The 60,948-nt window shown below is 39.3% G+C and overlaps 2 protein-coding genes across 2 annotated transcripts; one reads left to right on the forward strand and one right to left on the reverse strand.

Moving 5' to 3' along the window:
- Positions 1–11,688: 11,688 nt before the first annotated feature.
- mfsd14ba (major facilitator superfamily domain containing 14Ba) lies at positions 11,689–27,596 on the reverse strand. Its single transcript, XM_017720353.2, has 12 exons — positions 27,314–27,596; positions 22,622–22,720; positions 22,460–22,522; positions 22,244–22,371; positions 20,009–20,123; positions 19,506–19,724; positions 19,282–19,395; positions 16,489–16,560; positions 14,902–15,014; positions 14,595–14,692; positions 14,320–14,474; positions 11,689–13,795 (listed from the first exon to the last, which is right to left on the reverse strand). Exons 1-12 carry the CDS (start codon positions 27,392–27,394, stop codon positions 13,580–13,582), a joined length of 1,473 nt encoding a protein of 490 aa, XP_017575842.1. The 5' UTR covers positions 27,395–27,596; the 3' UTR covers positions 11,689–13,579.
- Positions 27,597–32,864: 5,268 nt separating this feature from the next.
- On the forward strand, positions 32,865–60,563 carry zmp:0000001301 (acyl-CoA-binding domain-containing protein 5). The gene is made up of 18 exons (XM_017720354.2): positions 32,865–32,926; positions 36,501–36,573; positions 36,683–36,725; positions 38,633–38,711; positions 39,528–39,616; positions 39,760–39,906; positions 44,197–44,248; positions 44,596–44,696; positions 45,743–45,828; positions 47,602–47,683; positions 47,803–47,888; positions 56,167–56,254; positions 56,333–56,381; positions 56,789–56,876; positions 57,851–57,951; positions 58,147–58,231; positions 59,737–59,841; positions 60,123–60,563. Exons 1-18 carry the CDS (start codon positions 32,865–32,867, stop codon positions 60,225–60,227), a joined length of 1,521 nt encoding a protein of 506 aa, XP_017575843.1. The 3' UTR covers positions 60,228–60,563.
- The last annotated feature ends 385 nt before the right edge of the window (positions 60,564–60,948 follow it).

Below are 60,948 nucleotides of genomic sequence, written 5' to 3' on the forward strand. Positions count from 1 at the left end.
AAAAAGGGCGTTTAACGACATAAAAAGACGACTGAGAGACCACGACATCACCTACAGTATGCTCCAACCAGCTACTCTTAGGGTGAACTTTTCGGAAGGACGCCGCAACTTTTTATCCCCATCATCAGCGGAGAACTACTTTCGGCAGCATCACCCACAGCTTCTCCAGGGAAAACCAAGTTCGCAAATATGAGGTAGCTGCCGAGGTACTCTCCAGTTCATGGCGTGCAGTCTGGATTGGACCATTTGACTCAGTGCTGATTAAAATTCACTGGTCAGTGTTTGTTTGCTTTCTCAGCTCCACAAGACGAAGGTATGTCCTCTAAAAGATGGACTGCTGCTAGTTTAGTTCTATTTATCTATGCAGAGCTTAGACCGATATAAGTGACGAGAATGTTGATCGCTTCACCTGAGCATGTAATGGGGGAGTTTACTAGAGCTACAGTTTGTTCGGGGAAAAGTAGACCCAGAGGGTGGAAGGGCAAGATCTTTTTTCTTTATTTGGTTATACTTCATTATGGTCTTGTTCTAAATGAAAGTTTGGTTTTACTTTCACTTACTTGTATCTGTGGGAAGGCACTGATAATATGTAGCGATGTTTATTTGCTTTGACGGATCAAGCTATCTCCATATTTATATCTTGTAAAAACATAGTTTTTTTATTTTGTTTCTATATTTATTTCATATACATATATATACAAAACGCATAGAACTGTGCACAACCCCTCCCCATTCTATTCCGTGTCATTTGTTTACATTGTGTGTTTGCACTGAGATGGAGTTGCTCTTAATCTCATTGTTCTGTGTATAGTGACAATAAAGGCATTCTATTCTATTCTATTCTATAGCTTGATCGATGGACTCCAGGTTGGCAGCAACTACAACTGGATGGAAAATTGGTGGAAACACGTAATATGGTTTTCCCCCCAACTCTCTAGAAGCCAAAGTGCTTCCATATGCTACCTCAGGGGTTTGGCGACGTCCGGCTCTACAGCAGAGATTTAGATTTCTACGTAAAAATAAAATAATCCTCCTTTGCAGTAAAATAAAGCTCTGCTGATCATTCTAATACAGTTTAACAGTAAATGGTGTTAAACATTGGAGTTAATGTAGCCTATAACTTCTAGTTCACCTGGCTAGTAGGTAATGAAAAGGCAAAGAGAAAGATTTAAGACAAACATCAATACTTTGGAGACTAATAGGCTTATTTGCATTTATAATCACTCCAGCCTAAATCAGTTTCTCATTCTCCAGCTTCTTGTTTGAATTTTCCTGTTCCAGCTTAATGGTGCAGCAGTTACATTGTGGCGCCTCAGGCACCATTTAAGGTGGAACAGGAAAATTTGAATGAGAAGCAACTTCAGCCTTGTAAAAAGTCGAACATTGAGAGACATGTTACAAGAAACTGTTCTACTTTTGTGGAAAAGTATCCAGCTGGTGATGCAAGACAAGCAGAGCAAAGTAAGTCTGTGTTTTTGTTTGTATTATATTTTCACCCAACACTAGGACATTAACACGTACTGAGACACATGTACAGCCAAGTTGGTAAAATGGACTCAAATTGTTGTGGCTCCCAAGATGGGTTGATTTTTAATGAAAAGATAAAATGATTCTTATTAACATTTGGGTTGCGACCCCTGCACTAGCTTTTAATGCGCATGCCACAGACTGTCTGCACCTTGCAAAGTTCCACCTTTTGCATTCCGTCAACATTACATTATGATGATTTATATGTTATGATACGTAAATGATGATTACATTATCAATAAAATTTTAGAAAATCAATTTTGGACATTTGTGAATCAACTCAGAATCGTCCACGTCTGCATCATGATACATCTAAGAATTGATTTTTTCCCCCCACCCCTAAAAAATCTAAAGTGACTATTAATACTAGTGGATGTGAAGCCTAATCTCACATCCCCGTCCTGCATTCACATCCCAAGGACCCTCAGGCAGTAAGTTAGTAAGTTTTCATCATCATGCAAACCTATACAACTGTAAACCTTGTCATTAATTTAAAGCAGCATTATGTAAAACTGAAAGAAGTAGCACTGAGTATGGACAAATGGCAATAGCACTAAGAATGGAGAAATGGCAGTAGCACTGAGTATTGATGAATCTCACAAAAGTCAGATTCATCCACATGTGGGGGTCTGAAGCACAACCGATATTACAAAGTGTTCTTCTGCAGGTACATGCAATTACATATTTCCTCCAGAGCGGTCTCCAAATCCCCAGATCCTACATAGCGTTTCTTTAATTCAGTCTGCTTGCTTCTCCCCTCACTTCTGACACCACTGTAGCCTGGGAGCTGATTCTCAGAGGAAGTGTAGACAACTCGAAGTTTGTGCCCATAATGCTGCTTTATTTAAACTTGACACAGCAAAATACAAGGAGTAAGATAACTCTCTGCCTCAGCTCACGCCTCTCAGATTTTGCTTGGTGCACACTCACACACATAGCTTGGGAGGTTCCTAGCCTAACAAAATTAACCAAACATTATATGCTATGTGCCCATAATCTAAAGCCAACATATTAACACATTAATCAAACTAAACAGAACCCAGGGATGCTCTAACACCACAATATTTAAATGACCAAAAACATAAATCATACATATATCTATCTATGCTTTTTGTGGTTCCTCCCAGAATCGATGATCATTTGCTGTTATATGTATGATTACTCCAATAATATTGTGAAAATTATGACTGAAAACTGAGGGAAGTAAGATCAGGATGATCTTATACATGAGATGTATAATTAGACTGCATATTGGCTCTTGCTAGTCTTTATTTGTTGCTAACATTGTTAGCAATTTTGAGTGAAGATTTACTTTAAAACAAACAGAACTAGCAAGAGCAAAGCAGCCTTTTGTTAAGAAGGCAGGCATTTGTGCTTAATAAGTAAAGAAAGTCAATCAGAATGGTTTGAAGTGATTTGCACCATTTCAGAAGTAGAGAAACTTTTCAAGTCAGAATTATTCCCCGTGGTGGTGATTGGGACCAGATGTTTTAATGCATCTAAAAGCTCCCTTACAGAAACGTACTATCCAAAATGATTACCAATACATGGCCTGATACCTGACACATTATTTTATACTGGGCTGAACAGTTTGTGGGCCTCAAAAAAACTAGTTTTAAATACATTCTTGGCAGACGGGTTATATGCAAGGCAAAAATGAGAAAACCTTTTTGTATTTGAAAATGAAATTCAACATTTTATTTTGTATTTACTGCTATTTGACAGTTATCAACATTGGACATGTAAACTCAAAAGATTTGGAAGATGTGTGGGGTTTACTGGTTGCTCTGTATTGTAAATAAAATGGCTTTGTTTGTAGACATGGTCTTTATTTAAGGCACCTTTTCACATCAAACCATTCTGACTTACTTTATTACATTATGCACCATTTTATACACAAACACACACACACAATTTCTTAGCTGCTTCTCCCTCTGGAGAAGGTGCTGGAGCCTATCCTAGCAATCATCAGGCAGAAGGCAGGATATACCCTGGACAGGTCGCCAGTCCATCGCAGGGCAGTTACCATTTTATACAATTTGTGGAATTTAAAACCAGTAGTTCTGCACCCAGGCCTTCATGTTTCACTTAAGGGAATACTTGAACCAAAAATGCTAACAAGCTAAAAAGCTAAAATGAAATGTTATGGACAGTCTGTAGCAGAGACAGGAAGGATATGCCAATCCTGTGATCATGTAAAATTATTGGTATTTCAGTGAAGCAATGATTAATAAAAAGAAAGTCTATTTCCAAAAAACATCTTAGAAATGGAAAAATATCAGGTCAAAAACCCATTTCCTCAGAACTGTAGTGTACATCAAATATCCATTAACAAAGAAATGTGACATTGTTTCTGATGCTGTCAAGATAACAAAGAAATGAATATCTAAAGTGTAAAAAAGATTACGTCTCCTCACATAGGCAGCAGAAATTCATTACAAATTTTACTTAGTACATGTACTAACTACTGTCCACCTCATTCATTCCTTAGTACCAACATTAACATTTCTGAATGTAGTATTAATTAAAACAGCTCTAGAATGAACAAATCAGGCCTCTATGTTTCCTTTGAGACCAACCAAAAATGCTAATATAGCTATGGAAGACAAAGCTAGCCAGCCCTTACTAGCTTTCATTCCTATACTTCAACATTGGTGATTCTAGAAGAAATATATCTTTAAAACTAACCGCTCTAAATAAGTAAACCAGGCTTCCCATAAGCTAATACTTCAACCATAGTTCATCTAGAATTGTTAATTTTGGAGTAAAGGAAAGAAAGCTATTAGGAACTAGCAATATCTTCTATTTATTTACAGCTTTATTGGCATTTTTGGTAACAGTTTGGTAACAAGTCAAGGGAAGATAATCCTACAGTCCATAATGGCTTTAAATCCTGAGTACGAGTTAGCATTTCTGAGTGAAGTATTCTTTTAAAGCCAACAGCTCTGGAATGAGCAAATAAGACCTCTATTTTTCCTTGAAGGAAGCAAAACTAAAAATGCTAACATAGCTACATCTGAAGAGGAGACAATGCTAGTCAGCTTCATTTCATTCTTCTGTACCAACAAAAGCAATCCTAAGTGAAGTATTCTTTCAAACCAACACCTCTAGATCAAGCAAATCGATCCATATTCCCTGCTGGAAAAACAGCGTAGACCAGCACGGCTGATCAAAAACGAAACCGGCATATGTTGTGTTTTGGATGCTGCTGGTCAAACAGCATGACCATTGCTGAGTGATCAGCTAAATCACCACTAGACCGGCATAGATTAGCTTAGACCAGGGTTTATTTCCAGCAGGGTTTCCCTCAACACTTCAAACAAAAATGTTAACACAGCTACAAAAGAATGGAAATCAATGCTAACAGCTTCTACTAGCTTTCATTCCTCTGAAGCCACTGTGGGTGAAGTGTTACTTTCAAACTTGTAAAATGAGCAGATCAGGTTTCTTTCCCTTAAAGGAAAGTATTTCCAGCAAAAATGTTAACATAGCTATAAATAAATGGAAGATAATGCTCGGCAGCTTCTGCTAGCCCCCGTTCCTCTAACATTAGCTATTCTGGGTGAAGTGTTACTTGAAAACCGGCAGCTTTAGCGTGGTTCCATTGCTCTCACAGACAAGATAAGTAGATGGGCTTTGAACACCAAATGTGTTTCCTGCTCTCAGATCTGAGACAACAGGAGCAAAGCGCCTTCAGGAGCAGCGCTCCCCTCTGATTTCAGCAGTGCCAGCTGACTAGTATGCACAGCATGGCTCCCGCTAATCCTTCACAGGGCGCAGCTCTAAGCTAACAGGTACAGCATCATGCCCGGTCAGATGAAGGGTTTTACTTTACTGGCCCGACTAATATCACATAGATTTGAGCCATCTCCTGAGGGCCATTCCGCAGTACTCCAATCAGGCTGTGGGCTGTGGCAGAGCCACGCTAATTGCATCATCAAAGAGGAAGGAGCAAGCCTCCTCTGCAGGCCTGGGTAGCTTGTGTCCACTGTAAAGACCCATTCTCAGCAGGTATCACATTAACAAATTGATCTGACCTCTGCAACGGAACGGAGACGTGCGGCAGACACTTTGATGCATAAAAATCCATTCATGCGCCATGCTTTAATCCATTCTCCATTCCCCCCTGAGATGGCCATGCAAAACTACAGCCATTAATATGTATGAGGCGAGGCGGAAATGTACACATCTTTGATAGAGAGCGGAGGGCTTCTCGCCTTGCGCAAAGTTGCGTGGTGTCAAAAACAAGTCAGATCCTTTGAGGATAAGAATACCCACAGATAAACTGGCAATGCAGTGGGCAGTATCTTCTGAATCACTAAGGGAAAACTGCAAACACAGAGTTTGCATATCGCATCGGAGGCCGTGCCGAGCACAGAATTAAGCTCAGAAGCCGGAAATAAGACTGATGATTTGTAACTGATATGTTGAGAGTCGGAAAAAGCGACAGTATCAGTGTTACAGTGGTGTGAGCTGATAATTGCATCCAGCCACCTTATCAGCTTCAGTGGGGGCTTCGGATTTAGCGCCGATGTGATTACGCATTCATTTGCACGGGTCTCAAATGAGGCCATGCTTCTTCCGCCGGGTGTAAAACTGAATGCAAATATGGAGATAGCGTGATATTTTCAAATTCATAGCAAAAAAGTGACACCGACGTGTGAAATATGTCTGAATCACACACGTTGGTATAATATAATATGTGAATAATAAACAAACAATATTACCTTGGTATCAGTAACAGTATTTAAAGTAACAAACATGAATATTTATAACCTGCACTGGCCTACAATTCGAATCAGTGCATACTAGAGATGCACTAATCATGGACTGATACTGATATTAAATACATTACATTCAGTACTGGGCAAAAGTCTGCCATTCATTTCTTTAGCTTCCAGTCAAAATGGCCATTATATAAATAATCCACTAGCATAAGGAAGGAAAACCACTGGGTTTTCACAAATCACAAAAAAATGATTAAAGATACCAAGGAAATGGGACTCCTAACAACCACCTGCAAAACTTGGTAGACCACAAACCCTGTTTTTTTTTTCTTCAACATTTGCAAGCTTCTGGTGATCTCAATGATGGACTGACCACCCCAGAGTCCAGACCTCAACATCACTGAATGTGTTGGGGATTTCTTGTGTTGTGAGCAACAGAAAGTGCACCTTCATAGACTGAACTGTGGAGGTGTGGAAAAATATCGCTGCAGCTTTCATTGAAGAATTGAAAGTGAGCGTCCTGAAAATAATGGATGTGCATACAGTGGACCCAGTGAACACTGAAAAATGGCATATCGTATTTAGCTGTTGAGACTTCTGTGGAATACGCTCTTAAATGTCCTGTCTGCTTTTTCCTGACGCTGGAAAATGACTGGAAATTCAATAAATGAGGAGAGGTCTCTGACTTTTGCACAGGACTGATATCTGCCAAAGCCACACTTGCATATTAATTAAACACCTGGATCTACCTGGATTACAATTAATAAAATGCAGAGATTTTAATGGTGTAGCCCACCAACACCTAAATGTTCTCTAATAATTGTTATTAAATATCAGTTTTAAATATCAGCCAAATCTAAATATATGTCCGAAGCTGGTGCTAAATCATTGTCCACCCTTAATGCCTGCATTGTTAAATATTATACATAGATCACACTTCATTTCTCATGTAGCATTCAGAACATGAGCATTCAGTGAGGATCACATTACAGGTGCAGCATCACTCACAGAAATGCAAACACAAACTCAACGCATCATTGTCTGCCAGGCAAACAGTGGAAATGCATCTGTAGTTTACAGAGGGAAAGACTGGGTGGTCAGTGTTTTCCTATCCCCCAAAATGTCACTGCATGCACAACACTGGGTGGTTTCAGCTGCTTGTTGGAGAAGTAAAATTTTTCAAGCACTAAATGGCCAGAGGCGTCCTCATCAGATCTGTGTGGAGCTCAGTACGCTGTTGTCTTTGGGCACTGCTGAGCTACAGCTACACTGCCATCCAGAGGGCAAAGAAGGTTAATGCTCTAATTCTTGTCATCTGCTGGACCCTGCACTACTGCCAAGCGAGCATGTTTGAGGCACGGTGGGAGATCCAGAATTTTTAGGCTGGATTGCTGTAGCTTTGTGCACTTGCTGGCCATTTTATTAGGTACATCTACCTTGCATCTACACTCACTGTCTATTTTACCAGGTCTGCTCACCATATACACTGTACTGACAAAATTATGTGAACAACCCTGCTAATTAGGTGTTTCAGCCAGGTGTATAAGATCAAACACGCAGGCATGCAATCTCCATAGACAAGCACTGCCAGTAGAATGGGTCATACTGAAAGAGCTCTGCGACATTAAATGCAGCACTGTCATAGGATGCCACCTTGGCACAAGCCATTTTGTGACATTTCTGCCCTGCTAGATCTGGCGTAGTCAACTGTAAGGGCTATTGGTGCAAAATGGAAGCATCTTGGAACAACAATAGCTCAGTGAACTGCTGTGTAGTGCATAACAATCACCTATCCTTTGTTTCATCACTCACTACTAGTTTCAAACAGCCTCTGGAAGCAACATCAGCACATCAACTATGGGTCTGGAGCATCCTAAAATGGGTTTCCAATGCCAAACAGTTGCACACAACTATGTGTAATGCATCAGCTGGAGGGGTGTAAAGCATGCCACTACTGGAAATGTGTTCTCTAAAGTGATGAGTCATGCTTGACTATCTGGCAGGCTGATGGTGGAATCTGGGTTGGTGGATGCCAAAAGAACTCTACCTATCAGAATGCACAGTGTCAAGTTTGGCTGAGGAGGAATAATGATATGGGGCTGCTTTTCAGGGTTTGGGCCCCTTAGTTCCAGGGAAGGACGATGTTAATGTTACAGAACACAAAGACATTTTAGACAATTATATGCTTTCAACTTTTCCCTGTACACAAAGCAAGATCCATAAAATCATAGCTTGATATGGTGTGGAGGAACTCCTGTGGTCTGCATTGCACCCTGTCCTCAACCTCACTGAACACTTTTGAGATTAATTGGAACATTGATTGCGAGCTAGGTCTTCTAACGTCAGTTCAATTTACAAATACTCTTTTGACTGAATGGGCATAAATTCCCTCAGACACTCTCCAAAATAATACGGAAAGCCTTCTGTGGTGGCTTTTATAGCTGAACAGGGGGCCCAACTGCATATTCATTTTAAATGGTTTTGTAATTGGGTGTGAATGTCAGGTGTCTACATACTTTTGGCCATATAGTGTAGGTGCATTTTGTAGGTCTACAGTTACAGATTGTAGTCCATCTGTTTCTTTGAATAATTTTGCTGGTCCTCACCCTTTACTCCATTCACCAATGGCTACAGAACCACCACCGAGCAGGTTTTGTGTGTGCACTGCAGAGTGGTGCTTACCATTGAAACGGGTTTAACAAATTATGCAGAGAAACAGATGGACTACAATCTGTAACCACCCTTCATTTCTTTCATTTCCAGTCAAAACAACCATTAAGTACAAGTTGTTCATTTTCAGGAGATCTTACCAAAGAGATTAGATGATCCACTTGCAAACAGAAGTGCAAACTCATGAAAATAAATTAAAAAACAGGCAGTTCAAAATATTAAAAGCTAAAGGGAAAACGAGACAACCACCTGGTAGACCCCGGTAGACCATAGGACTTAAAGCTTTCATCTTTGAGAGAGGAGAAAATGAAGCTCCACTCTTGCATTAGATCTTCTGTCCATCCTTTCACTGTGAGAAGAAAACTGAGCGCTATGATGCGGAAAGGACATGTAGCTGTTAAGAAGCCCTTACTGGGAAAAGGAAATTGACAACAAAAAGAAATGAAACCAGGAAGCTGCTGTTGTTTCTCAGAACTGGACTGACCACCCCTGAGTCCAGACCTCACAGTCATTGAATATGCCTGGGATTATTTGAATTGTGAGAAGCCAACTTTTAAGACTGAACTTTGGAGATGTGGAAAAATAGGCCTGCAGATTTCTCTGAAACACCGAAAGTCACACCACATACTGAAAAATCTGATGTAGTGTTTAATTGTTGAGGCTCCTGTGTTTTTCTGTAAAATATGGTTTCTGCAAGTGCATTTTGGCCCCTAAAACAGGACCTCACTCAGGACTCTTCAGGATAGAGATATTTTGCTTGAAGAAGTGGCTAAAGATACATTCCCCCCATGACCTCTTGACTCTTGCACTCTGATACCATCGCTCTGAATAATGCAGGAGAAAACTGTGAAAGACACACACTCACATAAGTAGAAATAGATGTGTGAATATTTGCAAAACATCAAGTGATAGTTGATCAAACACCAAAAACAAACTTTTTTTTTTTACAGAGTGCAGAAACATGGATGTGTGTGTTAACTGGAACAGGCTATGCTGTGAGAATATAAAAAGAAGAGAAGAAAACACTACATGTGAAATTTGAATGTGCAGTCAAGTCTATACAGGAGACTCTGGGCAGCCAGGTTAAAAACGCAGAAGTGCCACAGCTCCCCCTAGTGGCAAAGGCTAGGAAACAAACCACAGCGTCACATCGTTCTCTTCTCAACCTCTTCTTTATTCAACAATTACGCCTACTAACCAGACTCCACCACGAAAGACATTACAATAAATAGAGAAGTTGCTGTACATTTCATTGTTCGCCAGCAATAAAAGCTGTTCCATGTACGTAGTATTTACACTCTTCCAGGTATTTAAAAAAATGAACATGGTTTACAATTTAGGCACATTTGTGTATTCTCTTGAAAACATGAGCATTGCAGAGATCGTAACACAAATATTCAACAGACAGCTGGAATTGCCCCCGACCCCACCCTCAAAAAACAGGGGTGTTTCAGTCTCCATAAAAGCTGTATTAGATAAGAGCTGGTGAAATGAGTTGTCTCTGCCAAACCTACAAAAGCCCTGCGTCAGAGCCTGGGAACGTTCCAGATATGAGTGGCCAGCGTATCTGTTCCAAAAATATAGCAGGTTCTAGCAACATTTAATATACTCCGTTAATACTATTCAATACATATACAATACTTTACAATCTTAAAATACTTAATATTACCATCATTTTATGTTACATGGTTCATAGTAACTGTTACAGGCTGTGCACTACAGGTCCTATATACATGCCCGTGGAATCAACTGTTGCCAATACAGACTGTCAGTCATCCACAGTTTGCCATCTCCTCTGAAAAACACTTAATCCCACCGATTTCAAAAGTTCTGCATAATTTGAATATTAAAAAAAAAAAAAAAAAAAAAAGTAATTCAGAGTGGTTTGATGTTAAATGTGCCACTGTGGAGAAATCAGTATTGTTCAAAGTGGTGACATGAACCAGACTTCTGAAGCATTTAGTGCCTCTTAAAGAGCCAATATGATGGAAAACAGTTTCAGTTTAACATGGCCTGTAAACTTTAAGCTTCAAAACATACCGGTCACTCTACAGTACGCATATGGAAGCCTATGCGCAAAAACAGCCTGTTCTGAAAGCAATCCACTAACCTATATCCACCTATTTAGCCTACAACAGCAGCCCTGTTCATTCATGCTAGGGTGTCTCAGACTGGACTGATTTTGCATGGGGCACAATACATGACACAGGTATAGTTAGAAAAAACAGCCTGTTTAATTCTAAGGGATAAAGAGAAGTTGAAAAATGGTCATGTAGAGATTAATAATAACTGCTTTTGGTTCTTAATCTCATTAAAATAATGCAAGTGGACCTCAGGGGGGGGGGATAAAATACAAGGAAAATATAAAATATGGTGCATTTAAAAGGTACCCTAACAGGAAGATACTGCATAAAATAATTATGAATACACACTGCCCGAGACGCTGTTTCATGACAGTTTTGAGAAAATGTTTTGGCCCAAAATTAATTCTAAACATCCATTCATGGCAGAGAGGTACATGCAGGAAGTTGTATGGCAAGTAGTATCCAAAGAAAACGTTTTTTTGGATTTACCGCTAAAAGCTTGTTTTGGATAGTAAATACTTGTGTTCTAGCTATACTTGTGTTGTAAACACTGCGACCCCTGGTTCCCATCACCACCACTGTAAAAAAAAAAAAAATTATATATATATATATATATATATATATATATATATATATATATATATATATATATATATATATATATAAAAAATAACAACAGGTTTCTCAACAGTGCACCATTTCACATCAAAGCACCCTGAACGACGTTGTTTACAACAACTGTATTATGCAAAAATGTTGAAAAAAAAAAAAATTGATGGCATTCCCCTTTAAACTCACAGATGGGATGTTGAGAGTTCTACTCTGCCGTCTCGCATGATGGGCATCAACAGCTGAAGGATGGCGACGAGAGAACGAGAGAAAAAGCAACAGTGCCAACAGTAATGACAACCGTGAGCTGCTCTGACACGTAGGTGAGAGAAGGCTGTGACATGCTGGGCTGGAATGCTAGAAACAGAAATACAACATCCAGATGGAAAAAGGGGTTTTCATTCACAGTACTGTATCATAGTGAGCTGTGGGTGCTCAAAACACAAATACTTCTGTGGTACATAATACAAACAATCGTAAAAATGCACACTGCTCTGTAGGGGAATGTTAAGTGTAAGAACGTACATTATATACGTTCATCCATATGGAAATCATATGTCAAAAAGAAAAGGAAAAATAAAAAAGGTTTGCAAGCGCCGTACCAAGGTCCATATACACGTGGAATGGATCTGCAAGTGCCCTTAAAAGAAATAAAGAAATACGCTTTTCAATTTTAGGGATTAATCCCTGAAAAAGAACGAGTACGGCTACCAGCAAATTCAGACTTGAGACTCGGAACCTCAAAAAAAATAAATGAGGTAGCTTGCAATATACTTTAATGGAGGTGAGTGTGCAAAGATTTTCAATTAACTCAACCACCATCACTTTCCTTTAAAAGTATAAAACAATATAAAAAAAACTCTAAGCCAGAAAATAAAAGTACCGAATGGTGAAAACTAGTCAACGTTAGACAACATTATTACACAGCTCTGCTTTATAAACCAATTAAATAAACAGTGTCTTGCAAACTGAAGCAAAAATGCCAGAACTACTGCATAGAAACTTGATCTGCCTAAATGCTTCGTCAACATAAACAATCCTTGAGGTTCTTTTAATGACCTCAATCGACCTGCTGCTCACAGTAACTATGTCAGGCTCAGCAATTCTATTAGCACCAAGTGTCTGACCTGCTGTGAAGTTCAAATAACAATGTAACTATCGATGAAGCTTGATGTTTAGGGAATGAATAGAATGACATCCAAAACTGCACAAACCTCTCAGTTTTAAAATTCTATGAATGGTCACAAAAAAATTCTTAAGTTAATAAATAATATATAAATTCTAAGTCGCTCTTCACTGGATATGTAGCTTTAAGGCTTGGTAACAGAAAGTCCCAGTAACTAAGATGAGGATTCAACGCAATCTCACTGATCATGGTAATCTCATGGCTCTTAATCCAAAAGACGATAAATGTACATATGCACATTTGAGTTCTATTAACTGAAAGAAAACTCCCAAAAGTTCTGAGCATTTCCACTGACAGTAACCGTAAGATCAATGACGTCTCAGCTCAAGCGACTCACTTTACTGCACTTTTGCCCATGAAACCTGACTTTAAAACACATCTGTACACATTCGCAAACTACAGAGGCCCTCTGAAGCCACTCCGATCCGAGGTTTTCCAGAAGCCTGATTGCACGTTTCTACTTCGCTTCAGCTACAGCACATCCATTCCCACTCGCCATCAAGCCCTTTACGAATTTATTTAGGTATGCTGTGGCGGAATAGAGTAAAAAAATGAGTCATGGAAAACTTTGGTTCAAAACACTCAAGATTTAGGCAATAAACCTCTTCTTGATATAAAAAAATCAAATCAAATAAAAATAAATAAATAAAAAATAAATCAAATCTCCAAGGAGGTTTTGGGGGCCCACTGGAACTGCTCCATACATCTGGAGGCTGTAGAGGAAGTTAAGGGGAGGGATGTTTCATTTCACTCATAGGGCCTTAGAGGGATATCAGTCACACAGTGCTGTCCTCCAGCAGAGGTTCAAAGTCCTCATCGCTGCCTGGCAGCGGAGTGTTGACGTGGGCTCCAGCCAGGCTACCGCTCCCCTTGCGTTCCGGGCACGTCTTTGCAGCCACCGGCTGGTGCTCGGGGATGAAGAGCGCTACGAGGAACGCCACCAGGACCGTGCACGCACCCAGCAGGAAAGGAGGGCCTGGGACTATCACATGCTGGTAAATAGGATAGATAAGGGAAGTGTTTACAAGCAGTACATGTTTTTGGGCATCAAACTATGTGCAGCATGTGCCTCAGGCTACTAACAGCAAATTCTGAGTGGGCTACCCCCTGGTGGTGATTATTACATCAGCTCAGTCAAGAGCAAGAATTACCACCAATAGTCACTAGAAAAGACCTAACACAGTTTACTTTAAAACATCTTTGAGAACTGGGAGGTTTAGGAAGTGGAAACTCTTTTAGAAAAAGGTTTTCCCATTTTAGGGAGGTTTATGTATCAACAGAAACAGCCTAAGCTGGTGCTGAAAGCAGATCTCCAGGCAGAAGGGGGTTCTACGGTTCTACACTGAACAAACTTAACTTAGGCTTTTTTTTGTAAAGTTTAGTGTAAAATTGCTGTTTACTTGCCAAGATTCACGTGTGTCATGACTAACTGGTCTACATTAGTTTTCTTTCACTGATTCCTATGCTAGCATTTTGTGAACAGGTTTCTATTTAAAGAGAACAGTCAAATACCAACCTCACTGGGGGTCTGAAGAGGGATGCCATAGTCAGCCTGGATTGGTGCAATCCCACTCAGCTCAACGTTGAAGAGAAAGAAGATAAAGCCATACAGTGCTGGGCCCAGGCCATTACAGAGGCCTCGGATGCCCGTGATCATTCCCTGCACTAGTCCTAAGAGAGGACAGAATGCCAGAGTTAGCTATAGCACACTGTGCTTGCACGTATTGCTACACTACCCATTTTTATATTACATCTGTCTGAGCTCAAATGGTCACAGAAGTGTAATCTCACCTTGTTGATCCGGGTCAGCGCTGCGAGATACAAGCGCACTCACTGCAGGGAAAGTAATGCTGGACATGGCAGCTACGGCTCCAGCTGCCCACATCATCCTAAATGGCACAAAGAAAGATGTAAAACACAGAATGGTCACTTCAGGACACCCTGCACAGCTTCAGCCCTGTCTCAGATCAAGAGAAACCACTAAACACAAGGCTTACTCCTTCATCACCATTCCTGCACCCCCATCTCCCTTTGAAAAAGCCAGCTGAGTCATATTAGAACAGTCAATCTGATGAAATGTGGAGATTGTAGGACTCACCATGGTTCGGACCCAAGGCCATACCACGCGAGCTGAAGCATTTGGAATCCTAGTCCCAAAAGAACGGTGTTCTTGTTCCCAATGGTCCTCATTAGCAGAGTGAGAAACAGTGTCTGCCAGGAGGTAAAGAGTGTATTAGAATGCAGTGCAAACTTACAGTGCTTAGCATTTTAGTGTACAGTATAATTATTCTCTCAGTCAATATTATGGCTAGACCAGGACATTACTATGGCAAGAAAGGATTATTTAGCCATTTAAGATGTTATGCTATACTGTGTGCTAATGCTCAGGAATGTTTTTTTTAATGCCCTGAAAAACATGTGGACCCCTGACCATCACACCTATATGAGCTTGTTGGACACCCCCCTTTTATGTCTATAGTGGCCTCCACTCTCCTGGGAAGGCAGTGATATTTAATGAGAGGCCTGGTTCACAATCAATATGCCAAATCATCCCAAAGGTGTTCAATGAGGTTGAGGTCAGCACTCTGTGCAGGCCACTGGAGTTCCCACAAACCAAATTCATCAATGGACCTAATTTTATGCATAGGAGCGCAGTCATGCTGGAACATGAAGGGGCTTTCCCCAAGTTGGAAGCATGTAATTGTCTAAAATATCTTTGCTGATTGTAGCTTTAAAATAACCCTTCACTGGAACTAAAGGACCTAGCTCTAAAACGGAAAGACAGTCTCAGATCATTATCCCTCTTCCACCAAACTTTACTGTAGGCACTATGCATTCCGTAAAACCCATATTCATCTATCAACTTGCCATGATTCATCACTCCAGAGAACACATCTCCACTAATTTCACAAACTCACTTGTGGCCATGCTTGCATTCTATGCCACATTTAAAGTCACTGAGTTCTTGATTACAACCCATTCTAATGCTTGTTTATGGAGATTGCCTAGCTATGTGATTAATTTTATATATCTTTTAGCAATATGTATGGCTGAAACCACTGATCTCAACACTTAGGATGCAAGTCCATATACTTTTGGTCACAGTGTGTTTTAAATACTTGGTAGCAAAGAAAATAAGGCCCACAAAGTACAAAAGTTGGTATTTCTTTTGCTGTCACCATCTAACACTGAAAACAATGCTGAGTTATGCAGATGGAGTCTGTTAATGCTAATGAGTTCCACTGTCTTGCCTGACAACAGAAATCTGTCTCAGAACTCTGTGCGTATACATTAATCATCAAACTTTTAAGATCCATTCTTTGTCAGTTTGCTTTATGGCCACTGCCACTGTCACTTCATTTATGGTTCACAGAGTCTTGTATTAGTGAAGAACATTATTCAAACTGCCTTCTTCCAAACATGTTTACTGACTTGCTGACTCACATCGATCTATGCTCATATACCCCAACTCAGCTCTGACGACCCAAGTTTAAAAATGGTCTCATCTGTTCACTGTTGTAAGTTTACCTTGTGCAATATTAGGCCATCGGTGAACACTTTAACAGGGCGCAATTCAATTACAACCTCGACTTATTAAAGAGTAACTTTGTCAGACAATGAAGCAGCACAAAATCTGTCACACAAGCATAATACGATGCAGCAGAGAAATTTTTTAATTAAATACCTGGGCTAAGATAGAGAGGATCCCCACCACCCCAATGAACACAGCAATTGTAGTGGGTGAGAAGTTAATGACCTGTGAGATGGAGAAAGAGAAAGAGAGATGGAGAAGAAGGGCTGTATCACTGCTTTCAGGCACCGTCTGGAGAGAATCAAATGAGCTGGTTTTGACAAATAATAGCCCAACGCTCACCAACTCTGCTCACACAACATGAGACAAAGGTCTCTCTTACAAGGTTTTGGTTCCCTACAACATGGAATGGCTTAGGAACTCTGCATGGTTGATTACTAAGAATACATAACCAATACAGAAGCAAACACTGACATTTCCATAATTGATTTATGTGACCTGCTAGATACTGACTCACCGCTAGGAAAGTATTTAGGGTATTAGTTATTTTTCTAGTTTAAGCTTACACCAAAATTCTCTGAAATTATAAGAAGTATGGCTATCTAACATTGTTAGGCCTATTCCCATTATATACCATGGTAAAATGGTTGCTAACAGGTTTAATGCAAGCAGACTGCTTGCTTGAGCCTAGCTAACAATGTTGGACAACATACACTATATTTCCAAAAGTATTGGCTTGTCTGCCTTCACACGCATATGAACTTAAGTGACATCCCATTCTTAATCAATAGGGTTTAATATGATGTTGGCCCACCCTTTGCAGCTATAACAGCTTCAACTCTTCTAGGAAGGCTTTCCACAAGGTTTAGGAGTGTGTTTATGGGAATTTTTTGACCATTCTTCCAGAAGCGCTTGTGAGGTCAGATACTAATGTTGCACAAGAAGGCCTGGCTCACTGTCTCAAAGGTGTTCTATCGGGTCAAGGACAGGACGCTGTGCAGGCCAGTCAAGTTCTTCCACACCAAACTCTGTCATCCATGTCTTTATGGACCTTGCTTTGTGCACTGGTGCACAGTGATGTTGGAACAGGAAGGGGCCATCCCCAAACTGTCCCCAAACCCAGAATTGTCCATCGGATTGTCTCCACTGCTCTCGAGTCCAGTGGCGGCGCTTTACAACACTGCATTCAATGCTTTGCATTGCACTTAGTGATGTAAGGCTTGGATGCAGATTCTCAGCCGTGGAAGCTCTCTACACACTGTTCTTGAGCTAATATGAAGGCCAAATGAAATTGAGGTCTGCAGAACTGACTGCAGAAAGTTGGTGACCCCTGCGCACTATGCGCCTCAGCATCTGCTGACCCCGCTCTGGCCGAGTTGCTGTCGTTCCCAATCACTTCCACTTTGTTATAACACCACCGACAGTTGACTCTGGAGTATTTAATAGTGAAGAATGTCACGACTGGACTTGTTGCACAGGTGGCATGCGATCACAGTACCACTCTGGAATTCACAGAGCTCCAGAGAGCGACCCATTCTTTCAGAAATGTTTGTAGAAGCAGTCTGCAGGTCTAGGTGCTTGGTTTTATACACCTGCGGCCATGGAAGTGATTGGAACACCTGAATTCAATGATTTGGATCTGTGAGAGAATACTTTTGGCAATAGTGTATCATCCATACTGCTTGAAAGCACTTTTCAGATTTAGTATTATCTTTAGCAATACATTTGACAAACAATGAGCATCACATCTATATGATGCCAATAAAATAATTGCATTCCTGTTGCCAAACAGAGTGTTCTCTAATTTTTTTCATTTTGTAAACTATTCAGGTCTTGAAACGTAACTTTGTTCATCATATACTGGGCGCATCAGATCGAGACATTATTGTATTACATATAATAAATATATTTGAGTTGGGCAGTATAACTATCTCAAAATGATATTTCAAAATCAGGATGTGTAAAATTTCTGACTATCTTTCTTACCTTTTTTAGCATGCATGCTGACAATGACGTTTTTACTTTTCACTTATGTGAAGAATATTTAGCTTCGCTTAACTCTATTAAACTGCTAGTCCAATATTTAATGATTTTTACTCTGATAAAAATGGGTTTCTGTGATGAACACATCAATAAGGGCTGCAACAGAATGGATCAATCTGCATTACACTTGAATGTAAGAAGAATGCAATTAGACTGGCAGGAATGTAGCACAAGGAGGCTTGTCTAATTTACAGCAGTAATATGCTGTCCTAAGTCAAGCTCGAACCACAATGTCCCATTTTAAGACTGAGTGATTTAATAATTCTGCTACAGAGCCAATTAGAAAGCACACACAGCTAATATGCACAGCTAATATCTATGGCTAACCAGCTCTACTCTCCTAGTAGCAGCTCTGTTTAACATACGTGATGACATTTATTGAATGATGCCTTAAAATCTGTACACTGTGTTTACTTATCTGGTGGCCATGTAAGTGGAGCACTCTTTTTGATTTTTTTTCAGTTTCAAACAATGCAGGACAAAATGACAAGCATCAAAAATGCTTTTTTGTTGCTTTTGTAATTATGTATGTTTTCACCTTCTTGTACTACCAAGAGGTCTTACTGAGAGGTGATACTGCATTGTGTGTTGTAATGAGTCATTTAGGCAGGCACTGAGTGAAAAATTTACTGAAAATTTAAAAGATAAAAAAATAGCAGGCTTTGTAAGCTTTTTAAGCTTAGGATAGTAGTAATAAACACAGGTTCATTAATGTTATTAATTCCAACTTAAATATCATTTGATACAGAAACATTGTGATATCTTCAGAAAATATCTATCTACTAATAGCGCCAATCACTAGTAGCAACCCTACCAAAAGTGACCAAAACAAAAATGTATTTTTTTTAAAAAACAGCAATCTAACAAACCCTTCCACACCCCATAGAGAGGGAAAAGACTCACCTGTCTTAAATAGAGAAAGAAGCTGGAGTACTGGCCTGCCTCTGGCAAGTAGGACAGGAACACTGTTATACAGATGAGCAGCACAGTGGTGTCCTTCCCCACCTTTCTCAAAGACTGCAACAAAATTACAAATCAGCATACAGGGCACCAGGTACATGTCCTGTATAGTAAAGTAGTCTGTGCTGATATGTATTTTTCTCAAATGCTTTTCTTCCTCCACTTACAGCAAATGGATCTGCCTGCTCCCAAGAGATGGGGGCACCCCATGTGTTCAGCCTCATCTTGTCTGGCAGAGACTCGGGGACAGCCAACAGTATGAAGCATATATCAGCCAGGGCGATGAGCGTAGCCACTAACACTACCAAATTATCCCCATAGTTTGCTGACAGGTAAGCCCCAATAGCAGGGCTTGTTACCAAGCTTGCTGCAAATGTGGCTGAGACCTACAGGAAGATTACATGAGAATTAGGGATGATACAACCAAGTATAGGCTCATCAAATGATTAACTGAAATTAAATGACTAATTAAAGTAAGCAAAGCTATCAAAATAAGACCCTGCTGAAAACTCTGCTCTTTCAGGTCCAGCTAGATAGGTCAGCAAGACTGAATGTGGTCCTTCAAAAGAAGCACAACGTCCATGAACATAAATATCTTTAAAGAGCATCACCGATCATCCTTCTACTGAGAATGACCTACTTTTTAAACACCATCAAGAAAGTTTCTTACTAGGCCATATGCAGTGCTCCTCTCACGCTCCTCGGTAACATCCGCTACATATGCAAAGATGACGGAGAAAGTGACAGAGAAGGCCCCCGACACAGAAATCATGGCAAAGTACCACCTGCAGATAAGTCAAATAACAACAGCTGTTAATTTGTTGTATGTGACAGAAGTCATGAGTCATGTATAATAAGGGTACTCGATACATCTGGAGCCAATATATTATTTTCAGACACTGAATTTATAGTTAGGTTACAACTGATAACATTTTTGCTTGAAGCTGAATATTTCCATTCATTTTACAAAAAAATAATAATAATAAAAAAAATAAATTCACTGGTCACTCAAATGGCTATCATAGCGATAATATTACAAGCCCACACAGAAGAAGATCAGAGGTTCAGTTCCCCACCCAGGCAGGACTGTCAGTGCTGTATGAGTAAGAGTCCTTATTTATAAGACGCCTAATGCTTCTCTGACCCATTATTCTAAAAGCGATTCATTAATGTAATTTTTTGGATGTCCCTAAACCATACATTTGAGCTTGTGTATAACTACTGATCACCAAACATAAATTCTCAGACGGCGAAAAAGCAACATTTTTTTTTACTCTTCCTCTGTTTGATTGTGAAAAACTTTCACTGGTGACATGAACTCACCAACCAATCATAGTCATCTCTGGTGTTGGTATGGCAACTATAAAGATGGATTGGCTGTGTCTCAGCAACTGGAATATGCTCATGTCAAAAGGATCAGAATCTCCAACAGCAGCTGAAAGGGCCTCAAACAGAGCTATGAAGATCTCTGTGCTATTTTCACTTTCCCAGTATGGAAAACAGCCTAATGTTACCATTTGCCCATTCTGTGAAGAGCTTTACCACATGTGGTGCTGCAACTCCAAAGGCAGCTCAAACTAAGCGTTCAAAGTTGAATAACCTGAATGAGGTGGTGAAACTCTATGCTACTTTCACTAGGCCTTTTCCAATTATTACTTAAATCACCTATTCAAATTTATTTGAGATGTTCAGCTTATTTAATATATCATTTAAGATGATAGCAATCATTTTCATTTCTATTATGCTGCAGCATATAAAATGTGAATTGGGTGTGTCGAGTTGATTCCAACAAATGTATATACAAAAAAGGAGTAAATGCCTTCAATGAGACATCATGGCACTCTGCTCTGATCTGGCCATCATGACCTCTGATCTGGCGTTTAGAGGACACCACTGAGTAGTGTTCATTTGTTAACTATGTAGCTATTCCTATTTTTTATTAGCATGCATGCTGGCAGAATTAGTTTTTTTTCTTTTCTTCAATTTTCACTTTTGTGAAGAACATTTAGCTCTGCTTGGCTCTACTGCACTGCTTGTCTTACTTTTATGGTCTGTGTGACAAAAATGAGTTTCTGCAATGAACACATTAATAAGGGTTGCAAAAGAACGAATCAATCTGCATTACACCCGAGTAATGCACTTAGACTGGCAGGAATGTAGCGTAAGGAGGCTTGTCTAATATTAGAGCAGTAATATGCTCACCTGAGACAAGCTTGAAGCACAGTGTCCCATTTTTAGACTGAGTGATTTAGCCACTCTGCTATAGAGCCCATTAGAAAGCACACACACACATGCACAGCTACTAGCCTATAAATATGATTTGATGTGATACAAAGTTTGTAATGAATTACATATTTTTTGATGTCTTTATAGGCACACATGTATCTTTGGCAGAAAGTAAAAAGTAAAAAAAACTTTACTTTAAACTTTAAAGAATAATGGTGATGATAATGAGTGTTTTGGTAATTGTGCATCTTAAAAGAGGTTAGTTTAAAAAAATTCTGTACAAGTTGCATTTTAATCATAATTCATTGCTCTTCATGTTCTCGCAATATTCTTAACTCAAACTCTGAATTGATTTAGCTTTGTCATGGCAATGAAAATTTATCAGTGAACCATTAAAGAATTTGAACCAGACTATTTGCAACTCAAACATGGATTACAGCATGAACTTTATAGTTTAAGATGTAAAAAGCACAATTATCAGCATCAGTTGTGGGAGCATTAAGGTGTTCATTATTGGTTCAGCACTGAAATCTCTTACCAGATCATGCCTAATTTATAATCTCATGATGAAACAGCCATTAAATGAAATTAAGGCATGATAGGATAAAGGTCATGATTTAGGGATATGCTGAGAGACAAAGGGGAGGACAGAGAGCACAAGAAAACAAAAGAAGCATACCAAGGGCTGAGCCTCATCAGAGGGATTGGGGCACAGGTGAAGAACACTGTGACCAACAGGAAAGATCTCCTGCCCCAGACATCTGATAAAGCACCAATTAATGGAGCACTCATGAAAGACAGCAGGCCCTGGTGACACAAATCAGTCTTTCAGCAAAGAGAGTCAATGTAGGTTAAGACACAGTCACCAAAAATAAATTACACAATTATCTCTCACCTTCACTCCCTGAATGAGGCCGTTCATCAGGAACGTATGTTGTGGGAATGTTTCATGTAAAACCTAAAAGGAAAAAGAAGACAGTGAGAGTTTGCTAGAACACTATGATGCAAAACAGCAACAAGTAAAGCGAGAGAGAAGAAAGAGATTGGTGAGACTTACTGTAAGCATTGGAGTCGTAAGTAGCCCCCATGCAAAGAACTCAAGGAAGATGACAACCACAGCATGGTAGACACTCGGTTTCCCAATTCCCTGCTGCATCTGAGACACAGACACCAATTATTAACATCTGAGGTTGATTAACCAATGGTCATCATTATTATTCATTATTATTACAAACTTAATTCCAAAAAAGTTGGGACTCTGTGTAAAATGTAAATAAATGTAGATATAAATAGAATGCAACAATATGCAAATGTCACAGACCCATATTTTATTTATAAAAGAACACAGAACACATATCAGATAGTGAAACATTTTACCGTTTCATGAAAAATATTAACAAATATTAAAAATATCATTTAGAACTTGATGGCAGCAATGCATCTCAAAAAAGTTGGGACAGGGGCAACAAAAGGCTGGAAAAATAAGTGGTACAAATAAAAACCAGCTGGAAAAACAATTTACAACTAGCTCACATGCAAGTTAAAGCTGTATCATGCAAAAAAAAAAAAAAAAAGCCATATGTCAACATGATCCAGAAACGCCACTGCTTCTCTGGACCAGAGCTCATTTAAAATCAAAGAGGCAAAATGGCAAACTGTTTTGTGGTCAGATGAGTTAAAATTTGAAATTCCTTTCCACAGACACTGTGTCCTGTGGACACAAGAGGAAAGGAACCATCCAGCTTTTTATCAGCGCACAGTTCAAAAGCCTGCATCTCTGAAGGTATGAGGTTGAATTAGTGCCTATGGTGTGGGCAGCTTACACATCTGGAAAGGCACCATCAATGCTGAACAGTATATAGAGGTTTCAAAACAACATATGCTCCCATCCGGACAACATCTCTTTTAGGGAAGGCCTTGCATATTTCAGGAAGACAATTCTGAACCACATACTGAGTCCATGACAACAGCATGGCTTCACAGAAGAAGAGCCTGGGTGCTGAACTGACCTGCCTGCAGTCCAAACAGAAAATTTGGCACATCATGAAATGTAAAATAAGGCAAAGAAAACCCAGGACTATTGAGTCCTACAACAGCACAAAATCCCCAACAAAAAGCACAACATCCCCAAAAAAACTCACTTTACAGATGTTTACAGACTAAAAGAAGAGGGGATGCTACTCAAATGTAGACGTGGCCCTGTCCCAACTTTTTTGAGATGCATTGCTGCCATAAAGTTCTAAATGAGTTAAAGTTTTTGATGAAATGGTAAAATGTCTCACTTTCAACATCTGATACGTGTTTTATGTTGTACTGAGAATAAAATATGGGTCTATGATATTTGCAGATCACTGCTTTCTGTTTTTATTTATTTTTCGAAATTTGGGATGTATCATTATTTATTATTATTATTATTATTATTATTATTAATGCCCAAACTCATCAGGTATGAAGCTGTTTTGTTATGTGAATAATCATTTGTCCAAAGAGAACAGCTGTCACAACTAACAGGTCCCTACAGGACACAACATTACAAAAAACATTACAGTTTACACATGTACACAAAGACACAGTCTCTCAACAGCAATAATTTATTCACTTTCCACAAACAGATTACATAAATCCATGCAACTTGCATGGCTACAAGTTACTTCCAGCCTACCTGACTTTTACCCTATTTAAGCTACAAATACATTATTCAAGTTAATCTGCCTGGTGCTTTAATGATACATGCCACTCTTCTGCAAAATAGACTCAACAGTTCGGCAAAGAGTGTAAGAGTAACTGTGAATAAGCAGTTAACAGTTTGGCAAGCGAGTTACATAATGGTTGCAGACATCCTACAAAAAGAACCAGATAAGCTTTTACATGACATGTACTTCCACAGGCATTTTCCTGACAGAAAGCATTCAACCATTTCAAGACTCCACTCTGCAGATAGTATAGTCTCCACTCTAGATAGTATTCCTGTTGTAAAGGTCAAAACAGAAACAGTGCGAGAAATTCAGAAAAAAATATATATTAATTTGTTTTATATGACCAAAAACTCAGCAACAAACCCATTTTCCTAAACACGATACATGGTAAATGACAATAAAATGCTTAATAATGAAGCATTTGGGATAAACCAAGCTTGTAGTTGGTCACAACCTCATGGTGGGTATTTTAAACCTCGTTTTGGCACAGTGCAGCCTGAGGATGATGCTTCTGCACAAGACCGGTTCCCTGAGAAAAGCATATGATATTTTTCACCCACCCAGAAACACGATTCACATCTGTTGTAGTGTAACATTAATTTTAACCTTCGGTATCATACAAATGATTTGTATGCTATGTGAAATTGGTTAAATACGCATGTTCCCCACAAGCAACACTGTGCGACTGTGGATGTGGGTATAACTATACTGAATGAAGTTTTAAGGAAATATTTCAGTTACTGCATTGTTTTTCCATATAGAATGATTCTTTCTTATTTAGAATTGTACATCTTTATTAATTTGGGGGAATATTAATATGTAATGTACATGTAATATTAGTGGATAGAAGCCCAGTGCAGTCTAGTAGTCAGCATACTGTATGACTACACTACTGTCATCCATACTGCTCAGAAAATGAAAGCCTGATTACATGAAAAGGATTTGATTCTTTCATGGTTTTAGCATGTCTTTAACTGTGACTTGCTTTTAAACGATTATTTGGTGAGCAAGAACTCAAAACATTATTTCAAAATGTTGCATCGTGGAAAAAGTTTCCTTAAAAGCAACACGACAGCATGGTCTCGGACGCTCCTTTTTTAAGCATTTTTTATTTTTTAAAGATCAATAAGTGGTGTGGTTACATTACAAATTCAGATTAAAAAAAAAATACTGGTTTTCATGACCCTCTATCGTTTCTTTACATCGTCACACACTGTTGCCTCAAGACAACGTACCTAAAAAGAACACTAGGACACATTATTTAAAGAAAATTAAATAATTATTTTTCAAATCTTTTTAAAAGTTTAAATCAATAAAATAAATGTTTAACACATTTATGTCAGAACCATTTTCAGCAAGAAAAGTGTATCAAATACAGGTGCACAATCAGGATTACACCAAATTCAGCCCATTTATTTTTATTTTGGCAGATCTGTCCTGGCATTTTATATATTTAAAGCCATTTTGGCTTGATAAACAGTAAATCATGTGACTTATGATACAAGGTTGATTAACAGAACTAGTTTGCTTCTTGTGTTCATTTAGCCCAAACAGTGTTTTGAGTATTTAAACTAGGGAAGGACAATAATAACTGAATCATAATGTTATTGCCAATGGCATAAATCAGACGTTTAAATGAGATCTATATTTAAACTGATGTTTGATTATTTATTTATTGTACTCTGTGATTGTAGAACAATTTGGCAATGCTGGGTTACTGCATCAAAATATCAGCATTTATACACTTTACTGCACAGAAATATGTTAGAATTTCTGCATTTTATAAACAGTTATGTATCTGCAGCGGTAGATATATATGTGAAAAACAATAGATATGGGCATCAGCTCATAGTTGCTATATTGGTGGACCCCCTAAAAAAGAAAATGTAAACATCGCTCTCATAATGTGCAGGTTAACAGCAGCTCAGTAACTGTCATGGATGAAATGTATAGATTAAATTTGTAAAACGATAGGGAGAGAGGACAGAAACGCACTCAGGGAGTCACGGGGGGTTACACACACCGGCCTTATGCATGTATGCATGATTTCAGCGGGGGGGCTTTATGAGAGCAGACTGCATTTAACACACTCACGTTGGTGTGTCTGTACTTGTGGGGACCTAACGCTAACCTCAACCTCAGTAACATTTAGCAAAAGACAATGTTCCAACTCTTTTACCTTTTTCCGGGAATTTGATATGAAAACAATATATTTTCTTGTAAAAAACAGCAAAATGTCCTCACTTGACAACGCTATCATATTGTCCTATCATCATGAGGACATTCGGTCCTCACAATGTGCCAAAGACAAGAACGTGCACACACGCTCGCAGCTCCATCCGTGTTACGTAACACTGAGCGCCGCTAGCATGCTAATGCTAAAAGGGAAACGCGCACCAAAACAAAGGTTAACAAATCTTTAAATTGTCGATAAATATATAGACGAACACTCGTGGCAGATAAATGTGTTTTAATAACACGCCATGACGCACGATATGTGAGTGCATCTTGTGACATTTGCTGACAAAATGCGGAGCGAGGTTTCAAAATGGTGACTGGAAAAAAGCCATGGTTAGCTAAATAGCTAACCGGCTAATAAACGACGAAGGTTCATTTTCCATACTCGGTCTTAGCGTTGTTTCCATTTAATGCCCACTAGCACAACAAACTAACTAATGACCTAGCTACATTATCCAGATTCTAAATGTTACCTAGTTAGTTATTGCCGGTCGGGCTCTGGCTGAATGAATGAGTTTATCACGAAGCTGAAGCCAGCTTCTTGCTCGAGTTTTCCCGTTCCACCTTAAGCGATGCAGTAGTTGCATTCTGACGCCTCAGGTGCCAGAACATAACTGCTACACCAGTTAAGGTGGAACGTGAAAATTCGAGCAAGAAGCTGTCGAATAGGAAGCCTCGTCACCGCTACACAAACCAGTGATGGAGCTAACAGGCTAAGCAGCTAACTGTTTAAGGTTTACATTATCTCTTCAAACCAAAATAACACTCCAAACGTGCCATTAGTGAGGTTAAAAACGTGTTATGTATTTGCTTACCGGGTTGTCATCGTTCATTATTATTCTTTTTACCAGCACGACGCGATTCGTCTGCTTCGGCTCTTTCCCCGTCTGGGCCATCTCATCACATCTCACAGGAGTCACATAAAACCCGTGCTGAGTACATATCTTCGGTCCTCCTGCTCCTTCCAGGATGCCTCCCTCGTTTTAGCCTGAACAGGCTGACCGTTTCGCTAATTTGTTTCCACCGGAGTCTCTAAATTGGGAAGATTTGAGGTAGCTAACAGCGGAGGTAACGTTGCGGTCTCCTGTCAGTGGAAACAGCGCCTCCACAGATTGCAGAGAAAGCTGTTCCTGAGTCAGGCGAGAGCTGGGAGTCGATTCTAATAAGAGTCGATTCTCCGATTCCAGGCTTTCAGAAACAGGGAATCGACTCCAAAGCGTCGGACTCGATTCCATACACAGACGTCAACATTTCATGCCATCAATCATAATATTGCACTGTGCAGTTAATATTTCACTTTTTATTTCGCCAGATCTCTTTCCATGTTTTGATCTCGAAACGCACTGTGTGGTATCGTGTCTTGAATCGATTCTAATCATTTGGAATCAGAGTCGGAGGAAGCGAACAGCTCTGCACGTCAGAATGCGTGGGAGGCGTTATTTTATTCTCCTGCGTACATTCCAATAAGCCACGCCTGCGGCGCTGTGATTGGCTCATCCTCACCAGAGCCATGTAGAGCCATCTGCATGGCTCTGACCCTCACAAGCAGCTGGCCATTTTCAGCCAATCATCACGTAGTGTACGTCACATGATTAGCCAATCCTACGCAGGAGGCGGGGTGTTTCGGAATAGACGTGGGAGAAAATAAGGCGCGCTGGAAGTAACGGTTGCGGGAAGAGAGGTTTCAGTTACTGTTTTATTTCATCAGTGTAAATAAGAAAACAGAAAGAAATGCAAGAATAAAAACAAAGTAAACAATAACAGAACAAGTACAATATCTAATAAAACTTAGAAATAAATATAGTCCTGCTCATAGGTTTACGTCCCCCTGGCTGAATTTGTAAGATATTTAAGCTACCTTTTTTGAAACAATAATAGTGACCATAGACTTGTAGTCGTGCATCATTCTGTAGTCCGGGTTACGAACATTTTAGGAACTGCGGATCTAAACTCCTTTTCTCTACTGCCAGAATGAATGGGGTTTTCGAAACATCGTCTCTATCGCATTAAGTCAAGCTGTACAGAACTGAAAGATCTATCGTGTTACAGTGTCTGTGTTTACATCCAAAGATTTTTGCCAGATTCAGAGTGAGGTGTTTATGCTCACTCTATTCAACAATCTGATGAAAGTCTTCGTTTACATGCTCGCTACAAGTAATCGGATGCAAAATAACGCGCATGCGTGGAGTAGCGATTAGAGTGAACGTTACCATGACAGCGAACATCACGTGAGGTCCAGTCGGCATAATATGAGTTTCCAGTTGGCGCGCTTGTGTTTTTAATTGCTTTAAACTGATGTGAGACTCAGAAAAACGTCCTTCACATGTCCTTATAAAGTAAGACGTCGTGCTCTGAGACACAGAAGCTGGTCGTCCGTCACACCGCCGTCTTTTAAAGCTCAGAGCATAAACTTCGTCTCCTCTGCAGAGCAGTTTCTGCTCCGCCATGTCGAACGGTATAGACCGTTAGCCATGACACGCCGCGCATGCGCAGAACGTACTTACACGTTCCGATTGGAATGTAATCGGTTCCAGTTTACACGGATATTATTCTTATGTTTAACGGGTTATTTACAGGTTTACCCACCTCGTTCAGTCGGATAGAAATTGTATTCCGAATGGCCTCAATCGGATTAGTCTATTCCAGACTAGACTATTCCGATTGAGGTGTTTACATGGACATATTCTATTCTACATCTACAAAATGATGACACGACCACAGTGGTCTATACAAATCGCATTTCTGATACCCTAAGGAGTCCATTAGGAACCTCAATTAACCATGTGACATATCATAGCAACCATCAGTAAACACCTAGCAACACCCTAGCGAGCACCTGGAATATCATAGCTTAACAACTCCCTTGCAACCACCCGGCCCAACATAGCAACCACCTAGTAACCACATTCAATAGCAATAGCAATAGCAAGAACCCAGCAATCACCAGGCACACACCTGGAATATGGTTGCAATATCCTATCAACCATATCAACCATCTAGCAACACCCTAGCAACCACTGGGGGTACCATAGCAACCTTTTGGGATACCACAGCAACACCATACCAACCATCTAAGACACCATAGCAACTGCCCAGCAATACCTTAGCAACTGCTGGGAATATCATAGCAACCACGTAGCAACACCTTAGCATCTATTTGAGATACCATAGCAACCGTTTAGCAGCATCTTAGCAAGATTAATGTGTGCAATCACTCCGCAGTCTCTTCTGGAAATGCACTTTTCTAGTTGTAACTGACCTCACACAGATGAAAGTTGTCCAATTTCTACCAAGAAGAGTGGGCAGCTTCGCCACCTGAAAACATGAAAGCACTCATTCACAGCTATTATAAAACCCTGCAAGCTGTCGTTCGTGCTCAAGGGGGCAACAAATATTACATAACAAGCGTATGTAAACATCTGACTGTACTTTCAGCTGTCATTATGATCACTACTACACATGTAGATTTCTCCGATGATAAACAGCTTCAGCTGAGCAGTATTATTAATTAAAACAAATGTGTTTTGCTGTATGATCTTTCTACATTTTCTAAAAATGCCAGATGTCTTACAGATACAGCCAGGGGTATGTATACTTATGAGCAGAACTGCATTTTCAAATGTATGTATTCATTTCCACCTCGCTTCTTAAATGTACCTGTTTATTCTGACATTTTCATATCATGATAATGTTATGGGCAGTAGGTTTTCCTGTCTGTGTCTGTATGCGTCTGTTTGTGGGCACAAATATTTGTAAACTCTTGTACAGTGCCGGGTGTAGGGAGTGACTGCCGTTTATTTTGGGATTTGGGTTTTTGTATAATCAGGGAGTTTGGTTAGCACACTTTGTTTTTGTGTTTGTTTATTTGTGTCACTAGGTTAGGTAGCTGTTTGTGTGTCTAGTTATCTGGGTTTTTTTTTATTATTTTGGCCCGGGTCACTCCTGAAGTTTGTACCGGTGTTTGTCTTTGTCAAGTTCACTTTAAAGTCCAATACACTTCCTTTCACCTCTGTGACTTGTATGGTAATCTTAATCCAACATATGCCTTGACAATATTGACAGTGACATTCATACTACCAAGCTGCTATGATCCTTTACTCCTAGACAGGGTCGTAACAGCAGTTTTTGGGGGCTCGTCTCTTGTTCTTCCTCCTCGTTGGTTGTTGTTTTGCTTTATTTTTTTGTTTATTCTGGCTGGTGTTTTTTTTTTTGGGAGGGTAGAGTAGTACTATACTAATGGCTCAGTTTCACTTAGTTACGTTTACTCTTGACCCTACGTTGTAGCAATTTGATAAGTGCCGTAAGGTCAACCTACTTTTAGTGGATAATTTTTTTTTCTATTGATGTGCCTTGCTCTGCTCGAAAATGTGAAATTAACTTGTACAAACTTCAGGAGTGACCCAGGCCAAAATAATAAACAAAACCCCAGATAACTAGACACACAACTACCTAACCTAGTGACACAAATAAACAAACACAAAAACAAAGTGTGCTAAACAAACTCCCTGATTACACAAAAACCCAAATCCCAAAACAAACGGCAGTCACTCCCTACACCTGGCACTGTACAAGAGTTTACAAATATTTACAAAAGCAGCCAAATCAGAAGGGGATAAGCAAAGTCAGCATCGAAACAAAACAAGCAAAAAGTCAGGCCCAAATCAATTAATCAAAACCTGGACTGGAACACGGGTAAACTGAACGGGAACTGTAATGGAAAAAACACAGCAGACACAAACGGACACATACAAACACCTACTGCCCATAACACCCCCACCCACAAGTGTGATCCTGTACCAAAGGATCACAAACAGATATTTAACACATAGAAAGCACACCAGCAAGCACATTTTCTGAGCCCTTCTTATGGACAATGTTTAAATTAAAATCTTGGATTATTAAGGACCAGCGCATCAGGTGCTGGTTGGCATTAGACATGCATGGTAAGAATGTCAAAGGGTTGTGGTTCCATCAAGTCAATTCCAGCTCCTGGTGAACATATGGATAGTGTTTCTCCAGAACATCCTGTCTTCTGTTTAAGTCTTCAGGCTTCTGAATGTCTGGTTTCATGATTGTCTCTATCCATCTTGTAGCTCATTCTAATCCTCTTTTACCTTCACCTGTTCTGAGCATAATGGTAATTTCCAATGTTTTGGTTCTTCTCAGAATAAGTCTGAAATAAGAACTTCAGTTTGGTTATCTGGACTTTGAGTATGAGACAAGGCTTGATTTGATCAAGGGTCCATTTATTTGTTTTCTTTGCTGTCTAAAGTACTCTCAAAAGGGTTTGCCAGCACCAGAGTCCAAAGGTATTGGTATTTTTTCTGTCTTGCTTGTTTATTGTCCAGCTTTCACATCTGTAAAGAACCACAGCCAGGACACTTCTGATCTTTGTCTGTAGAGACAAATTAAAACATTAAACTAAGATAATACAGCGATTATAGTCATTTTTAACATATAAAATACATTTGTGGGTTTCTTTGGTCGCTTTGGTTCAGCCATCTTCCTAGTTTTCCTTTTTTTCTTGTAACACACCGTTTGGAGTGAGCCTCTGAAATCCTCTGTTTGGTGAGCTTTGTAGCCCTAACACTTCACCCTACCCCTCCATCTCAACAGAAATTGGGACATCCTATCCCTTGGCATGAACATGCAAAATATATGGGTAAAGGCTAAGTAGCAGGGGCAAGAGGTGAAATGGGATTGGGCCTACACGTTGAACTGGTATGGTGATAGGAGGCAGCCTTGCCAGTGTGGAACTAATCTGTTTGTCCATTTTCTGTCATGTGGCTTGTTGATTAGTATTGAGATTTGTCATTAGAACAATTAGACACTCTAGTGTTCCCACTTTCCTGAGGACATTCCGTAATTTTACTTGGTCAACATCACCACTTTGCTGTAGTCAATGATGCACACATTGGCTTCCTTCTTGATACTACGATTATTAATATAATTAACAGTAAGGACTTTGTTATTAATTTATATTAAATTCACATTAAGTCAGGGTGATTATCATCATTCATTAATGTAACTTTGACTGTAATGATCTTGACCGTCGCTCATTATGGGGCAGCAGAATTTACCACAGAACTTTTAAACAGTTCTCACTCTCAGTGAACTTCAGCTGTTTCATTGAACATACCTGCATGAGGTGAGCCGAAAAGTCTGTTTACAGTTGCTAGGCAACCAGCGTCCTCATCTTACAGGCACACCAAAGATCTGTGAATGAATTTACTCCTATGGGCCAGCAGCACGTCTGGGACATGGCGCTTTCCTGACTTGTCTGCTACAATTTAAACCACATTTTAAAACGACACAGGTAGCTAAAAAGGAAAGGACGAGGTAAAAGGAATTCATTCAGTGCCTGAAATGGCCCTTGCAAGTGGACACTGGGTGGAAAAGGAGACTGGAGGAGTGCCACCCAGCCCGAGGTAAGTAAAGCATAAAGAGAAAAATTAATCTAACGTATAACTTATGCACCTTTAAAGGGAATTCTATTGAGATGCAAACAAAGTCATTGATGCTTTGATGTGAAATGGGATGATGGAGAAGCTTAGTGATTTATTTCTTCACAGTGGTGGTGGTAGGAACCAGAGTTTACGATATTGACAATGCAAATATAGCCATTTTATTAACCATCCAGAATGACCAGTGAGCTTACATATGTCTTCTAAGGTTTTATATGTAATTTAATAATGGTACAATAGTGGTAAACCTGAAAACTATTTTCCTTACAATGCCCTGCACATACCTCTCCACACTGATTGGAGTTTAAAAATGTTTAGTAAGGCTACCATAACCATCCAAAAATATTGCCAGCTGTCCCAAAGTGAAATTTATGCAGCTAAAATGTTAAACTGCTTTGTTTTCATTACATTTTTTCTCTTGTGTTTCTGAACTGCCATTATTATGGATTCAGAAAAAGGTAAACGCCAGAAATAGCAAGCAAACAGTAATGATGAACAATTATTAACATTAGATTATCGTATTCATGGCTGCCTTTAGGATAAGAATGGAACAAGATCATATTTTGTGCCCTTGAACATACTTTGGCTCTGAAAGTGTTAAGTGCTATGTGACATGTTATGTGACATCACTGAGCTGAAAAAAACAGCTTGTTTATGCTGCTTTATACTAGTATAGTGCATTAGCTTGTCACCCAGCTGGTTGACCAGCATAACAGCATCCAAAACACAACATATGTTGGTTTATCTGGTGCCCATCATAATATCTTCCATTATTGCTGACCAGCATGCCACTATCATGCTGACACAATACATGCTGATACAGCAAACAAAGTAAAAAAATAGAACTTTAATTATCCATGATTAATGATGATATTACATAGGAATTCCCATTGACAGGCTAATGGAAATTAGCACAATACTTGCATAAAATGTGTTACCATGTCATACAGAGTATACATAGCAAATAGAGTTTACATATTTCCATTGAAAGCACAGGTTTTCTCAGTAAATCAAAAAAGTGATTTGTGGGCCGCGATGTAGCAGCTTAGTCTTGTAAATCACCAATAAACTTGATTCTGCTATTGTCCACTATACTAAATACGCTAATGAGAGGATGTGCCAGGCACCAACGAGAGCCAACATGAGGCCTGGAAACGAGAGCCATGGCAAGCGCCATGAGTGACGCTTGCCGATGCCAAACCAGTGCAGCTGGTTCTCATTAAGGGAGGCACAAGCACCTGAGTAGACAGAAGAAATCTGGAAATCTGGAAGATTTCTATATTAATATTCTATCCCCTCTGTACCTGCATCTCATTTATTTATCTACCTCAGACTAACTGCTTTATTTTATAACAACTGTACACTGGAAGTGCAATACTAGTGTATATTGTGTACATGTGTATATTCAGAGTTGGTGTGTTCTTTTATATATATATATAAATATTTTATATATATATATATATATATATATATATATATATATATATGTATATTTATATATATATATATATATGTATATTTATATATATATATATATATATATATATATATATATATATATATAAATATATAAAAAGTCTGCGATGGACTGGCGACTTGTCCAGGGTGTATCCTGCCTTCCGCCCGAAGACTGCTGGGATAGGCTCCAGCACCCCCCCGCGACCCTGACGGAGAAGCGGCTTAGAAAATGGATGGATGGATGTATATATATATATATATATATATATATATATATATATATATATATATATATATATATAAAAGAACACAGAATTGATGGCCTAGGCTATAAGAAGGCTGCTAACACCCTGAAACTGAGCTATAGCACGGTGGCCAAGGTCACGCAGCGGATTTCCAGGACAGGTTCGACTCTGAACAGGCCTCGCCAGGACCGACCAAAGAAGTTGAGGCCATGTGTTCGGCATCACATACAGAGGCTGGCTTCAAAAAATAGATGCATGAGTGCTGCCAGCATTGCTGCAGAGGTTGAAGAAGTAGGAGGTCAGCCTGTCAGTGCTCAGACCATATACCGCACAGTGCATCAACTTGGTCTGCATGGCCATCGTCCCAGAAGGAAGCATCTTCTGAAGCTGACACACAAAAAAGCCCAGAAACAGTTTGCTGAAGACAAGCAGTCCAAGAACATGGATTACTGGAACCATGTCCTCTGGTCTGATGAGACTAAGATAAACTTGTTTGACTCAGATGGTGTCCATGCGTGGTGGCGCCCTGTTGAGGAGTACCAAAACAACTGTTTCTTGCCAACAGTCAAGCATGGTGGTGGTAGCATCATGGTCTGTAGCTGCATGAGTGCTGCCGGCACTGGGGAGCTGTGGTTCATTGAGGATCAACATGTACTGTGACATTCTGAAGCAGAGGATGATCCCCTCCCTTTGGAAACTGCGCCGCATGGCAATTTTCCAACTCGATAACGACCCCAAACACACCTACAAGATGACAACTGTCTTGCTGAAGGTAAAGATAATGAACTGGCCAAGCATGTCTCCAGACCTAAAACCAATTGATCACCTGTTGGGCATCCTCAAGAGGAAGAGGAGGAGCGCAAGGTGTCTAACATCCACCAGCTCGGTGATGTCATCATGGAGGAGTGGAAGAAGATTCCAGTAGCAACCTGTGCAGCTCTGGTGAATTCCATGCCCAAGAGGGTTCAAGCAGTGCTAGATAATAATGGTGGCCACGCAAAATATTGACACTTTGAGCACAATTTAGACATGTTCACTGTGAGGTGGACTCACTTGTGTTGCCTGCTATTTAGACATTAATGGCTGTGTGTTGAGTTATTGTCAGAGGACAGTAAATCTATACTGCTATACAAGCTGTTCACTGACTACTTTAAGTTTCATTTCTATAGTGCTGTCCCATGAAAACATTTAAAATATTTGCAGAAATGTGAGGGTATGGTATTTTGTCTTAAAACTTTTGACTATTTATGTCAAAATAAGAGGTGTTGTAAGAGGACACTTTAACAGTGTTACAAACACTACCGTTCCACTGCTGCTCTTCATCATTATATCTCTCTATCATTAAACTCTCACACACATAAAGTACCGTGCTAAAGTTTTAGGCATCTAAGCAAATTTTTAAACAATTTACCTCAGCAGTGAGTTTATCACAATATACCTTAGAATAAAGTCATATTCATAATTCAAATAAACAGAAAAACAACAAAAAGTAACAAGAATTTCTTGGGTCCATATTTTTCCTTGACACCTTCACAGCCACCACAGAGACTTGTTAATATCATCAATTACATCATGAGCACAATTTAATGAAGCACTGATTGGTCAAACCAGGAGCTGCTTTTTAACTACATATAATACTTGGATGCCTAAGACTTTCGTACAGTACTGTACATGAATGATTATACCTGACAAGGGTTTGAATGAACACATTTTAGCACCAGATAACAACCTAATTCAACCCCAACAACTGCCCTTTGCAACTTTGAAGCAATTACTCTCCCCTTTCACACAACATCATAGAGTTGTACGTTCACTATAGATCTGTTTCTCTACAGGCATGGTCATGCAATTGCAGTGGCGGGAAATATTGTATTTTTGTATGGAGGAGTGTCGACCATGAAATCTGAGGTGTGGAGCTTCTATAATACCCAATATGCTTATAGAATGAGATGAAAGATGGTTTATGTTATTCATTTTTCATCATCATGAACCACGTGTTTTGTTTTACTTTCTTTAGGAATCTCAGCCTTTATACCTGAACGATTTTTACATGATTACAGGTAACTATTTGTTTAAAAATGACTGACACTAGTTGTTCCAATTGCAATTATACAGTAAAGTGCGATAGACGCCACCCTTCCTTTATTAAATTTCTGGTTAAAACAGTTACAAGCCCAATTCCAATGAAGTTGGGACGTTGTGTAAAACATAAATAAGTACAGAATACGATGATTTGCAAATCCTTTTCAACCTATATTCAATTGAATACACTACAAAGACAATATATTTACTGTTCAAACGGATAAACTTTATTGTTTTTTGCAAATATTCACTCATTTTGAATTTGATGCCTGCAACACATTCCAAAGAAGTTGGGACAGGGGCATGTTTACCACTGTGTTACATCACCTTTCCTTTAAACAACACTCAATAAGCATTTGGGAACTGAGGACACTAATTGTTGGAGCTTTGTAGGTGGAATTCTTTCCCATTCTTGCCTGATGTACAACTTCAGCTGCTTAACAGTCCGGGGTCTCCGTTGTTGTATTCTGCGCTTCATAATGCGCAACAATCCGGACAGTCCTTTTCCTCTTTGGCTCGGAGGACACGACACCCATGATTTCCAAAAACAATTTGAAATGTGGACTCGTCAGACCACAGGACACTTTTCCACTTTGCGTCAGTCCATCTCAGATGAGCTCGGGCCCAGAGAAGTCGGCGGCGTTTCTGGGTGTTGTTGATATATGGCTTTCACTTTGCATGGCATAGTTTTAACTTGCACATGTAGATGGAGCGATGAACTGTGTTCACTGACAATGGTTTTCTGGTGTTCCTGAGCCCATGTGGTAATATCCATTACAGAATGATGTCAGTTTTTAATGAAGTGCCGCCTGAGGGATCAAAGGTCACGGACATTCAATGTTGGTTTTCTGCCTTCCTGCTTACTTGCAGAGATTTCTCCAGATTCTCTGAATCGTTTGATGATATTATGGACTGTAGATGATGAAATGTTGTGAAACATTGTTCTTAAACTGTTGGACTATTTGCTCATGCAGTTGTTCACAAATTCGTGAACCTCACCCCATACTTGCTTGTGAACAACGGAGCCTTTCAGGGATGCTCCCTTTATACCCAATCATGACACTCACCTGTTTCCAATTAACCTGTTCACCTGTGTAATGTTCCAAACAGGTGTTTTTTGAGCATTCCTCAACTTTCCCAGTTTTGTTGCCCCTGTCCCAACTTCTTTGGAACGTGTTGCAGGCATCAAATTCAAAATGAGTGAATATTTGCAAAAACAATAAAGTTTATCCGTTTGAACATTAAATATCTTGTCTTTGTAGTGTATTCAATTGAATACAGGTTGAAAAGGATTTGCAAATCATCGTATTCTGTTTTTATTTGTTTTACACAACGTCCCAACTTCATTGGAATTGGGGTTGTAGATTAGATATATGATATTCTCAATTTTGTGAATGAGATTATTTGGATCATGAAAAGCAGAGCATGCAACCAACTTCTGTGAGTGAACTTTGGAGGTGTGGAAAATATCCCAGCAGATTTGAAAAACTGAAAGGGTGGCCACACTGTTTAAAACACTGTTTAGTTGTTGATGGGTTTGTGTAATTTTCTGTTAAATATGTTTTATCCTTTTTTTGGCACTGAAAAATTTATAGCTTGCACTTGACGGCCATTATGACTGCAAATAAATTACATAAGTAAGGGGCAGTCCCTGACATTTGCATAGGACTGTACGTTAATAGATGTACAACCTTCATGCACGCATGAGCAAGCAGAAAAAATTCTGCTTCTGGTAAAAGCTCAGCTTAGCAATTCACTGTCTTGCATTCTGCATGGAGGCCTACTAATGTCCACCACATTGTAAACAGACTATCTTTGTAGGAATGTAAAAGAATAGATTTGTCCCCTAATATTGTCCTTTTTTTCTTTCCTTAAATGCTACAAGTTACTCCTAGTTGTGTTACTTGGGAGATGATGCCGCAGAACGGAGTTGTACCCACAGCAAGAGAAGGGCACACACTTTGGTAAACAAAAGCAGACAAAGGGAATGTATCTGAAGTACAGACCTATTCCTGTCATTTTCCTATACATTTTCATTTGCAATACACAATTACTTGTGTAATTGATATGTAATAACTATGTAACTATATAAATAATTTGTTATCTATGTAGTTATGTAATGAATTACCTTTACATTGCATTCACATTATGTGTCAAGATGTTTGAATCTGCTTTTCTGTCTTTCTTCCATTGTCAAAAATGAAAAGAATATATATTTTTTTCCACAAGCAAGACGTTACACAAAATAAACTTTTTATCAAATTAAAATCATGACACTGTGGCATCTGCATAGAAGAAGATGTGGAAAGCATTGTGCATATAGGAAAACGATCTTTTATTTAGAAAGTCCAGCCCAACGCTATCCCAACACAGTACATGGGGAGAGGGTAACATGGGAGGATACAACATACAATCCACCCTCCTCAGTCACAATTATACTTATAAACAACAACTACTTTACCAACACAACAACATCAAAACAACAGCAACATTAACTGTCCTTTTCTTACATGGCACCTCCCCAGAGACACGTTGCATGGCCGTGCGGCCTGTGGCAGATGCAACAATACTATGTTTTCTTTTCTACTTACAACAAGAAATATGGTATTGATTGAAAGATTAGAATCCACCCTTTTGACAAAAATACCTCCGCTTGTTTCTTTTAGCTGTGAATGAGGCAGAATTTAACAAAATAAGAAGAGGCACTTCAAGGCCTACATGCCATGGGGGACCCATGAGGGTTGGGATTCAAAATAAAGCTTAGCATCTCTTCTTCACAGTGTTGTCAAAGGAAAATTGTACTTATTCGGAGGTTCCTGTCATCTTCAAGCAACAGAATGTCTCCCGGGGGTATACTGTTTTGACATTGGTAAGCAACTACAGCTCTCGACTAAGAAATACAATAGCAGTTTAGCCTCAGAATCACCTGATTCAAAGTAAATGAATGTAGGCAGCCTAATTAGTCAAAGTTTATTCATTGTAATGCACTATTCTGTGCCTTCTCATACTCAGTGACACTGAGATGGGAGAAGCTGGTTACCGGAGGTGTTTCTTTGAGGACTCTCAGACATAGCTCTGCACCCTTGGGCGATAACATCTACGTTTTTGGAGGAATGGTGGATGGAACGCCTACAGACAACCTCATGATGTTCAATACAGGTAAGCTCATTACGTTCTCTGCATGACTTCTGAATATTCGAGTTGCAGTCCAAACCAACAGGTCCAAGCTGGCTTATTTTCTCTGCCCTCCTATCACTGCTTAGCAAGCATTGCTATCTACCATTGCCGCAAGCCTTCAGTTCTTTATCAGCATGCCAGTGTTTGAACTTCTAGCTGTGGCCAGATGATGTACCCTGGGGATCTGTAAAAGTGAGATCCTGTCCCCGAAAGAGTATATGATTTTCTACCCATTTACAGAATGAAAAACAATTTTTTTTTTGATCAGGGTTTATTTATTTTGTTTTCCTATTATATCACAGAAAAAAGAAAAACACACTGTATTCCCCACCCCCCAACCCTCACAATACCAGACATACTAACATAATACTTACATACTCAAAAGAACACGTATACATAGAGGGGAGAAAAATAAATAAGTAAATAAATAAAATAAATTAATTAATTAAATAAATAAATAACTAAATAAAATTTAAAAATTGTAGAAAAGGGAAAGTAAATAAATAAATGAAATAAAAAAAATAGTAGTTACAGAGGGTAGATTAAAAAAAAATGAATAAATGCAATAGATAAATAAATTAGTACATTAATGAAATAATCATTCAAAAAGTTACGTTAACACACTATCTGCTTCGAAATCTTCAACAAAAGATAAAAAAGGTTGCCAAATATCAAAAAACTTCCCAGTGGATGCTCTCAAAGTATATCTAATCTTTTCCAATTTAAGATGGTACAAGACCTCTCTGACCCAGTGATTGTAAGTTGGAGGATTAGCGTCTTTCCATCTAAACAGAATTAATCTCCTGGCAAGGAGAGAACAGAAAGCAAACATTTATATCCCGTCTGTTAGGAGCGCTATCTATCGGGACTACACCGAACAATGCTATGAATGGAGATGGCTCCACCGCTTTCCCAGAGACCTTTGAAAAAGTCTCGAAAATAGAATTCCAAAAGGTATACAGTTTTGAGCATGACCAAAACATGTGCAGAAGTGAAGCAGGAGCTAGCCTACATCGGTCACATGTAGGGTCTAAACCAGCCTTGATCTTCGAAAGCCTAACTTTAGACCAATGTAGACGGTGTACAATCTTAAACTGAATGACAGCATGCTTTGCACAGATAGAGGATGAGAAGATTCCTTGTATTATTTTGCGCCATGTTTCTTCTAATATTGTTCCACCCAGATCCATTTCCCATTTACTTTTAAGAAGCTCTAATGAGGTATAGTTATGTGAATCAAGTAGTCCATAAATTATACTAATTGCCTGTGTATTAATTGCTTTATGTTTATAGATTGATTCTAACAGAGAGATTGAAGGTGATAATGGAAAGCTGTCCAGATTTGAGGATACAAAGTTCCGAAGCTGTAAATATCTGTAGAAGTGTATTCTAGGAATATTATATCGCTGTGTTAGCTGTTCAAAAGAGGCAAATTTACCATCAATATAAAGGTTAGATAAAGAGACTACACCCCTTTTGGCCCAAAGGACAAAAGCGTCATCCGACATTGATGGGGGAAACATATGGTTATTTACAATTGGAGCTGCCTGTGACAATCCCCTTAGGGAAAAAGACCTCCTAAACTGATTCCAGATTTTGATTGCACCTATGACAACAGGGTTTGAACAGAAGTTAGTAACAGGTTGTTTCAATGGCAATTCAGAACACAATAATGCGGCTACAGAAGTGGACAAGACAGACGACTCCTCCAGGGTCGTCCAAACAGGGGTGCTAACTTCATCCTTCATCCAATACAACAGAGCCCTTATATTCGCTGCCCAGTAATAAAACAGAAAGTTCGGGAGTGCCAGACCCCCTAAATTCCGGGATCTCTGCAGTGTTTGAAAAACAATTTTAAAAATGTAGTTGTTGCCAGTTGTCTGTGAATTTGGTACTCAGTTACTACAGTAGATAAAATAGGCTGTACATAAATGTCAATGTATCAACTAGCAAAGGCAAGACGAAAAATCAGTGGTGGACAGTAACTAAGTAAATATAATTCGTTACTGTACTTAAGTAGTTTTTGTGTATCTGTACTTAAGTATTTCCATTTTGGGTGACTCTTTACTTTCACTCCACTACATTTCAAAGTTTAATATCTTACTTTTTACTCCACTACATTTTGAGAAATCTGTCGTTCCTTTTAGTTTTTGTGTGTATAAAAACATGTCAAAACAAAAGAAGTGCAAAGTAAGAACACCAATCAGTTCACAGCGGTCACTTTGTTCTGAGCTTGTTTTGAACTGTTGGTCACTGTTGGTCAACCCAGTGCAGCAACGGTTTAACATCAGTGCAGCAGCGTAAAAATTTGGGAGCACATACATCTACCTAAATGATAGAACTAACCTAACATTGTGTAAATAGACCACAATATAGAAATATGTACACACATGCAGTCGTGACTGGCATGTTTCCTTTTTTCTGAATTTATACAAACACTTTCATTTTATAGTAAATTAGTTTGTTAGTTTGTGTTTATGAACAGAGACCTACAGATCAATACAGTAAAGGAAAGCTTATTTGTGAACCTGTGTTTAAAGCAAGTTTTTATTCAACTTGAAGCAAGATTTGTGTTCCACCTCTGCGAAATATGGTCTATACACTTTTTTTTCATGTTTGCTGTAGCTGGATGCTTTAACTTAGGATGATAAGGTTTAAAATGTTATAGTCTGCTGTGTTTTTCCCCTTGTCTTTCTATATTTTAGCTGTCTGGTTTGACCTCAGTTATGTTGTCTTCATTTGGCAGAACATGTGCATGTTTCAAGCATATGCATGCTTTATAGTGAATTGATTGGGCTTATGTGAGTCCAGCATTCTGGTAGGTGTACAGTTTTGCAATGGTTTTGCATCACCATAGGGGTGGAAACATTAGAATAGGTAGAGTGATGACTGCACTGCTGTCAGGAATAGGCAATAGCCTGATATTATGGCTTTACAGGACATTTAGATGTTTGAAGATTGCATCTACCCTGCAGGCCTACCCATTTCTTTACTGGCTTACCAGTGAAGAAGAAATATTCATAACTTAGTGGAAATTAATGCTGTCATGCATCCAGCAAAGGAGACGGACTTCATCTCCCAGAGTGCTAGGAGAGAAAGATCATGTGCTCTCTGACTCCATCATGGGAGAGAACTTCAACCCCCAGGATTCTCAGACTGATCACGTGGTTTCCCCTCGCACCTATCAGCAATCTCAATTGCCTGATTATTGAACTCTTGCACCTGAGACTCATCTACCACTTGGATATTTAAGCTGGGACTCATGTTCAGAACTTTGTGAGGTATTGTTTAGGCAATCACTGAGCGTTCCACTTCTACCGTGTATTCTGGTGTTTTGACCATTTGCTTAGTGTAACCCGTTTCTGACCTCGTTTTGCCCCTTTAGTACTTTTGCCTTCTTGGATTGCTTTGTGTTTTGAATAGCTGGACTGGACTTTCACTACGAGCTGTGTTTTTCCCTTTGACTGTGTGGATTATTAAAACCTCTTCATATTACCTGCAAGCATCTGTGATTCTGTCTGCATGTTACAAATGCAAAGAGATTTTAATCCAATTAATGTTTAGTTTCTATTGATCCATTTATCATGAACAATTTAAGCAAGTGTATGGTCAGTGGTGTAACCACCATCCAGGCAGGTGATGCAATTACACTGGGGTCTTTATCGAACCCCTTATATTGCTGCTTATGTAGTTCTACACCCAGGATTTATGGGTAGCTACAGTGACTTAAACCTATTTTTGAAGTATCTGTGTAGTTCAGTGCTTGAGATGTAAACAAAGTCATTCAGAGTGGTTTAATGTAAAATGGTGCATTGTATAGTAACTTAGCAATTCAAGTGTTACTTATTTACCATGGTGGTGATAATAAGCCAGGGTTATAATGTACAATGTACTATAAGACAAATGCAGCCATTTATTTATAATATGAAATGACCAGTGACTCTGCAGTTGTTAGTGTAGTATTAATAATGGTGAAATAGTGGTAAATCTGTGAAAGTGTATTTTCTTTGGGCACTAAAAATGTGTTTTAGGCCAAAACCTTCTCAAAACTATGATGGAACAGTGTTTCAGCAGCATTCACATAACTACAATTAAAACTACAATTAAGACTAATACTGCAGGTGATTTAGTGTATCATTACATTATGCGTAGATGTTATTTAATTATTCCTAAAATTCATTATTCCTTTGCAAATGAATTCATTTCATTACATTGTCAGCAGTTTATTATTATGAGCTTTTATAACAAACTGTTCTATGTACCCTTTTCTAGTGTCAATGATTTGGACACCTATCAAAACAACTGGGACTTCACCATCTGCAAGGTAAGGTTTTATGTCCTGCAAAACAATGTTTATGCTTATTTAGAACTGGTTGATGTTGTTTTGGTACATCATTGATTGTATCAGATTTATTAAAGGGTTGAAATCCCCAGACTGGCTGATCTGGTACAGTGTGTGCAAACCGTTGCTATGGTGCTGTGGTGGTGGGGATCATTTGCCTAGTGACCTCATGTGAAAATGGAACTGAGGGCCATCTTTTTTCCACTGGGCTATTATCCTGATTCTGGCTTAGGACCATAGTCCCTGTTCCAGGCACCCCAAGGCTCCCCCTGACTCCATTCTCCAGTCTTTTCTTCTCATGCAACTGAACTATGAACATTTTACTACAGATATAACCACATATGCGCTGTCGTCAATGAGCAGATCTTCTTGTTTGGTGGATGTGGAGAGGACGGGTCCTACTACAAAGACATTCACATTCTAAATACAGGTAAACCGCAATATCTGAACTATTCCACCATTTATAAATACAAAGACAACTAAATGTGTGCATAGAGTGGAAGGCAAAAGCCTGATCTAATGCCTAGGACGACTGACATGACCAGGGCTGCCAAAGATGGCCCATGAGCTTTGCAAGAAGGTTACCCTGACCCCAGCTCCTCACTCAATAAGAGAACAAACGTTTTCATACCACACTGTTAAAAAAGATGGTGCTTCAAAGGTTCTTTAATAAAGAAAATGGTTCCATATTGAGCAATGAACACATTTAAAGAACCCTTTGCACGATTAAAAAGATCTTGCATGAAAGTGTTCTTCAGATTGATGGAGAATGTGCTGTACATGGTTCTACATAGGACCTTTTTGAAAATGGTTTTATATAGCACCCAAAATGTATCTTCTGTTGTTACAGTGTCAAACTTGTAACAATAGAATAACCCTTTTGAAAACGGTTCTATATAGAACTGTCTATAGCACGGTCATGCACGTTTTCCATCAATCTGAAGAACCCTTTCATGACACAAAGAACCCTTTAATCGTGCTTCAAACCCCTTCCATGAATGAATTAATCTGATGACTGCTAGCGAGTTGAAAGAATATTCAGAGATCTCGGTCAAAAATTGGTGAAGGCTGTTTCGTCTGAGGATGTGAAAGAATTATGTATTATTATCATCATCATGTTGATTTTGCATTTGAGATCTAAACATCGAGTTGGACCTTCTTTTTGAGACTACATGTGCAACATTTATATGAAAAGACATGACATGGTCTGAAAAACTCCCAAGCCAACATCTCTGACTTCTAAATGATTATTTCAGGCTTTACTGGGCGACTCGTAGCAGCATGTTCACCCCATGTTTTAGTCTTTTATTTATTCTCCTGTCTCAGTAATGCTACTTCTTTCAATTTTAACAAAAAAAACCTCATAGTGCAGCTTTAAGTAGTAGGGTTTAAGTAAAGTGTTGCTTAAGATTGGTCATAAGAACAATCTTGAAAAAATCTGTGGAATGTAACCACACCCACTGTGTTCCTCCTTAGAGACCCTGGCGTGGCAGAAAAGTGAGGTTAAAGGGGAATCACCGCTGTCCTGTGCTGGTCAGACCTTTACAGCTCACCATGACAAGGTCAGTTACGTTGATGCATTTGAACAGTCCTTTGAGAAACAGATATCTCTGAGCTTACCACAAGCAAGTTCACTCAAATGACAGTCATAAAGCAGTCATAAAGCAGTAAACTTGTCAAGTTCCATGTTATATAGCAACCATGTATATATAGCATCATTGGTTCACACCAGCCGATATACATAGTACTGTAAAGTTATAGAAACTTTATTTTATTTTCAGTCAAAAAGCCAAGTACAAGTCAGCAAAAACAGAAACATGCAATTAAATACACAAAAGCCTCAACATTTAAATAGAATTGCTTCCATTATTTCCAGGAGACTTGCTGTCAGTTTTTTAAAGAAACCTGCAGGGATATTTTTCCTTAAGGTTCAGTCTTAGAAGTTGGTTGCATTTTCACGATCCAAGTAATCCCAAGCACTACATCTTCTAAGCAGCTTCTCCTTCTGAGTCACGGGACACTGGAAAATAGAGTTGTTACAAAAAAGTAAATGAGAATAGAAATTACGAACATGATTAAAACATGATTAAAACAATAGATTAAAAAAACAAAATTACTAAATTTAAAACAAATTAGAAAATAAATGAAGGAACTAACAGTATTTTAAACTGTGCTTAAAGCTGCTCAAATAGTAACGTTTTGAGCCTATATTTGAAAGGGTCCAGTGTTGGGGCTCTTTTAATGTTCTCAGAGCAGAATGTTGCTTCTCCATGTTTAGTCTGACTAATTCGTAATGATTTCAGAGTTCTTTTATTTGCTATTCCCAAATAAAATGATCTCTTTTTTATCTTTATTCAGCTGCAAAAAGTTTTTGTCCCATCCAGTTAATGATGTGCTCAATGCACTTACAGAGTGAATCAAGGGTTGTTGATAGTTGATAGCTGTTTGGGGATAGGGCCAAGTAGATCTGAGTATTACCTGCATAACTGAGATAAGTCTTGTAGTATTTGGTCATTTGCGTGTACAAATTGAACAAGACTGGCCCGAGAATTGAACCTTGGAGGACACCACAGGTCACTGGTACTCTCTCAGAAATATTATTTTCAATTTCCACAACGTAGTCCCTTCTTTGCAAGTATGAACTAAACCATTTAAGGACAGTTCCTGAGAGACCATACCAGTTCTCAAGTCTTTCAATGAAAATTTTATGGTCACTGGTATCAAAGGCAGTGCTAAGGTTAAACAGTAGTAGAACAGATGTTTTTCCAAAGTCTGTATTTGGATGAACGTCATTAATACCTCTAATTAGAGCTGTTTCAGTACTATATTTATGCCGAAAACCTGACTGAAATTGGTCTTGACAGCAGAGTTGGCTTCTCACAGTGGAAGGATGGATAGAAGCATGATTTTTTCAGAAGAATGGAACTTGGTTTTATGACTATCACTGAAAGATGCAAGCTTTAATGGCCACAGTTTTTGTTGTCTAACAGGTATAGCTTGCACGGTGGTTAGTTCCATCTTCTCTATAATGTTTGATAGTTTTGGAAACTTGCTTTATATTTAATCTCATAGGAAATATTTCCAGAAAAAAATTACATCTTAATACTATTGGCTGTTTTGAATGAAGGGTGGTCTCTGACATTTACACAGTACTGTTTATATACATACTGTTTATGTGATAAATTTACCAAGACTACATGACAGAGGATCACTGAAATGCACCACATGTCCCATTCGTATGTCATCTAGTAAATGGTCATGGCTTTAACCTCGTTTCCCCTGATTGTATAAGCTGCATAATAATTCACAATAAAAACGCTTTTTCTTTAACACAGGATGTCTACTTGTTTGGGGGGATGATCACTGGCCCTGAAGGAACTGTCTCTTCAACTAATGAAATTCACAAGCTAAGCGTTGGTAAGATTCTGTTGTTTATGTCCTTGTCATTTTTTACATTTCTCAACCTGAAATGTGACTTGGCCCACAGCAAATACTAATCCATTCCTTCTCCTTGTGTTTTTTGCATAATTCTCCAGCAAAGATGAAATGGAAGGTACCTTTGTATGTGGGGATTCCTCCAGCAAGACGTTATGGCCACACCGCCTTTATTCTTAATAGTCATGTAAGTGTGTGAGCATATGTGTTTGTAAATGTTTAAACATATGTAGGAAGCTAAGTCAGAAGCACTCAGCTCAGTCCATCCAGTGTCTACAAGTGCTCGCACCAATCCAGCACAACGTCACCTGGTTTCACTAATGAGTTCACCTTTTGACAGAGAGAAATCTACAGGGCTGAAACAAATGCCTGCTGTCTCTGTGCAGCCAGTGCATCTAATTAAGTACTCTTGCCTTACAGTATTATTTAAAGGATTAATTGAACTATAGCTATTTTTTAGTAAGATATTATGCAAACATTTCTCCCTTACACTTATAAGTGGTCTTTATCGAGCCATCTGGTCTTTATTGTCAATCATCAACAGAACTGATTTCCAAAAAAGTTGGGACATTTGGTCAAATGCCATTAAAAACAGAAAGGAATGATCCATTTTGACCTTCACTTAAGCAAAAACCTGTTAAGACAATATTTGTAATGATTTATCATGGTACAGAGGCAGTTTAAGACTAGTAATGTTGAAATGTTCAAAAAAACACCTGGAGGAGAGGATGCAATCAGACTTAGATATAAAAGTAGCACTCAGGAAAGGCCTTGTACTTTGAAAGCAAGGATGGGTCAAAGTAAAAATCCATATAATCCAACAGTTTAAAAATAATGATCCTCAGTGAGTGTTTGTGGTGATTTTAGATATTTCACCCTCTACAGTGCATAATAGCTTCGAAAGATGCAGGGGAAGTGGGGCAATCTCCAGGGGTAAAGGGAAAGGCCAAAAAACGAATGATCTTCAAAAGCTGTGATCTTCAAATGCTCATACGTTACTGCATTAAAACTTGACATGCTTCTATGATGGCTATCACCACACGGAATTGGGAATACTTCAAAAAAACTGTTAGTAATAAACATCATTCAAAAGTGTATTGTGGTCTGACGGGTCCACCTTTCAGATAACTGTAAAGTATATGTGTATGTGGGTAACTCACATCTGTGAAAGTACCATATTCAGCCTTCTGGACAAGACCCTTTTCAGGGGCATTCTTGTTTATTTCAACATGACAACACCAAGCCACATTTTAGACATTACAACAGCATGGCTGCGTAATCAGAGAGGATGTTAGACTGCCCTGCTTGTCCAGATCTGCCTCTCATTGAAAATAGTTCACTTTTTAGCTCAAAGTACAACAAGTGTTTCAGCCCTGACTGCTTTTCAAAAGAGGCACAATACAGAACAGCCAATCAGAACAGAGGTTGCGAAACGGCCATGTAAAAATGAATTAGGACTATTCTTGGTATACAAACATGTACTAATGCCATAAGCCCTTCTCGCAATCCAAGTAGTCTCAAATATATTCAATGTGGCTGAGGTGTGGTCAGTCCATAGTTCTGAGAACACCAGCATCTTTATTTGATTCCCAAATTTTCTTCTTTTTGTCATCTTTTTAGACTCACAGAAGAGTTCTCTCACAGTGGAACCTTAGACAGGATTTTTTTCAGATCTGAAGCAAGAGTGGAGCTTGATTTTCTTCTCTCTCTCTAAGATGAAAGCTTTATGTAATGTATACAGACCATTCAACTGATTTAGTTCAAACTGCAGTCCCACCATCCCACAAAAAAACTATTGGGAAAATAATTAATTGAAGTAGTTAAATATATACAAAATAATTAATTAGAGTATTTTCTGTTGGGATATGTCTGTCCCAAACTCAAATTAAACACAAGTTACCCTTAACTTCAACATGTAAAAATTATTTAGATTAAGATCTTTTTGATCACTTTTAAAGTGAAGCTGAACTATGTCCATTTATCACCAGTTTAATTTTCCAATAAAAAAAAAAAATTATTCGAAAAATGCTCTTCCACATTTTCACGTCATTACCGAAACAACATTTGCATCCACAGGTGGAGCTTTTATTTTAGCCAAACCCCTGTATTTTAGAGCAGGAAGTGAGGCTGCATCCCTGTCCCTCATGGTTACATGGTGAGCAGATAGATCCCACTGTTTTGAAGGAAATGTGTCCCAAAGTCTAAAAATCAATGTTTAATATTAAGAATTGTCACTACTGAAACATTTTAGATTAAATAACCCTTTAATGATAAACCCTTAAAAATGTTATGATTTTATGCTTGTACACCTGTTCAAAGCTGTGGTTGCTAATCAGGTTGTGATGTGGAGTCAGAAAGCAGACGTGTGTGGTTAAAAAAAAAAACTCAAGAGAAGCTTTACTTGGGTAAGCTGCAGTACAAAGAGTCATCAATGAACAGGCATGGGTCAAATCCAGAAATGTCAGCAGCAGGAGAAAGCCTGGTTTCGATAGGCTGGTGATGAAGGGTCAGAAGGCATATGACTCCGCTGAGGAGTCAAGGTAATGGAGTCCTGTGGAAGATTGTCCATAGTTGTGACAGTACCCCCCTCCAAAGAGTCCTGGCAGGCCTTGGTACGAGGGTGGCCATGACATCCACCAAACACCCTGCAAGATCCCCGAACAGGGGCATGCCCAGAGCTGCCGAAGTGCTGGACGTCGATCACGGGGTTTCTGCAGACAATCCAGAAGGGGAGCAGGTAGCCCCTTACACAGGCAACCCCTGGGACGTGGAGCCGGCTTGTCAGGATGCCAGCTGCGGAAATCAGCAATCACACCTGGATCCAGGATATCCTTCACCAGCACCCAACATTGTTACTCAGGACCATATCCCTCCCAGTCGATCAGATGCTACAGTAAACCACCACGTCTCCTGGAATCCAGCAACCTCCGAACAGCATAGACTGCAGCCCCATCTATCAACTCTGGTGGGGGTGGCGTGACGTCTGGCAACACTTCATCCAGTGGCCCTGTAATAATAGCCTTCAACAAAGATACATGGAAAAAGCGTGAAACTCTAAACCTCTGGGGCAAGTCTAATCTATAAATCACTTCATTAATTCTCTTAACCACCTTAAATGGCCCAATATATTTGGGTTGGAGCTTTCTACTTCCTTCGGTGTGCCGAAAATCCCTCGTCACTATGAACCAGGAGATGGAGAATGGCTAGATATCATGGTTGCACACAGATATATCTGCTTGTTCCTTGTTCTTTTCCAATACAGTCTAGTCTTTGTTGGGTCTGCTCTTGGACCTGCTCACTCCTCATCCATTCATCCATCGCAGGGACAGTCTCTGAACCGGTCCACGGAGCCAAGGGCGGTTGATAACCTAAATAACACTGGAAGGGAGTCAAGCCTGTAGCAGAGCTGGTTAAAGAATTCTGTTCAATCTCAACCCATGCCAAAAATTGACACCAGTCCGAAGGGTCCTCATGACAAAATACACACAGGAATTTATCCAATTCTTGATTCATTCTCTCACATTGTCCGTTAGCTTGTGGATGAGATCCTGAGGTTAAACTGATGGATACTCCAATGGGTTCAAAAAAGTGCCGCCCATACCTGAGACGTGAATTGAGGTCCTCGATCAGAGACGATGTCCTCTGGGATGCCAAAAAAATCTGAATACATGATTGTACAAAGCCTCAGCCATTTAATAATAATAAAAAAAAGCAGCACTTGGAATGTTCTGAAAAGGAATAAGTCTCACACCTCTGGGAAACCGATCAATAACCATCAAGACTGGTGAACCCCTGTGATTCAGGTAAATCGGTTACCAAAAAAAAAAAATGGCTGTGTGTGACCATGGCCTAGCTGGTACTGGTAAGGGCATAAATTTGCCCGCAGGTAAGGCCTTAGGTGTTTTGCATTTAGAGCAAGTGGAGCATGACTGAACAAAAGCATGAATGTCCTTTAACATAGTCTCCCACCAATACCTTTGGGACAGCAGTGTTCTGCTCTCGCCGGGATGGCCTGTAGTGAGCGAGGAATGGGCCCAAGTTATTAACTGAGTACGGAGGCTCGCACATACAGCTTGTCCACTGGGCACTGCGTAGGAATAGCCATGTTCCTTAGGGCTGTCTCAATATCCTTATTGATCTCCCACCTTATCGAAGATATGTTGACTTGTGGAGGTAAGATCTGTTTTCAGCCCCCTACTTCCAAGTAATCAGTCCTTCTGATGGATTCTATACAAAGCGTCAGCTTTAGTATTACGAGAGCCAGGTCGGTACGTGATGCTGAACTTAGAGCTTTCAAAAAACAGAGACCATCTAGCTTGTCGTGCATTTAACCTCTTAGCGTTTCATAGGTAGTCCAAATTCTTATGATTAATAAGAACTATAAAGGGTTGGTTAGCTCCCTCTAACCAATGTCTCCATTCTTCTAATGCTAATTTCACAGCTAATAATTCCTTATCCCTGATTTCTTTCTGCTTGCGAGAAAAAAAAAAAAAAAAAAAAAAAAAAAAAAAAAGAAAAAAAAAAAAAGTGACAGGGTGCAACTTAGGAGGATCTCCAGTTCTCTGGGATGATACTGCTCCTATTCGTGTCAGAGGCATCTACTTCTACCATGAACAGCTGTGTGGGGTCAGGATGTTTCAGAACTGGGGCTGTGGCAAAGGCTTCCTTAAGCCTCTGGAAAGCCAGATCTGCCTGCTCAGTCCACCTAGTTTTCTTTGGATTACCTTCAAGTAAAGACATAAGGGGAGCTGCAATAGCACCAAAGTTTCTAATAAATCTCTGATGGAAATTGGCAAAGCCTAAAAATCTTTGTAATTCCTTTACCAAAGTGGGGCATAGCCAGTTAACTACTGCCTCGGCCTTAGGATCCTCCACCTTGCTTGCTAATGACATACCCCAAGAAATCAACGGACCCCAGATGAAATTCACACTTCTCTCCTTTAACATACAACTTAATTTCCAACAACCTTTTGAGAACAGTGCAGACCTGCTACACAGGAGTACCTCATTAAAGGACTGAAACAGAGTGCGCTATAGAGAGCTTGAAAGGCAACATGAGGTACTCATAGTGCCCTCTAATGGTCATGAAAGCCATCTTCCATTCATCTCCCTCACACACTAATCAGATTGTATGCAGTTCTGAGATCAAGCTTCGTGAAGATCTTAGCTCCTTTTAATTGTTCTAGAGTTACTGGTACCAATGGAAGAGTATACAGATTTTGTGAGCTGATTAATGACACTAGTCTATGCACGGGTGTAACCCTCCATCTTTTTAATAAAGAAAAAAAAAAAACTAGAAGAGATGGGGGATGTAGAAGGGCAAATGAATCCTTGTTCTAATGACTCCTTGGTATATACATCTAGTGCCTTTTGTTCTTGCATTAAAGGATATACTCTTGCCTTGGGAAATGCAGGGTTTTCTATAAAGCAAATAGCACAACCTGACATCTGATGCGGGGGCAACTTGGTAGCGTTCTTCTTGAAAACATCACTTAAGTCACTGTATTCTGATTGGGGACTCATCTTGGGGACTCATCTTGGGGACTCATCTTGGGGACTCATCTTGGGGACTCATCTTGGGGACTCATCTTGGGGACTCATCTTGGGGACTCATCTTGGGGACTCATCTTGGGGACTCATCTTGGGGACTCATCTTGGGGACTCATCTTGGGGACTCATCTTGGGGACTCATCTTGGGGACTCCACAGTAGTGGATAAAACACACTTCAGAAGGGGTGATGCAAGAATTCAAACAGTCTGACCACCTAGTGATGGTGTGTTCAACCCAGGAAATCAAAGGATTATGTTTTTCTAACCAGGAGAGTCCTAGAATGATCTCAAATTCACAAATGTTCCAACACTATAAAGGACAATTCTTCCTGATGTAAAGAACTAGCTTGAACTACTATTGGCTTGGTGATCTTAGAAATTGTTCCGATGCCGACCGGTCCTCCATCTAAAGCAGCAACCTTCAGTTGGTTAGGAAGATCTATGGGTATGTTCATCTGTTCCACTATCCAGGCTTGTATGAAGTTTCCCCTCAGCTCCAGAATCTAGAAGGGCTGAAACCACAAGAGAATGGAGATGACAGTAGATACTGATCACTAAAAATAATCGATTTATAAACCAACCCCTTTGAGGGAACACTCACCACATTAGCATATGGAGTATACTCCACGTGCTTTCCAGGGGTCAGTGCCTTGCGTTTTGTGCATTCTCTTATCCAATGTCCTGGTTCACCACAATACAGACAAAGACTGTTTTTCATTCTGCGGAGCCTTTCTTCCGGGGATAGACATGAAGAATCACACTGCATAGGTTCTGTGGGTTCAGGGTTTTCAGGGGCGACCTTGGAAGCGGACAGGACTCTCTTGAATTTGCGTTCCAGTTTCACTCGGGTCTGATGTCTTAAAAGATGATCTAATTTAATTGCTAAATTAATGAGTTGGTCTAAACTCAAGTCATCATCTTCACAAGCAAGTTCGTTGAGTAGGTCAGGATTAAGTCCTTGTCGAAATATCACCAAAAGAGCAGCCTCATTCCAGCCACTACTGGCTGCTAAAATTCTAAATTCAAGAGAATACTCTACCACTGAGCGATTTCCCTGACGAAGCTTGGCCAATAATTCCCCGCTGAGCTTTCCTTCATATGGGTGATCAAACACCGCCTTAAACTCTTTCAAAAATTGGAGATACGTCATCCGATGGATATGATCCCAACTGGCGGTGGCCCATTCTAAGGCTTTCTCAGACAATCTTGACACGATGAAAGAAATTCTAGCTTGATCAGTACTAGCAGGGAAATTGTCAAAGAACAAAGAACATTGAAGGAGAAAACCTCGACATTTGTCAGGGTTGCCTTTGAACTTATTGGGTTTACTCACAGGAAAAGTCACTAGAGAAGATGAAACAGGAGCCATCGGGGTAGCCTTGTCAAGTTCCGGTTCAGCCAGGTTTAAAGTGTGGAGTTGACTACTCAATCCCTTGATGCTGGCAACTAGCTGAGTTAACTGTGATTGTTGTTCAGCTTGCTGGTGAGCCAGTGACTCCAAGGAATGAGTCACTCCTGAAAGGGCCTGTTGATGTCTGCCTAGTAACTGTCCTTCCTCCGCCAATGCCCTTTGAAAAGCTTCCAGGTCCGCTGTCTGCATGGTAGGCAAAGTATTCTGTGGCAAAGTCAGAAAGCAGACGTGTGCGGTTAAAAATCAAAAAGTGAAGCTTTACTTGGGTAAGTAGTAGTACAAAGAGTCGTCAATAAACAGGCGTAGGTCAAATCCAGAAATGTCAGCAGCAGGAGAAAGGCAACCATAACAGAGTTGGAGAAGACGGAGCAAAATCCAAAGAGCAGGTGATAAGTCAAAATCATAAAGCTAACAGGCCAGGCAACAGTACACAAAGGGCAAATCCAAAAAGCAGAGTCCAAAGATAACAGGCAGGAAGTCAGAAACACAAATCAGAACAATCAAAAAGAAACACTCAGTAAGTTCACAAATGAAAGCAATACTTCACACTAAATTAGTCTGCAGCACGGGCTTATATGCTAAACTAGACAGGTCATGTGAATAAAGGCATAGCTGAATCACATCAATACTCAGGAGAGCAAGTGCGCTGATAGGCTGGTGACAAAGGGTCACAAGTCATATGACTCTGCTGAGGCGTCTGGGTAATGGAGTCCTGTGGAGGATTGTCAGTAGTTGTGACACAGGTACCGTACTAGTGTTTTTAAATTCTGCTCAAAATTAGCTAAAATTGTCACTACCGAAACATTTTTGATAGCGTTATGATTGTTTTGTTAGTGACAAAATTGAATTTTTAATTCAATTGTTTAAATAAAATAAACATAATTAAGCTATAGGGTCACTCAATACCAAAAGGAATTCAGTATTAAGTCCAAGTTTAATGTCTGGAATGTGTTTTCAACTTGGACTTGAGGTCTAAACTCTGGAATAGCAATTCAGTAAAGTGATCCATATCTGATGGGGACAGTTTTGGTGATCAACCAGGTCTTGTATGGTTGTTAGAAGCTTCTATCTCTTTCTCTTTCTCTCTCTCTCTCTCTCTCTCTATATATATATATATATATATATATATATATATATATATATATATATATATGTGTGTGTGTGTGTGTGTGTGTGTGTGTGTGTGTGTGTGTGTGTGTGTGTGTGTGTGTGTGTTTCATTTTTTTAAAAACTATTTCTCTATGACTTTTCCCTTCCTTATGTAAGCGGAGTATCTTATATCTAAAGTATTCAGAAATATCAGCAGAAAAATGAATAACTTGGCTGTTTTGACCAGAAATGAAAGAAATGCATATAAATGGCGCTAAAGATATGTACAATAATACAATGCAAAAGTCTGAGAAAGTTCCATTTATAAAGCCATTTAATTGGGCAACAACATTTTATTTGCTGAGATTAATGTTACAAAAAACATTGCACTCTACTGTATATTTCTTCTCTGCAGATGTACGTGTTTGGAGGTAAGAATGAAGAACAGGAATTCAATGACTTGAAGATCATGAAATTAATAAATCCATCAGAGAGACAGCCAGGTAAGAAAACTTTACTTTTTTCCCTATCATTCACCCTTATTACAAGCTAAATGATTCCAATATCGACATTTATTACAGTCATGAAGGAGATTCTGTCTGAATTTGGACTTCAGGGAGTCAGCAACAGGTTAGTACCTTTATAGAAGGGGTGCTCAGTCCTGGCCTTTATGATCTGCCACCCTGGACAGTTCAGATCCAACATACTTGACTCATCAACATAGTCTTCATCACTTGGATCAAGTATGTTCAATAAGAGTTGGAGCTAAACTTTATAGGATTGTAAATCTCCAGGACCAGGACAGCTTTTTAGGACAGACTGTGTGCAAGTGGTTTACATTTCATTGTCTTCTTCAGGAAGTTTTAAGTGTCTTAATGGTGTGATGATAGCAGTTAGGGGTAGTGTCATGTCATTACCTGGAACTGAACCCAAACCCTTCTTCCTTTATGCAAATTCTAGTTCTAGTTTCATTCTCAGTTTCATGAGGGCTATTTATTTCGGTTATTTAAATTGAGTGTGTGTGTGCATGTGTTCAGCTTTGTGCCAACAAAGGTTCCCAATGTGAAGTACGAGCTGAGTGAGACTCCATTACCCGTGAAGACGGAGAGAACGGAGTCAACACAGGTGACTTAAACTGAAGTTTATTCAGATTATTTGTAGTACCTTTTACAGAAAATGCCTCCTTGAATGAATGAATATATTAACAATAGAGTGAATAATCATGTTAGCATTAAAGAACATATATATTTGTTAATAAGGATTGTATTATCTGTCTGCATTGCAGAAGGCCACAAATTAACAAATAATTCATAAAGTATCATGGTCAAAATAATGCAGGCCAATCTACATTGTTCAGTTAGTTATAAAACTACCAATGTAGTTTTAAAGGGGCTCTCCGGCCAAAATAAAAATGCAAATACAAGCTACATAAACATACCCACTCACCTCCTCTAGTGGTGCCACAGTAGTTTCTAGAGCAGGGGTACCCAGCTCCAGTCTTGGAGGGTCAGTACCCAGCACAGTTTGGTGATTTATCTGCTCAAACACACCCAGTTACACTTAATCAACAGGTTTAGTGAGTGTATTTGAGCGGAGAAAATTCTAAACTTTGCCCACCAGGACCAGAGTTGTGCACCCCTGCTCTAGCATGAGATTTTCCCGTTTAAAGACTCTGAAACTGAATCAGGTGTGTTTAATGAAGCAATGTGCTGAAGTCTGCGGTGTTTTGGCCTGCAAGGACTGGAGCCTGGCACATGTGCTCTAAATCAATGACTGTGCTAGCAGTCCAGATTTTGTTATCACCTTGCAGGGATTCCCAGTAGTTGTATGACATATTTATATAGTGCGGGTATTGCAGTGAGAGAACACTAATGGAAAAAAACATGAAAATTGTTAATTCTGTCAGACCGATGCAGCTGAGAGATACAGTATAATACATTGCTAAAGAATATCACATAACATGACAAAAAATATGCTATTTCTAGGCCGTATTGCCCCTTTAATATGACACATGTTATATTATATGGTAATATAATCACAACATCTTATCAAGCAGACTAACTCAATGCATGTTAAAACCAGTGGTTTTCACTGTCTAGCCCACAGCTCATCGTGATTTCACTGCCGTCCGTGATGAGGCAATGAGCATGATCCACAAAGCTTTCGCAATTTTAGATGAGGAGTTCCGCAAACTAGACAGGTATGGGACAGGTACGAAACTGCCAGGTGAAAGTCACCTACAGCTTTATTTCAGAGATTAGTCATCACTAGGTAAGGAGACAGCTTGAATGTACTCTCTGATTTTGGATGGCTTATCTCTATGTTTATAAGTGTTTCCTCTTGCAGCTGATTGCTCAAGATAGGTCAACAGTTTTTTCTTTTTCTCTGGAAACAGAGAAAAGTCAGAGCTTTCGCAAGCGGCAGAAGCGCTGCGGTGTGAGCAACAGGCTTACAATGAGTTTCACCAGAAGCAGACTCAGGTGTGTTGTATTTACAGTACTGTCAGAGCACTGTCAGTACTGTTCATGTGTTTAATTCCCAATCATGACAGCTGTTATGAAAGTTATTCATTTTTCAGCATCAGGAAAAAAAACCAACTAAAATTACACAGAAGCCTCAACAACTAAATTATCAGTTTTTAGTGTGCCCACTCTTTATCTTTATCTCCCATCCTTTTCTTGAAACTTCAAAGAAATCTGCGCTTACACAGTTCAGTCTTAGACACTAGTTGTATTTTATGCTTCTCATGGTTCCTCTAATCCTAAACACGTTAAACAACGTTGAGGTCTAGACCCTAGGGTGGTCAGTATATTGTTATGAGAACACCAGCAACTTCTTTGTTTGATTAAATGTTCGTTTTGTGTCTATTTTCTGTTCCCAGTAACAGTTTCTTAACAGCTGTACATGCTTTCAAATTCATAGTGTTGAGTTGCCTTCTCACAGTGGAAGGATGGACCGAAACACCTGTGGATTTTTTCTGATCTGAAACGAGAGTGGAACTTGAGTTTTTTTTTTTTCTTGGCTTTCAAAGATATGTTCTAAAACATTCTAACATATCATTGGGGGAGGAATAACATGTTAACCCCTTATATGGCCAGTTTTATTACACACATCTAAGCATAGCTCAACTAGCTTGCATTGAAGTCCCTGTAGATACTGAATAAAAATAAGCCTGGGATTTTAAGGGGTTAAAACAAAAAACAATGTGTTAAGAACTGTACATCTTCAAAGAAATGTACATTAATGAAAACTAACAAAGCCACAAGAACGCTCTGCCACTGTCATTATTCAGAGACAGTCTACTGATGTCTGTGCAAAGTATCAGCCTTTCCCTATATGCTTTGCAAATAACAGCTAATTATTTTAAATTCTGACATGTTTATCTGACAAGAACCTTTACCCATTTCTCCCAGAATTAACCATTTATACATATATTTAAGAAATACAGCAGATTACTGCAGAATTTCTGCTGTAAATGTACATCAATTGTTTACAGTGTACGTACTGTTTACTGATGGGGACAGTTTTGGTGGTCTAGGAGGTGTTGCAGGTTTGTTAGGAGTCCCGTTTTCTCCATATCTTTTAAACCCTTAAATGGCCAGGGCCTAAAGTTTTAGTTACACTTTTATAACTTAAGAATAGCTCAGCCAGTCTTTACCTGACCTCAGCAGAAAAATGTGAAAAAGAATAACTTAACTTAATGACAGATCTGACTGGAAATTCAACACATGAAAGAGTGGTCCCTAACAGTTCCACGGTACCTTATTTGTGAATCTGAACATAGATGAAAAAATCAAGTCAAACCAGCACAAATTAACATATTAAATAACATATTAAGCATATTTATAATTCTGTAACACTTCATTCTCCAAAATGGCTTTTCTTGAATGGGTGGTCATTTTTCAGAACAAATTCCCGCCTTTCATTCTATACATTTTCAAAACAATGGTTGAAGGAAGTCGGGTTTGTGTCTCTGGTTGAACAGGAACTTCAGGAAATGCTGGAGAGGCACAGATCTCAGAACGAGGCTTGGCTCCGAGCTCGAGCAGAAGAGAACGACAAGGAGAGGAAGGAGCTGTGTAAACTCAGGGTGTGTAACCACAAACAGTTACTGAGGATGCACTTGTGGCCATGTTTCACTAGAGGCTTGCTATTTATATACCCCAACGCCTGACTTGTCAGACAATGACATTTCCACCTTGGCAATTATACTATAGATGACTGGACCTCATTTTCAACTAATGGTCAACCAATTGTCCAGAAAAGGCAAAATCAAAGGTGCATTACACCAGTTCAGTTGACATAGCTGTGCAGGACTCCATTAAGGTGCACCATCATTCATTGCTGTTTGTTGTCAATGGTTTTTAACAGGAGGAGGTGCTTCATGAGCAGGAGAAGCTAAAAGAAGAGCAGTGCAACATCCAAAAACGCAGTGAGCACCTCCTGTCCATTATGCAGCAGTTCAAAGGCATGTGAAGACACTGTCTCCATGGCAACCAGAAGGAGGAGAGAGGCCGAGTTTTGTTTTCCATCACACTCTTTGCTGTCATTGCTGTGCGTGTGAGCGTGTTCATTCGTCGGACCCCTTTGTGTCCTTTAATCACTGTAGACATGCATACATTGATCATGTATTTGCATAACTGCCTTTATATGTCGTTGTACAGAGAAAGACACCTGTAAAACCAGGGCCTTATGCAACCAAACAAAACCAGGCTGACAGAGTATGTATGCTTTATTGAGAAAACTACAGGCCCAGATTTTCTGCCCAAAAGTACAGAAAGAGGACTGCTTTCATTCTTGTCAAACAGGTTGACTTCATTTCTGGTGTTTTCTTCATTTGAAAATGTATCTGAATGCTTAAGTCTGTGAATAAAAGTTTCTGAAAATATAACAACTGACTATATGAACAATGCTAGAAATGTATGCTGTTCAGGCACTGATGGAAAACAGTGTTAGCATACATAATAAAGAAAGCAAACTATCATATCAAGCCAGTTAAACTGCTGTAGGAGATGCCTCACTTCTAGTCCTGTATCCTTTCCTAATCCTCATAAAAAACTGTGATAGGTGGTCACGGATAGCATTTCTATAGCGTCCTTTCCATGCAAACTGATTCAGGATGGGTTCAAACAGACACTGACTTAAAACAATGTTAACAAAAGGTATTAAGAAAGCAAAGAGCAGCCATTTCAAGCCA

Source organism: Pygocentrus nattereri, chromosome 18 (assembly GCF_015220715.1).
Source record: "Pygocentrus nattereri isolate fPygNat1 chromosome 18, fPygNat1.pri, whole genome shotgun sequence".
Taxonomy (NCBI): domain Eukaryota; kingdom Metazoa; phylum Chordata; class Actinopteri; order Characiformes; family Serrasalmidae; genus Pygocentrus; species Pygocentrus nattereri.

What these genes read in the sequence shown, in the direction of transcription:
- zmp:0000001301 (XM_017720354.2), top strand. Translation starts at nt 32,865, where the DNA reads ATGGCCCTTGCAAGTGGACACTGGGTGGAAAAGGAGACTGGAGGAGTG. An exon ending in CGATTTTTACATGATTACAG is followed by an intron (nt 36,726 to 38,632) that starts GTAACTATTTGT and finishes AAATGCTACAAG; the next exon opens with TTACTCCTAGTTGTGTTACT. An exon ending in AATTCACAAGCTAAGCGTTG is followed by an intron (nt 47,684 to 47,802) that starts GTAAGATTCTGT and finishes ATAATTCTCCAG; the next exon opens with CAAAGATGAAATGGAAGGTA.
- mfsd14ba (XM_017720353.2), bottom strand. Translation starts at nt 27,394, where the DNA reads ATGGCCCAGACGGGGAAAGAGCCGAAGCAGACGAATCGCGTCGTGCTG. An exon ending in TCTTTCTCTATTTAAGACAG is followed by an intron (nt 16,561 to 19,281) that starts GTGAGTCTTTTC and finishes TCCATCTCACAG; the next exon opens with GTCATTAACTTCTCACCCAC. An exon ending in TCCTCTCTATCTTAGCCCAG is followed by an intron (nt 15,015 to 16,488) that starts GTATTTAATTAA and finishes ACCTCCTGGCAG; the next exon opens with ACACTGTTTCTCACTCTGCT.